The sequence below is a fragment of the Pyrus communis genome, chromosome 4, assembly GCF_963583255.1.
Source record: "Pyrus communis chromosome 4, drPyrComm1.1, whole genome shotgun sequence".
NCBI classification, from domain to species: domain Eukaryota; kingdom Viridiplantae; phylum Streptophyta; class Magnoliopsida; order Rosales; family Rosaceae; genus Pyrus; species Pyrus communis.
In genome coordinates, this window is record NC_084806.1 from 18285780 (window position 1) to 18357621 (window position 71842).

Below are 71842 nucleotides of genomic sequence, written 5' to 3' on the forward strand. Positions count from 1 at the left end.
GTAGGGGTGTGTTTTATGAAAATTATGTATTCTATCGATAGAATTCTGAGATGTGATTTGATAATTGTTCTAGGCACCGATCGTTCACGATGCCTCGGTGTGTGTGCCAGCGAGTTGTTGTGCGGACTCCAAGTGAGTGGGCTTTTGGTTTTTAGTATATATATATGCTTGGTATTTTCCCAGAAAACTTGTTTAAATGGACTTTTGTTTTAAAATGCCATGCCAAATGTTTTATATTTAGAATATGCATTTAGTAGTTGCACATATTTATGCTTGACGCTGCGGACGCTCAGGTAAGTTCTAGGTGAGTTTATAGATTGTGGGTGTGAGTTGCATGATTATGCTGAGATGTATCTATAGCTCATAACCTGCACCTCGATGTTAGTGCTCCCGCCCGTTGTCAGGGCACAGTCCTTCACGTGATGTTCACCTCCCGCACCATACGCTCACCTTGGATCCAAGTTAGGTGCACAGTCCTGTCGTATAGACCACTATAGGTGGTTCCGACTCGTAGGTGACCGGTGATCATTCGCACAGTCTTCACGTGATCGTAGCACTTGAGCGTATTTATTTACACCAGTCCTATCGTACAGAACACTTTAGGTGGTTCCGACTCATGTGCATGCATACTTGTTGAGCTATTGGTTGAGCCGTACAAGTCATATTAGGTGACTCTGGCTAGATGGATGAGCTATAAATTCAGTCGTACAGGTCATATTAAATGACTCCGACTGATATATCATTTGCATTGGTTTATATCACCTAGCTTACACATTTTATGCTGAGATATTTGACATGGCATATATGTGGATTTTGCTATTTTGATTGTGGTTTCGATATATGTATGTACTCTATTTTCTGGGAAACTATACAGGTTTTACAATGAGGGGTTACTACCTTTGATAAGTGAAATGGTCTTTGAAAAGCTTTGTTTTTGTCCACTCATGTTTTCTGTTTTTCGCCCCTCCAGGTTCTAGTAGCAAAGTTTCCATATCGATGAGGATTCATGACATATCCCCATACGATTGGCTTCCTAAGATGGTATAAACCTTAGCTCACCTTACTGTACTTTACTTATGCTTTGTAATCACGTGTGAAGTGGGTTCATTATCGCTCAGCAGCGCACTCTGGTATTTAGGCACTATTAGGTTTAAATTTATTCACATTTTTCCACATCATCACACTTTATGGCTTTGTCACCTTCCAAGTGTCGGCCAGCACAGCTCGATTCGGAGTCCTAGTAGACATTCTGGGTCGGGGTGTGTTAGTTTGGTATCAGAGCATAAGTTGGGTAGAATTGCATCCATCGCACGCGTGATGAAAGCATTCTATGTTCTTGAGCCTAATTTTCAAAACTTGCCACCTCGTCGACTACTAAAAATGTGTTAGTTTAGTTTTCCTAAGTTTTAGGCATTTTTGCCAACTTGTCGATATTTTAGAAGGTCACTTTGGCGAACGTTTTTAGACTTAAAGTGAAGAACTTTCCTGCCAAGGAAAGACGTAGTTTTTTAGGCTAGTTGATGGCCCTAAAGTAGGGTTAATGTATCGATATTGGTGTATCCAGGGATTTATAAATCAATTCCATCATTATTCTTTAGCCATCATTATCAACCCTTTCGAGATAGGAAACTAGAGCTAATTTTGATCCCTTGGCAACATCCGTTAATATACCATTTATTGGGATTTCTACGAAGTTTACTGTGTCAAGATTCCAAAAATTGTCTTAAGTGACAGTAGGGTGCTAAAAGGATAGCACTTGACATAAGAACATTAAGGGGAGCAATCATTTTTGGTCCCCGATAGTACTAATCTTCTTAAGCACTAGTTATCATTTCGGATCTTTAGGAGGAAGATCGACTTCTATTTAAACTCGTTTTGAAGTAGATTATTAGTAAATTTCCCTTTCTGGTTTGGGAATCCTAACCAATACCAGTACCCAAATTTCTTTTGGTGATGTACTCGTCATTTTGATAAGTATAGGCACCAGAGTGCGAGTTGTTATACCTACGAGTGTTGCAAAATCTTTGAGATAGCGAGTATTTCCCCTAGAATTATGGAACCCCTCATAGGACCACTTCCTTAGCAGTTGTCTAAAAACAATTACCTAAGCGGGCTTTAGTCTGTAATCAGCCTATAGTGGCGTTACTAATTGACAATATTGTCTGATATCCATGGATTGTCAATCAGTATTCAGGCGGTATGATTTTTGATACCAGAGACTTGTTAGTATCTTGAAGTGATACCCTTGTGCCAGAACGGCGATGTACAGTTTCAGGGTAGCTAACAATATCAAAATCATCGTATATGCGTCAATTAGAGGCACGACTAATGGATTTGATTAACAGTGACTGCTGAAGCCGAAGAAACTAAATTTCGGAAAGTTAGGAGTGAGCTTTGTAGTAGGACAGTAAGCTTATAGTTGTTTCTACCTTATCATCTATCTAGGTAAATATAATCTTTTCGACTAGCCACCTTATGGATCACTTCCACGGGTAGATAGGAGAATCGAAGTACGAGTTAATTTCTCACTGTTAGAGTGAGCTGAGTATTTAGAAAGCTTTGATGACCTATTAACATGTGGCATGGTGAAAGGAAATATTATGGTACGTTTTGAGGATGTACATTCAGGCGTCATATTCCAAAGCCTGACCTGAGATATTATCATCGATCTACCTTTTCATATTACACTTGTTTTCCTTGCGTCCATTCGAGCAACTTCTATATCAGTTTTCCCTTTGACTTTTTGATCGAGTCTTACTTCATTAAGAGAACATAGTTATTAAAGCTTACCAAAGCTTACCAATTAAGGAAGTACCCAATCAAACATTTTATCTAGGGAACTTCAAACCTATTCGCGAAGGCGAAAGACTAAACCCTAGGTTTGTACCTAGATTTTAGCAACTTGATCGGTTAGAACCCTACTTCGAACTGATGGTCTAGTCAACCAACCTTTGTAATCCGAGTTTGCCTTCATGGTCTGACCGATTCGTAGTGGTCTTATCGGTGATTTTCTTATCTACCTCGATAGTGAGACCAAATTCTCTAAGCTCTGTTAGTCAGCTTGTTACTAGATTTTTTCGACTAAAAGCTTTGAGTAAATTGATACTCTTCTTGGGAGAAGTGATCTCAATGGACGAGATTATTTTCTTTTCTCAAAAAGCTTGTAATGGAAGAAAATTGATATTCTTACAAAGTGATGCGAATTCGAGATATTCTTAGTCTTGTCAATTTTATCGACAATTTGTCAGTGAATTCTCAGCTATAGTATCCTTCTTCACTTTTTGGCCGAGGAAAGTTAGCTTGTTTTGAAAAGTTGGAAATGAATAAAATTTTCGACAACCGAACTGTTGTCTCATTTCACCATCGCCTTACACTCTTCGATGACGTTGATCTTTTGGAGATTCATAATGACGTATCCTTTTTGGCTGTGTAGAGGCAACATGACGGAGTATCACTTATATTTCCAATGTGTAGAGCTATTTGAAATGAGCCATCTTTTGTATGACTGGGAGTCAACATTAACCATCTTTGCTTGAAAATCAAAGAACATTTCTCTATGAAGAATGTGTCCAAAATTCTTATCAACCTTCGAATTTCTTAAGTACATTTACTCTTGGAATAAGCTAAGATTCAGACAGCGGCAGTAGAAGGACTAAATCAACAATTACGAATACATTATCGTATATCAGTTCGATTGTACAAAAATGACATATCTACCCTTGAACATTTTCAGCTTGTCCTATTCTATTTCAGTTGGAAAATTTGAGTATCGATATGACGTTACCTTTAATCCATCAAGAAAGAGTTCGAATGGTTATAATCACTTTTATTATATGAATGGAGTTGGGAAGTATCTTTATACAACTCTCTGTACTAAGTATTTTGTACGTGTAGAGAATGTGAAAATCAATAATCATGATGCTGAACCAATGCTAGGCTTAAGTGGTGTTTCAATTAGTGGTAGCTTTACTTAAGTGGAAAGCTGTATTCTTTCAGCCTTAAAGCTTAAAGTGCTGATGATGATTTCTTTCCTTAAAATGGGCGTTGGAATTTCAACAACAAGACACTTGTGAAGACAACTAAATAGAAGTAGGATGTTGTTAACTTCTCCACATGACGTGATCTAAACGTCCTCGTTCGTGATATGATCAAATGTGGAGATGGGAAAAGAATTAAAATTGAGGCTCCATTTTAGGTGTTTGAAGAGAATTCTTAGTCTAGGCGCACCTTGCCTTTGGTTAGAGTAGGAAGGATGTTTGAAGAAATAAAATCCAAACTTTCTAGACAACCACATTTTCTTCTCTGTTTGCTTTCGGATGAGGATGGTATTATGAGAGAGCTGCTTCTAGACTTCTATGCTAGTTCAAGCAAATAAAAACTAGACCAGATTATTATCTGAATATATTTATATTTCATCATGCTACATGTTTCACTTCCAAGCCTTTGGAAGTCTTTATGAAGGTTATGAGTATTAGATGTTGTTTAGTATCACATTTCTACCCCTAAACTAATGATTAGTCTGAAACGAGCTAATCAGACCTTAGTAGGTGTGTTGCATTTTGTTTGTTCCACGATAAGTATGGTTGTAACATACCATTATCTCTATTGTAGTTACTGGTAGCTACGGTTAGCTATGGTACTATTGGAGTCAGCATACAGAGACTTATGCATAATGCATATTTGATAAACGCTTATCTTGTTAGAGTTATGTGTAACTGTGGTTACATTCCTGGTTATGAGCATATCATCATTTGAGAAATGGTATAAATATTTATGAGTAATATGCAATTTTCTGAAGAGTATTGTGAGCATGTATTTGAATGATCGAGATTGTGATATGGAATTTTATGGTATTGACGATGTTGCTTGAGAAGGTAGTGTGTGAGCATGATCGAGGCATGTATGTGTATTTCTCAATAAGGGGCAAGCTGGTAATATTGCACCCTCGGGAATTCCTTACTTGCTTGTCGAGACGACAGTGAGTTATTGGTATTACGGGCTGCAGACTGTAGTATCAATAACTTATTGTTGGGTTTGTTAAGAAAGTGGGTAACTAGGTCTGTATACGAAAGCATAGATGAAATTTTTCTATGTTCGACCTCTGATTTCAATGCAATTACTTTAACTTTACGTTGTTGTTTTTATATATGTAATTTGCTATTATGTTTTTACATATTTATTTTTGACTTGGGGTTTTCGTAAAGAATTATATATTGAAGTATTATACTGAAAGAGAAAGAAAATAAGAGTTTGGGGGCATGAAAGGGAATAATTGTAATCCGATCGCGACGGAATGACATTCTCTTTTATGCAACCGCTCTAGTTTGATTTCTTCTGTATGTGTACATTTTCTTACAATCTTTCAAAGCAATTTATGTATAACAAGTGATTTCAAATTTCGAGGATGAAATTTTTTCAAGGTGATTAGATTGTGACGACCCGTCCCTAATTTTATGTTTTTACAAATTTTAAAAGCGTTATTTTATGAAAATGCCCTAGAGCTGAGGGTATTGACTTTCTTTGACCAAAGTTTAGTGAGACATATGACTTATTCTTTTAGTGTATTTGCGTAGTATCCGGTGATACGAACGCATAGACTCAAGAGGAAGTGAATTTGGACCTAAGATTTAAGTTTTACGGAGCTACAAATCTGAAAACTACGTTTCTAAGGATTTCCATTTATTATATATATTTTCATAAGTATTATTATATGAGTTTGAGTTTATTTTGTGAAAGAAAAAAAAAATATATATATATATATATATATATATATATATATATATTTAGAAACTGTCGAATGGCAGGAAGAGAAAGGAGGGAGAGTTTCAGGAGGAAAAAGGAGGGGAGATGGTGGTGAATAGGGAGAGGAGAGAGGAAGAAGGACGGCCAATCGGGGGGAAGAACAAGGTGAGGGGTGAGGAGCACCCAAATCGGACCCGTGCACCACACACCTGACCCGGTTTCGAACCGGTGAAATTCCAGCTAACTTCCACCATTTTTCAGGAGATTTTCACCCATCCATCACTTGCAAACTACTTCCACAACCTCCCCTCTTCCAATTCCACCCAAAAACAAAAGGAATTTGATTGTAGTTTGGTGAAGAAACACCTGTGGGTGCCGCGGGGAACCTTGCTCGAAATCCACCAATTGTGACATGTTTTCCTCCAATTACCACTACCAAAATACTCCCCTAGAACCCAGGAACAAAAGCCCAAGAAGTGGTGGAGGCGTCGGAGCAAGTTTGGAGGTCGAATCGAATCACACCCAATTCTAGGGTTTTGGCGGTTCGTGGGTAATTTCAGGTGTTTCCCGGTCAAATTAGACTTGGCCACATGTCTAAAGTTTACTCTTCTCATTGAGACCTACAATTTTGTAAAATTTGGTAATTTTTAGAAATAGTTGATTTTCCAGCGAGTCGGGGCGGCCGACCACCACCCGTGGTGGCGTGTGGCTAGGGGACTGTCGATGCTACTTTTAGGATAAATTAGATGTCTTGAATTCAGTTTTGATATTCGTATAACGTAGGTTGATCGTTTGAACCTAAATTCATTACGATTCGTTACTTGGTAAAAATGTGAATCGACGATCCGACCGTTGGATTGTCACCAAACTTTAATATGTTACAGTACATAATATTTGAGGATCATAGGAATTTACGGATCTTCCCAAATTGGATTTGTAAGTTAGTACAATAAAACGTTGACCACCACTTGAATTTTACAATTGGCGAAGATCCAACCGTTGGATCGTAATGAAACTTTAGGATGTTGTTCTAGAAGCATAATGTTGATCTTTGGAAGTAACGGATTGGAAATTTGTGATGCAGATCCTCCAAATTGAATCGTAGGGGTGTGTTTTATGTAAATTATGTATTCTATCGATAAGAATTCTGAGATGTGATTTGATAATTGTTTTAGGCGCCGATCGTTTATGACACCTCGGTGTGTGTGCTAGGGAGTTGTAGTGTGGACTCTAGGTGAGTGGGCTTTTGGTTTTTAGTATATATATATATATATATATATATATATATATATATATATATATATATGCTTGGTATTTTCCCAGAAAACTTGTTTAAATGGACTTGTGTTTTAAAATGCCATGCCAAATGTTTTATATTTAGAATATGCGTTTAGTAGTTGCATATATTTATGTTTGACGCTGTGAATGCTCAGGTAAGTTCTAGGTGAGTTTATAGATTGTGGATGTGAGTTGCATGATTATGTTGAGATGTATCTATAGCTCATAACTTGCACCCCGGTGTTAGTGCTCCCGCCCGTGGTCAGGGCACAATCTTTCACTTGATGTTCACGTCCCAAACCATATGCTCACCTTGGATCCAAGTTAGGTGCACAGTCCTGTTGTACAGACCACTATAGGTGGTTCCGACTCGTAGGTGACCTGCGATCATTCGCACAGTCTTAACATAATCGTAGCACTTGAGCGTATTTATTTACACCCAGTCCTGTCGTACATACCACTTTAGATGGTTCCAACTTATGTGCAGGCATACTTACAGGTCATATTAGGTGACTCCGACTAGATGGATGAACTATAGATTCAGCCGTACATGTCATATTAAATTACTCTGGCTGACATATCATTTGCATTGATTTATATCACTTGGCTTACATATTTTATGTTGAGATATTTGACATGGCATATATGTGGATTTTGCTATTCCGATTGTGATTTCGATATATGTATGTACTTTATTTTCTGGGAAACTATACGGGTGTTACAGCGAGGGGTTACTACTTTTGATAAGTGAAATGATTTTTGAAAAGCTTTGTTTTTGCCCACTCACGTTTTCTGTTTTTCGCCCCTCCAGGTTCTAGTAGCAAAGTTTCCGTATCGACGAGGATTCTTGCATACCCCCATACGGGTGGCTTCCTAAGATGGTATAAGCCTTATCTTACATTACTGTACTTTATTTATGCTCTTTAATCACGTGTGAAGTGGGTTCATTCCCGCTCACCAACGCACTCTGGTATTTAGGCACTATTAGGTTTAAATTTATTCACATTTTTCCACATCATCACACTTTATGGCTTCATCACTTTCCAGGTGTCGGTCAGCACAGCTCGATTCGGAGTCCTAGTGGACATTCCGGGTCGGGGTATGTCAAAAAAACTTATGTCGGATTTTATGTGGAAAAAATTAAGTTTCAAAGGCTAAAGTCATATTTTCAGTTAACTCTAACAAACTGAACAACTATTAGAAATAATAATTAACTCTTTAATCCTCATTAAGACCATCACATTCATAATAGTTCTTCAACTAGATCATGATGAGGGGTTGAGATCGAGAGCTCTCTTTGTTCATGCCTTAATCTTAGCCGCCACCACGGGGCGCGAGACTAGACCTAGATGACCTAGACGGACAACCTCCATTGTCAAAGGCGACGTCATGCCGAGTATCAAGACTCTGGAGGTGGACTGCGGGTCCGAGTGCTCAATTTGCTTGGAGCAGATTGAGATTGACGGCGTGGTGAAGGAGAATAAAGTGGATGGAGACTTAAAGAAGGAGAGAAGTAAAGAGAGGTTGTCGGCGGCGGTTGAGTGGTTGACGGGTCGGGGTGGGTGGTAAACTCGGTGATGCTAGGCTTTTTGTTTTAGTTTTTTTTTATTTTTTATTTTTAAGTTAACATTGTTGGAACTAACCCAATGGCACAACCAGGAATTTTTTTGCACTCTGTGGTGCAAGGGAACGGGAGTGAAGGAGGACAGGTTTGATTAGAGGTTATTTTGTGAATAATAGTGGGTCAAGAAATAGTAATTTAATTTTTCAACTTTTTATGGTGAATGTGATGATAATTGAGTAAGAAAATAGGATAATAGTGTGAGTCTAGCATCACTCTTTAAATTTGGGTTGTGCTAGAATTCAAGGCAACCACTACCTGGCTTTGCCTTTTCTTTTCTTTTTTCTTTTTAATTATTCTAGGGGTGCAAGTTGGAATGGATTTTCCAATTTTCAACAATAAAATTTCTAAGTCGGAACTCGAAAATTTTGAATTCAAATATTTTCCTAAAAATTGGAACGGAAATTAGAATGTATTTAGTTACTACAATAATTTATAATAACTGAATTAGGGGTGGGTTTGAAAAACCGGATCGAAAAAACTGAACAAAAAAAAAACCAAATCTAAGTTGTCAAACCGAACCAAACCGAATCTAGTTGGTTCGATTTCAATTTTTGAGGTCCGAAAATCGAACCGGACCAAACAGATATATATATTCATTATTTTTTATAATATTTTAATTATAAAGATCATAGAAATTCTAATTCCCCGAAATTCTAGAGGCATGAGGGTTCGATCTTGCACTCTAGCTCGAAAAGCTTCGCTCAACCCAACTTGGCAACATGTTTTGTTTTGTTATGATTGTACGACTAAACCGTTGAAATCTATAGTCTTTTGCAGAATTAGAAATCAACAAAGCCCAAGCCAATAGCACCCTTACTTTTTCATTCCCCTCTTCTCTCTTTAATCCCCTACCTCCAGACTCCCTCCATGTCCCTGCCTCCAATTTCTCCATTCTTCTCCATAACCCGCAATCAGCCCTCCCTTCATCCCGACAGCCTACTCTCGTCATCTCTCTGTCTCGCCGTCTCAACAGCCCTGCGACATCTAAGTTATAATTTCTTCACGATTGGTCGCTTCATTTCTTAATCTTCTCACTCTAGGCTAAGATCCCTAGTCTATCTTATTTATTTTATCGATTTATGGGTTTTTTTAAGGGTAAATTCCAGAGAAGGAGACTAAAATTTTGTTGTAAATTTATAGGTTGTTATTTTGGTTCATATTGCAAATTTGTTCGATTTTTGTGTTGTGGGTTTGTTAGTTATTTGAATTTTAGATGAATGAATGTAATTATTGCTGTGAGTTGTAGATTAAGATAGTAGTTTGATCGATTATGTGCTTGTGTTGCTCTTGGTGTGGCAAATTTATTTCTTTCCATATTCATTTCTTTACCAATTTCCAGATTTATTTGTTTACAATTTTCAGATTTCAAAAAAAAAAAAAAAAAAAAAAATCATGAAAAAAACTGAACCAGACTGAAACCGAACCGAAAAAAAACCGATAGAAAACCAAACCAAACCAAACACTGATTTCGGTTTGGTTTTTGGTTTCGGCCAAAAATTGAACCGAATGAAACTGAACCCAGCCCTAAACCGAATTCGATTTTTTTCAAAGTGTTTCCAACTTATTCTGAAAATAATTCCAAAAATTGGTTTATTGAAATCATGTAATTTTTTTATCAATTTTTATATTTTATTGCTAGTTTTGGGTTTATTTTGTTCATTGTTTTTATATTAAACATAGATCAACATATTAATAGGGATAACCATACCAGTATACACAAATTTACATGAATCTATCAAAAGTGCTACCCTCACCATTTTTTCATACCAAATTTATACTACTTTTCCAATAGAGATGAAATCCACATGTGTTGGTGAGCTCTACCTCTATTAGAGAGATGTTATAAATGTGGCATGAAAAATGTGATAAATTTAGGATTACTCTGACTCTATACATAAACATATACTAAATATTTAGAAAGAACAATAAATTACACGTACAAAAAAATTGAGAGCGTTAGAAAACTTGTAAAGTATATAACTTTTTGAATTATATTCCAAACTTTAGGTTACACCGATTTTCAAAATTTCAAAATTTTCAAATTTAAAAAATGCGTCCAGATCTGATTCGATCTCGAAATTTTAGATCAAAAAGTGGAAACGTGGTGTCCGATCCAATCCATCCAAAAACACCCCTAGATTATCCCATCCATTGACCATTGTAAAAAATAAAGTGAAAAACCTAAGAAGGAATTTTGGGCATGGATGAACTCTCATTTTGTCCTTTCTACTATCCCTTGGCTATGTGGAGGGGACTTTAATGAGTTTATATGGGATTTTGAGAAATTCGGAGGGACACAGGTGCTTTATAATTGTCCCAGATACCTGGCGCATTTCATGAACTCTACGAAGCTGATGGATCTGGACTTCAACGGGCCAACCTTTACATGAAGAGGTACTATAAACAATGTTCTTGTAGAGGAATGTATTGATAGGGGTCTTCTCAATACTCAATGGCAGGAGCTTTGGCTGAATATTACTACCACCCATGGCACGGTATTAGGCTCGAATCATTACCCGATCATCATTTAGTGCGAGCCAGGGACTAAAGGAGGAAGGAAACTATTTTGGTTTGAAGCCTTCTAGTCCAAAGAGGATGACTGTAGAGAGTTGGTGACATCTTGCTGGTAGAGGCCTGGTGAGGGGGATGCACTTGACAAATGGCACAAAAAGATCAATGATTACCGGTCAAAACTCATACAGTGGAGCACGGAGAAGTTTAAAATGAAAGGCCGACAAATCGATGAGCTTCTAGGCTAACTTGGAGATTTGCAACAGAAATGGGGAGAGAATGTAGAAAAAATCAAGGAGATGAAACAAAAGGTTAATAAATTATGGGAACAAGAGGAGAGTTTTTGGCATCAAAGGTCTCAGGTTAAATGGCTTTGGGAAGGCGATGCCAATACCTTTTTCTTCCATCAATCTACGTAACAACGACAAAAAAGGAATAAAGTGCTGAAGATCAAGGGGGAGAATGGGAATTGGGTGGAGAATCCGGGAAGGGTTCAGAATTTGGTTGATAACCATTTTATCAACCTGTTCAAATCCTCAGGTCATCAAATTCGGGGGCATTTCCATGACTGTCACTGATGAAATAAATGAGTCTCTGACGACATGGGTCTCGGTGGAGGAGATCAAAGCTGCGACTCATCAAATGGAGGGGCTTAAAGCTCTAAGGTTGGACAACTTTCAGGGTATATTTTACCACTCATTCTGGGAGAACATTGTCGTGGAAGTTAATGAGTTAGTTTGGGCTTTGGTGAATGGGAATGGCAGCCTTAGTCAGATTAGCTCTACACATATAGTGTTGATACCAAAGGTTCAAAACTCGGAGTCTGTCTTGCAATTTTGACCATTAAGTCTTTGCAACTACTCCTACAAAGTACTATCCAAGGTACTTGTGAACAGGCTGAAACCTACTTTGCCGAATCTAATCTCTCCCATGCAGAATGCTTTTGTGGCGAGAAGATAGATACAACATAACATTGGGATTGCACATGAGCTTTTCCATTTCCTTAAGCTTAGGAAAAAAAAATGCAAGTTTGAACTTGGTATCAAGCTTGATATGTACAAAGCCTACGACTGGGTAGAGTGGGATTTCCTTGAGGCTGTTATGGAAAAAATGGGGTTTAATCCTACATGGCAGAGGCTTGTTATAGGCTGTGTCAACATAGTAAATTTTTCCGTTATCCTTAATGGGCAACTCGAGAAAAAGTTTGCTCCATCTAGAGGCCTTCTGCAAGGGGATCCATTATCTCCCTACTTATTCCTCCTTGTGAGTGAGGTTTTATCTCAGATGATTCAGTCGGTTGTTGAAATGAGGCAATTGGATGGTGTAAGGATGAACCCCCACGGCCCCTGTCATCTCGCACATCTTCTTCGCTGATGATAAGTTGATTTTTCTAAAGGCAGACAAAAGGAATTGTAGTAATTTGGTCCAATTATTTGGAGCATATTGCTCTGCCTTTGGGCTGGAAGTTAATCTACATTAGTCAAGCATGTTTTTCGGAGCAAATATTTTGGCGGCTGTTTTCAAAGAATTGGGAGATTTACTCGGAATGCCCACAGTGAATGATCCTAGTACTTACCTGGGTGTCCCTGCTGTCTAGGGCTAGTCTAAGAGACATGGGCTAACCTATGTGAAGGGAAGAATAAGGGGGAAAATCCAAGGCTGGAAGAAAAACACCTTGTCACAAGTAGGAAATGAGGTTATGATTAAAACTGTTACTCAAGCTATCCCTGCTTATCCAATGAATATCTTCAAATTCCTTACAGTGGTGTGCAATGAGCTGGATGCCCTGATATCTAATTTCTGGTGGGGTCAAAAAATGGGGAACGGAGGATCCATTGGGTGTTGAAGGATACTTTAGACTTACCGAAGAATATGGAGGGGCATGGGCTTTAGGAATTTCCATGACTTCAACGATGCACTCCTTGCAAAACAGTGTTGGAGACTTCTTCAAGACCCAAATTCTTTATGTGCAAAGGTTCTAAAGGCTAGGCATTTCCCCTATTGTTCGTTTCTTGAAGCTCAGCGTATGAGTCGTGCTTCGTGGGCATGAACTAGCCTTCTGGTGGGAAGATACCTGCTGTTGAAAGGGTCATATTGGCAGATCATGGGAAGGAGGGACGTGGGCTTATGGGTGGATAGATCGATTCCATCCCTACCCTTGGGACATCCTTTGCCAAGGTGTGAGGTGGCGATTTCTAGAAATACATAGGTGGAGTCGCTAATCTGTCAAAACACTAGAACTTGGGATATTCATTTTCTTAGGGCCTTTTTATCAATGGAAGAACAAAACGCAATCCTTGATACATTTGTCGAGGATATTTCTAAAAGGGATAGGCTAGTTTGGCCTTTCGACAAACATGGAAGGTATGTTGTGAAATCGAGATATCAATGGGCACATTTGAGGTCATGCATTTTTGTGGGCCAGCGTCCATCCCCTTTTCTGCAAATTTCGGAGCAAGTGTGGAAGAACGTATGGAAGCTGAATACTCCCCAAAAAATACGAAACTTTATGTAGAAAACGCTTCATAGGGCTATTGACACGCCTCAACCTAGATATTCAAATGACACCTGGATGACATTGATAGGAGCATATTTATGCTACTTAGTTATGTTGTTTCCTTGCATTTAGTTAGCTAATTACTACTTATTATAGTGTTTTAAGCTATTTTCATGTATTTGTAGGTCCTAATGACAAAGTTGGCAAGAAAAGGCAATTTTGAGCCTTTTAGAGCAGTTTTGGGCATGGAATGGATAACTTGCATATAGAGCATGGTGGATGGACGAATTTGGAGTCAAAAGAGGCTAGGAACATGCAACAAATCTGGGGAAACAAGTTTAAGACAAAGAAGATAAGGAAAGAGCAAGAAACATGGAACATTATCTAAACAACCTTACCTTATCCTTTTCCTACATTGGTGCCGCCCCCTTAGCCCTTGTTCTTCTAGAAATCTGCCATAATTCCCTTTCTAGAAGACCCTATCTGTTACTAAATACATGCCGCACCCTTTATTCCTTCTAGAAGTCCTAATTTCTGCCACAAAACACATTGTTTCTAGAACCCCTACAAAGGTGGCGCCTCTCCCTCTTCTAAAAGCCCTAAAATCTGCAATCCTTTTCTCCTAGGATTGTGCAATCCTTTTCTCTTCAGATTTTAGTGCACCCAAGTCCTTCTCCCACCTAATTTCTACCAAACCCTAACCCTAATTCTGATTTTCTAGGGTTTGCCGTGCACTATATATATAAATTTTTAAGTTGTGCTGCAGCTACCACCACCATACGCATAGCCATTCATCCTTTCATTGACTCATCCATTCATTCACACCACACCATATACCATATATTCAGAAAAACACCTTTGTCGTGGCTTTGGGAGAAGGAGTTTGCCGTGGCTTCCATAGGAGAAAGAGGACCATGTGCCGCAAGCAATCTACATCCATTGGAGACTTTTAGAGTTCTTTCTTCCCTCATTTCATTTCCATGTTTATTTTAATTTGCTTTTCAATTGTTATGGACATGTGTAACTAAGTTTTTCTTAGTTACAGATGAATTCAAAGCCTTGAATATATGTTTAATATGAATTGATTTCCTCCAATTTTTGTTTCTTGAATTGTGAATGCAATTTACTTAACTGATTTATTGAGAACTTGTTCTTGTGTGTTGATTAAAGATGCATACTTAGTTTTCATGCATGAATTTGATGCTAGAATATAAGAGAGTTTCACCTAATCGTTATGAACTTATATTCACAAGTAGTAAAGGTCACTAGTCATGATTGTGTTAAGTAAATTCTAAACAAAAGTATCATGCAGTTCATAGTTACGAATGCCTTGTCAATGCTTATGATTTTCATAAAACTTAATGACTTTTGATATGTATCTCTATCATGCGTTTCATATAGAGAACTTGAGAAAGATAATTTGGTTGTGAAGCGTATTCCATCCAATTCAATGAAACTAGGAAAATTTGAAAGTTAATTTGTGCTTCTCATAATTAATTTGGGGCATTGTCATTCATGGTTTAAAGGGATAATAATTGGAAATCAATTTGTGTTGCATATGTGCATGTGTGGAGAAGGACCCTCTAACTAGCCTTTACCCATTCAATTCAACCAATTTAGTGTCTAATCTGTTTAGTTTTGCAATCTGCCTAGTTTAGTTAATTTTGTCAAAATCAATCCCCTTTAATATTTTGTGTCTTAACTTAGTTAGAATCTGTTTAAGTTTAGTTCTATTAGTGTTTTGAGTCAAGTAAAGGTCAAAATTCGTCCAAATAATCCATTAGTTCTTATTTGTGGTAGTTTTGTCTCAATTCGTTAGAATCTGCAGTCTTTTTAGTTCAATTTTCGTCCACATCACTTTCTAGGACCTATTTTGAGTCAGTTTAACTTAGTTTGTGTATTTTGAATTTATTTAGCTTGTTTTGAGTCATTAGATTCTAGTTTTATGTTTTTGAGTCAGTTTTGAGTAGATTAGCATCCCTAGTTAATCCCCGGTCTAGAACGATCCCTACTTGCATATATACTACAATTGTCAACAATAGGGTTTAATTTGTGTGTCAAGTTAATTTTCACATCAGACATGTGCTGGCCGACACTCAAGGGTGACGAAATCCATGAGTGTGTGAATCTGTGAGGATATAAAGGAACAAACAATACAAAAATTATGCAAGAAACAACATTCACAACGAATATGCAATATTAATAAGCAATAATACTAATGAAAGTGCTAGAGAAAAGTAGAGCAAGAAGTAGCAATGATCATAAAATGAATTCTTACTCAAGTGGAGAGATGCAAGGTCACTGGTACGGAAATGCCTCGAAGCTCAGGTCGTACTCTTCGTCACTATGTCTTGAGGGGGCGCAAAACAGAAAAGGTGAGTGGACCATAATTTATATTAATACTAATAATAGGAAAACCATTTTATTTTGTGAACATACTAACCCCGTGTTTTGAAAACACATATAATACTATATAGTAGACTTTATAAAAATCCTAGCATGCCATACAAAACATTCATAAATCAAGTATGAGTAAAACCATGCTTGATAATGGTGCTATCATTGCCTGAAGGAAAATCCATAAAATATCCATAAATCCAATCCATGAAGTACTTAATTAGGGGTATCATAGTCATCTGAAGGCAGTACCTGTCCATCACCCAAAGGTAAAGCTCTACAACACTAGGTTATGCCAATGAAGAAACATGGTAGACCCCATCACCCGAAGGTGAAGTTGTATGACTCTAGGTTATGCCAGAGAAGGAATGCATAACATCACACACACCGACACTAGCCCCGGACTAGTAAAGTTGAGGGTATCATCATAATCGCCCAAAGGCAGTACCTATCCATCACCCAAAGGTAAAGCTGTACAACACTGGGTTACGCTAGTGAAGAAACATGGTAGGCCTCATCACCCGAAGGTGAAGCTGTATGACTCCGGGTTACGTCGGAGAAGAAATCTATACATAACATCCTCAATTGTGTCCTATGGCCATAGACATATACATACACGTGTTGTGTGGATGTGCTGTATGATAACCCATTAGAAAAGTACCGAAAACATACCTTAAAAATCTCATATCAAATCGGGAGCTCAAAAGCTTAAGGTCTCATCTCATAAATCCAAGATAGATAAATCACAATCATAGATCCATAAAACAAATCAAATTCAAAAACCATAGAAATTCATATACGCAAGTCCAATAATTCATATCCGTTCGTAAAACGTAATTTCGATAATTCATAAATATTTTGTAAACCATAAATATAGAAGCCCAAAAAACATAATATAAAACATATTCAAATCATGAAATGAAATGCATGCTAGGCTAATATTTTATAAAAACATAAGTTAAGAAGGGGTTCACTCACAAGTACTCCTTTATCGGAGAACCGTTCGAACTAGGATGGATTAGATAACTTCCAACCATTGCACCTAAACACAGAGAGATTACATTTAATAAAACTCTACTAAAATGGTGGAATTTCATGAAACGGACAACGGATTCGGACTCGGCATGTCGAAAAACCTAAGGAAATACCTCGGTTTCCCCACATGCCGCCACAAGGCGGCATCTTGGAAGGCCACGCATCGCTGTACATGCCTAGTTGAGTAGTCGGAAAGTTCATCGAAAAAATCACTGGCATCTCTTGGAAGGCAACAGAGCACAGTATCTCTGGCGGAGGCACATGTACTTCATGCGTCGGTCTTGACGACCCTCTACGCACGGCCACGCGCGGCCCATACATCGTCCCTGAAACTAGGTATCCGGCTCGAGTTAGGTCAGATCCAGTTCGGGTCTGGGCTAGGGTTGTTGGATTGGGCTTAGGCTAGGGTTAATGGGCCGAATTATAGGGTTGGATCTGGGCTAGGATAAGTTGATTGGGCCCGGGGTTATTGGGCTGCCTGGCCCAAAGGTTTGGTTCGAATGTTGGGTTGAGTTTTAGTTCGGGTTATGGGTCACGGGTTGGGTCGACCCGGTTTCAGGTCGTGGGTTCAACCGAAATCTAGGTAACCCTTCCCGAACTCCGTTCGAGCTCAAATCAACACCATTTGTAACGATTCAAAAGCCAAAATGAAGCTTGACATTAGGGGAAAAGATTCATACCGTTTTGGAGTTGTGTTGTGGCTGAAGTTGGCTGGAAATTAGCTCAAAAGTCGACGGACCTCGTTGGAAAATATAGAAAAGAGTTTTCCGAGGTATATCTGCGTTCAATAACCACAAAGACTACTCAAAAGTGTACCTAACTTACTCATAAACACGATGTACGAATATTTAGAGTTATTAACGAGCTTACCTCGTCAGAGAATGGCAAGAGCTTGCCGAATCAACGCTTTACACAATGAACGTACTGTGCAATGAAGGAGAGAGAGAGAGAGAGAGAGAGATAGAGAGGAAAAAAAAAACAAGTGATATCTTTGCGTTTAAGGTTCGTGTGACTCGTAAGAGAGGGAGTAATTGTGGTGTGGTGATCGCCGGAGGGAAAAAGGACGATGATGGTCTCGATGGTTATTCATTGAGAGGAGAAGAAAGTGAAGACGAGAGAGATAGAAAAGGGAGAGGGTTCTAGAGTGAAAGAGAGGTCACAGGAAAGAAGAAGAAAGCACCAAGAAAATAGGGGGTGCCACGTATCAACCATGTAGAGGTCCAAAGTAGGGAAAAATCTTTACTTATGAAATTCCGATTACACCTACGCGTCCGTATCGACGAGAGCTACGAAAATAAAATAAACGAAAAATTCTAATATATCAACAGATGAAAGTCAACGAAAGTCAATGTTTCCATCACTAGGGGTACTTTCGTAATTTTAACTAATTAAAATGGAATTTTCGAAACTGGCCATTACAGCTCTTGCGATGATGGTTGATTTTTTCAAGAGGAGATCCTCCATCTTCCTGACTTGCCTAATATGACACAATAGTGATGAATTTGTGGAACATCTCTTCCTTCTGTGTCCGTGGGTGGAAATAATTTGGTTTGATGGGGCGTTAAACTATAGGGTTGACATGCACGGTATCTTGACACAGGCGCAGTGGCTTCAATCCTTTATCAAGTCTGATTTCAGGACTATTCAGGATAGAGATTGGTTGCTTTCTTATGTTGCCTTCACGTGCTAGCATATCTGGAAAGCGAGATGCAACTTCCTTTTTAACCATATGGAAATCAATCCTACACAGGTCCTACTAGCCATTTCGAATGCGGCTGGTGCATTTTTTGAGGCGGCCCACCAATTTATGGATCTTCAAACCCCGAACTCTGGTGGTGTGGTTTCCGGTGGTCCGATGGTCCTCTCCAACTTTTTCATTCATTAAAATCAATGTTGATGCAAGCTGGAATGCATTGATTGAATCTGGCATTGTGGGGACAGTGGTGTGAGATGCTGAGGGCAAGTTTATGGTTGCAGCAAGGTACACGATTAAGGCGTGGAGTGCTGCTCAGGCCAAAGCCTTGGCATTCCTTCATGGATGTCAGTGGGGTATCTCTTTGGGCCATAGGTTGGTTATTATGGAATCCGACTCTTTCAAATTTACCTCGAGTTTAAGGGATTCGTTGGAGAATGGCAAGTGGAAGGCCTATGCTACTTTGGCGAAAGTCAAACGCTTAAGGGAATCCTTCCAGGACTGTCGCTAATCTTGGATTCCAAGATTAGCGAATATGGAGGCGGACTTGTTAGCGTCGACGAGATTTCTAGAGATGTGCGATGTTTCATGGGTCAACCGACCTCCATCTTCGTTGGTTCATGTCCTTAACAATGATGGTTTACCTTGTCCATCTTAATTTTGTAATGGCAGTGTAGGGGGCAACGCCTTAGCATTTGTTGCAGCATCTTTCCTCCTTGTACCTCCCTGCGCTACTCGGATTATTTTCTGCCTAGTTAGTTGTTTTGCCTCGGTGTAGGCTTTCTGTGTAATCTTGACATCTTTGGCCCGGTAATGAATTCCCCAGTTTCCAAAAAAAAAAAAAAAAAATCTTTTTAAAGGTATCATGGTTCCGAATTCAATGATTTCGTTTGCGGAAAGTTTTATGCACTAATCAACGCCATGTTTATTGTTTAATACAATTTGTTTGGTGGGACGCTTCGAAATATTTCTACAGCCCATCATCCCTCTACTGCGAGTCCTACTTGCACAAAACATGAAAAGATTTTGTAAAAAAATATGTTATCTAGGAAAACATATAAAGATTTTGCCTGAGTTTTAATATGTCAACAGAACGTTACCTGAGGGATGAACCACATCGAAACCCGAAGGAGTTTTGTGAAAATCACATAATGAACTCCTCTATTTCTTTCTGGCCGTGGGATGAACCAGCTCAAACGAAAATCAAGGATTAAAATAAAGAGAAGTAAAAAAGAGAGTGAAAATCCAAATGCGTATTGTCATTTGAGAGCAAAGCTCACCATGGAAATAAAAAGACTTGTAAATAGTAGCAGCTTTATTTGTCTATTTGTTTGGTTGAAAACATACACAGCATAAGCCCGCAGGGTTAGCTCAAGTTCGAGAGCGGTGGGGAGCACATTAAGATGGGTATAGGTCAAGCATTCGATCCCTTCTAAGCTCCAATGTAACCGGAAAAGAAGATCAAAGCTTATATTACAGGATTAATGAAACTTGGCAGGTCAAGACTCGCTTGGAAGAACATTGAAGAAATGATAAACTTCATCAGCGTCGATTACACCTACCTCAGTTGAGCAAACTAAGCAGCAAACTTGCTTGACGGTCTGGTTACCTGCAGGAGTTGCTTCATGCTCCGAAGATTCTCTCCCTCTTTTGCCCCTTCTAGGTCTTGCTTCTTTTTGATGCACTATTTGATCACTTCCAATCTTGCAGTTCTCAACAAAAATTGCTCTGTACTGGGTCACATATTTTTCATGCCTGCAAGAAATCGAGCTCAGATAAGCCACCTCAAGAAGTACTGGCAAATCCACCAAAAGTAATCTAACCACTGCCAGCCAAAACCACTACATTCTACCACTCTTAAAAGACTTGCTATATTCTTGTAAAACCACTACTTAGGTCTAATTCTCAAGAAACAAGACGATGAGACACTAATTAGATGGAAAAAATCATCTCTTAAAAAAGATACCAAAAACTTTATCAATCACTTGGAACAACACTTCTTGGTTTATCTCAGAAAGCATGTTAAGCTTACCATATCCCCACTATGAACAAATACGAGTATGTACACTTATTAGCTTGGCTATAAAAGTTGTGCTGATTTAAAATGCACCCCAACCCGTAAGGTATCAGTTAGTGCGCAACCCCCTCCCCCTTCTTCCCAAGTTAGATTTAATCAATATCACAAAATTAGCAGTGACTATGTCTGCACAGTTTCGGCCATCTAGTTTCATGCCTTGGCTGTATTTGCTTCATTTACAAATTATATCAACGCAGACACAGTTATAAAATCATCCTTATGAATAAAACCTTGCATCAGATACGCTTGATGGGAGAAAACCCTTTGTTCAAACCTCGGTTTCGTTTCTCTGCTGTCTTCTTATTAGGTTATTCTAATTTACTCTTCAATGGTAGAAAGAACAATTCTACAAATAATAATTCTTTTAAAGCAGCAAACCTCAATCATCCTAATAACAGTGTAAAACAATGTAATACTTGCAATTTGTCACTAATCTTCATAAGACTTGGAACTTTTCTAATCCTTTGAAAGCAGGAGGCTACTAACAATGGAATCAAGAACAGTTTATGTCTGACAATGTACAAGGTGTCAAATTTTCTCAAAGAGATTGAAGAACTTAGTTTCTGTTAAAATTCCATCCTTTAAACTGCGAGACTTCAACAAGTTATCTACATAGTTCAAATCCGACTAACAAAACCTTGACTGGACAGGTTAAGAAAATGTGGCTAGACTGGACAGAATACAGCCAATTAAGCTGTGAAACTACACCGTCTTCATGGCTTCGCTGATTGGCAATACAATTGACCATGAAAGTTCCTTCCCATGATCAAAGTTCAAACTAATCAGAAGTGCGGGAGAGAGTTCAAGTTTCTTTTTGTTTCCCTTCTCCTTTGGTAATCTAAAAAGAGTGCAAATTATATCCCTAATACTTTCCCACTTTTTCAAATGTCGACCTAAATCATAATTTGCCTGGGATCCTAATATTGCGTATGTCAAGTGCTTTTATAGCCTAAAACACCCAAACAAGATTGAGAATGCTGCTGTAAAAAGAAAACTCCGAGCTCCAACCAATGCTAAACTCAGACCCACACAAAGAGATTTAAAGAGTAAAATAGATAGAGCTATTGATCCTCCCTATAACTATAACAGCAAGAAAAGGAAACGGCATGCCATAAAGATATTTTCATAGATAGAAAAGAATGCTACTACCAATCATTCCGCAACAATCTTGTAAAAAAAAAAAAAAGAAAAAAAAAAAAGTACTGACATTCATGTAGCGTGTATACCTTTGACAGTCAAGGCAGAGCGTGGTGAAACAAGATGGACAACTAAGCACAGCATCAGAAGTGCCACCTTTCCTTTTCTTTTGAACCCATGACTCATCCTTGTAATCAATATCTGAATCATAGAACTCTGGTTTGACGGAGTAGTCAATTTCATCATCATCAGAAACTGAAAATACACAACATATCAACATCAGTTAAATGAACAACTTTAAAGGTTTGACTTATTACACTTGCACTGATTCCAATTCTATAAAACAGCAGTTAGCTGAGGTTAAAGGCAATGCACAACTAAAAGAATAATTTGAATTGCAAGATTACAAACCCATTTGGGAAGTTTTCGAGCTTATCACAACACATCATTCGTTTAATTTGATGCATAGTTTCATTGCATATGTCGAATATACAAGTAAGACCAATCTCATAAAATTAATTGATTCAATATCAAACTCAATGCATTACATTCAACACATCATGAACAATATCTATTAAAACATCCCCAGGACTCTACTAATTATCAAATTAAAAAAAAAAAAAAAAAATCATTTTCTTCAAAATTTGCTTTGTAATCTACCTTGGCACTAACAAAAAAAATTTACTAAATTTTAACAGAAAAAAATCACATGACAATCCTCAAAGTTGATCAAAAGAATATGCAATCATGAAATAATAACCCAAATTAAAAAAATAAATAAATAAAAACCAAGAAAATTGAAAGAAAAAAAATTCTGGGTCTGGAAAAGCAAGCAGTTGGGAGGAGAAAAATACCAGTTTTCTGAGAATTGGATGGAGAGGCCATGTGGTCTGTCATCTTGTCCATCTCCATCTCTCCAGGGTTTAAGACTCTGTCTCGCCTCTTTCCCCTTTGCTTTGTTTTAATTTGTTTAGTTTTATTTATGGCGGTTGTATTTGGGTTGCTGATATTTGGATGAGCCCACCCAGCATTATCTGGGCTCGGCTGGGCTCGGCTGGATTCTGGAAGGAGTTGCCTCTTTTTGTTTGTCTTGGCCCATTATTATTAATGTAATCCTTCTGTTCCACTTGAATGAATCCCTTTGCCTAATTCGATTCAAATGACATAAAAGTAATTATTATGGGTGTTATATGAAGACAAAAGCTTTGCACAAGTCACTTCCCAAATAAGTTAGCACAAAACCATATCATTTTACAAATCTTTAACACTCTTAACCGCGGCGGAGGACCAATACTTGGCATGGGCATCAAACCGACCAAACAAATCGATCTGAATCGTATTAGTCGGTTTGGTTTGATTTTGACTAAAAGAAGTCAAACAATGCAAAAATCAAACTGAACCGATTTTACTTTGATATTTTTAAAAATGATATAATCGAATTAAACCGACAATGTATTCAAGTATTAAATTTAAACATGCCAACATATTATAAGTTGTTTGGAGATTCATATGTATTTTAAGTCTCAAAATAATATAAGATTAATGGATACAACAGTTAGAGATTTGTATGTATTTTATGCTTATATGAGGTTGTAACTAATAAATTGTTTGGTAGTATGAGATTTTTTTTTTTTTTTTTTTTTAATTGAAACATAGTTTTATTTGATTTGATAAATTTTCTTATTAGTTCCGAAAAATGTTTTGATCAAATTGGAATGTGAAGGATGTGTGGATGTTTAAAAGATTAAAACTTTTGAAATGTTGGACTTTTCTTTTATTGATGTGTTGGACTGGGGCTTAAACCAACCAACTCAAACTGATTATCAATGATTTGGTTTGGTTTAGTTTCAATAGTGGTATTGGTCAAAAGCCAAACCGAAATGTTAAATGGTAGTTAGTTTGATAATATTTTTGGTATCAAACCGAATCAAGCTGAACCACGCCCATCCTTAACCAAAACCACAATTGAATGTTCGGTTTGATTTCTAAACCATTTCACTTTCTAATTGTAAAAATGGAACCAACAACAACTTATTACAATTTGTGTTGACGAGTTTGATGTCCATCAAACAACAAGTTTTTTGGAACGTATAGTCGTGTGCGGTCATTTTGTCACAAAGTAGAGCTGATTGAGGAGCCTCAATTCTATGTGTGTGACTAGACACAACCACATGATTCGACGAGCGAAATTTAAAATTGTCCTCACAAAGGAGAAGCCCTTGAAAACTAAAACCCCTTTTAAATTGAAAAGATGTGAAAGTGAAAAGGGAGGTAGATGATAAAATCTAGCACATAAACTGCCTCCCCTCCTTTCCACTTGCACAGTGGATGGCATGACAACATTTGGTTATCGTTTCGTGGCCAAAAACGTCCCATGCCAAGTTTGATACAAACACTGTTTTCCCCCTTCACTCAAAACCAGCTCCTTTCTTTCCCCTCCGCCCTCCTCCTTTCTCCTCATTTGAAGATAAAAAACATGGACGCCAACGTCGTCTCCAAGCTCGTACTTCCTCCGGTTCGTACAGCTACTTCAAGCTCTTACTCCTCGCCCATCGCTCCAAAGCTCTTCTCCTCATTCTCCTGCAGTTCTGGAAGCCAAATAAGACAAGAAAGCCTTCGCAATTCTTCTTCTTCTTGTACGGTTCATACGGTTCCCAAGTTTTCAATTGCTTCGAGTGCTGGTATTCAGGAAATTAACGAGACCTAGTTCCGGGATTTTGTTCTCAACTCGGACCGTCCGGTTCTCATCGAGTTCGTTGCCAGTTGGTGTGGCCCTTGCCGCTTAATCTCGCCTGCAATGGAATGGCTCGCTCAGGTTCCTCTTTCTCTCCCCTCTCTATCTGATTTGGGAGCCTTTCGATTTCCCATTAGTTTTGTAGGATTTAGACTTGATCTTGAAGTTTGACAATTTGATTACTGTTTGAAATAATGTTTAAACGGGAGGTTATAGGTCGGTCCTCTGCACTGTTAAAAGTGAGCAGAAAAAACACTTATGCTCATATGCGTTTTTTCTACTAGAAGCACAGCAAAGTTTCATTAAAAATCCAAGTGCTTCCTGAAAAAGCAATTGGAAGTGATTTGTGAAGACTCCAGAAAGCACCGAGAGTGCTTTTAGAATCTAGAAGCAGTTTTAGTTATTCTATGCTAAACACTGCTAGAAGCACTTTGTGTTACTGGATGCCCTTTAAGTTTGCTCAAAAACACCCCAATACTCTCGCTTTTAGAATCTAGAAGCACTTTTAGTTATTCTGTGCCAAACCCTGCTAGAAGCACTTTTGGTAACTGGATGCCCCTTAAGTCTTTGACCAATAAGACCCTAGTAGTCTCACTTCCAGATACAATGTTTGATTTCTTGTCAGAAAAGAAAGGCAGAAGCGATGTCATTGTCTTTGATATGTACGGTCATTTTGGAACAACGTTTGGAAATGTCATAAAGAGATAGGGAGGACAAGTAGTATCTTTCAAGATTTGGATATCAATGTGCCTTTGATTGTTGTCCAAACTAAAGAAATTATCTGAAGTATTAGTTTATATGTTGCACTCAAGAATACAAAGACAGGTTAACTGTTGTTAAGATAGATCATGATGCAAACCCAAAACTGATTGAAGAATATAAAGTTTATGGGTTGTCGACTTTGATTCTCTTCACAAACGGAAAGGAAGTTCCAAAAAGTCAGAGAGAAGGCGCAATTACCAAAGCGAAGCTTCAAAAGTATGTGGATGCGTTTTTGGAGTCAATGTCAGTTGCATAGTTCCACTTCCATTTGAATTTGCAGAGATGCCAAATTCCATCAGGTTCAATCTGTGTGTAATATGAGTAATCATTTCCTCATTTTCTTTTTAGTTTCTTAAGTGTATTGTACTTGCATTCGATTGTATAAAGTGAGCTGTAAATTTCGAAAATTATTCTCTGTTCGCTTCTTTTCTTCTCCACCTAGATGGGTGATTATATGGAAGATTACTCCAAATCCAGACTATGTTTCTTAAAACACATGAACGTAAAAAAGGCGGTATATTAGTTGCAAAGTTGATGATTATTGATTGTATTTGATCTACATGCACGTATAATTTGTGTTTGAGAAGGAAGAATCGTGTATTCTTATTGATTACAACTCAAAAATGAGTAGGACAAAACAAAGTGATTCACAAATATCATCCCCCGATCCCCTAATTGTCTCTCTATCGAGATTGGTTTCTTTCCCTTGTCCACTTTTCATTGTTATATCAGAACCCATATGCTTGGATTATTTACAAATCCAACTGTGATTTGCTCCATCAAACTACAACTTTGTCTTGCCTAACATAATTGACAGCCTCATCAGGGATGTACTTGCCCCAGAACCAGTGAGCTTTCCAAACTCTATTCATCTCTTCAATCAGAACATTCTTCGTCTCGGGCAAGAAGAAGGCGATGAAGATGGTCATAATGATTACAAAACCGCCAAAGAAGAAGAAGAGACCAAACTTTAAGTGGCAAAGCATGCTAAGGAAGACTTGACCAATGATAAAGGTGAACAACATGTTCACCGAGACGTTGATGGCTTGTCCGGCTGATCGGATCTCCAGAGGGCAAATTTCACTCGGCACCAACCACCCCAATGGGCCCCAAAACCATGCAAATGCTGCTACATATGCGCAGATCGAGAACAAGATCCAATTAGCTTCAGTTTTTGTAAAGGATCCGACTTCACTGAGCCCAAACTTCATGCCTATCATCACTCCAATAGTAACCTACAATGCATGTGTGTAAGTTTGGTAATGTCCTTTACAAATTAAAGCAGGCAAACAATTGTTTTTATTAAATTGATCGTGTTTAAGTACCTGGCACAGGAGCATCTGCACACCACCTTGAAGGAACAACACCCTTATTCTGAACTTATCGACTGCGAGAATGGACACAAAGGTAGCAACCATGTTAACATCACCGGTGAAGACCGCGGACATTAGGGATGCTTCGTCTCCAAACCCCAAAGTCATGAAAAAAAACTGGTGCGTAAAACATGATCACATTGATCCTGGTGAGCTGCTGGAAAAATGGAAGGAGAATGCAAATGACAAGTTGAGGCCTATATCTCGGCTCTGTGATGTCGGTCCATTGGTTTTCCACTTTTTGGGCAGCATCAGTAGCGTCAAGAAGGTCTTGGAACTCCTCATCAACGTTGTCGGTGCCACGAATTTTTTTCAGCATTTTCCTGGCCTTGTCGAGGTTACCTCTTTCTAGGATGGAATTTGGAGTGTCGGGAATAAAGATTGTCGCGAGACTCATCATCAAGGAAGGGACGGCTGCAAGAGCAAGAGAGACTCTCCAGCCATATCCGCCCTTGATCTTGGCTGTGCCGAAGTTGACAAGACCTGCCACTAGAATACTAATGGTGATGGCCATTTGGAACCCTATGTTCAATGCTCCTCTAATCTTTGTTGGAGCCATTTCCGCTAGATAAATGGGAACAAACTGCAAATCATGACGAGAATTTTGAACTAGTTAGCTACAAATAGCAGTCTCATTCTTCATTTTGTGGAACACAGATGGGAAGAACTTGCTCAAGAACGACTCCATTAAAGTCACACCCCCTGCATATATGCACGATAATTCAAAACCCGATCAGTACTTGTTTCTCTTGATGACCTCAATTCTTTTAAACATAGAGACAATTACAGATTTAATTACCTGGGATCCCGACATCATATCCGAAGAGAAGACCACCCATGGCAGCCGCCACACAAGTGAAAAGCACAAAGATGGTGACACCTCCTTCATAGCTCCTCCCTCCTCCACCGCCAACATATGCTCCTCCAGCCATCGCTCTACAAAGTTTAGGAGTCTTACAGCTCTTTGTACTTTGAATATATTAAACCAATATCTCAAAAATCTTTTGATCTTTGTTGCTGACTTGTATCTTAAATCCGAAAATGTTTGAAGTTTATAAAGGTTCGAAGGTGCAACAAAACTAGGCTAGAGTTTCAACAACTTAGACCTAATCTTATTTTCTAGTTTCTACAACTCCTTACCTCCTTGCTAGTTCTGCCATATTTAGGCATGAATAGTTGGACATGTTAGGACGAGAGGATGATAGAAAAGTTCTTGTTTCAGTTAGGTTGAGATAATACTAGTTCTTGGTATTACACCATTAATCTTGATGTCTGGAGCTCTAAATTTGGCAATGTGTGACGATTGTTATATGTGAATGGATATGGATCAAAACTCAACACAGTTTAACAGGCATGCAGAACTTTTTTAATGTGTTAAGAACACTGTCCGGTACATCAAGTGTCATAATAAAAGTGGTTGGAAACTTTTCTTTTTCAAGTATCGAACCACCTGTATAACAAGTCCTGACACCCTGAAAAATCTCTCACATACATGTAGCATATGAAAAGCCATACTGTAAATTTGAATTTATTTTTTAATTTGTATATCTTAACGACATAATTAATCGAACTTAATTTTGATGACGAGTCCAGCACATCCAACTGTGATGTGGAGCCCTAGCATGTAGTCATGCTCACCTCTTTCTTCCCCTTGCTGGTGAGAAAATTTCTAGTGTCTCAGAAATACAGCCCTGTCCAAGTGTCATAATAAAAGTGGTTGGAAACTTTTTTTTCAAGTATCGAAACACTTGTATAATGACACTTAGTGTACTAAGCCATGTTCCCGACACACTAAAAAATCTCTAACAGACATGTAGTATATGAAAAGCAGTACTATAAATTTGGTTTTATTTTTTAATTTATATATTTTAACAAAATACGTAATCGTACTTAATTTTGATGTCGAGTCTGGCACATCCAACTGTGATGTTGAGCCCTGGTATGTAGTCTTACTTGCCTCTTTCTTCCACTTGCTAATGGGAACTTTTCAACTCATCATAATACAAGTGGTTGGAATTTTTTTTTTTTCAATTATCCAACCTCTTGAATTATGACCCTTAATCTACCGGGTTATGTTCCCAACACACTGAAAAAACTCTCATTGTCAGTGTAGTTCTTACTTCTCATTGTCTACACTTGTATAAACCAGCGTCCTAAACTCCCTCCCTAGGCGCTTGTCTAGACTCTCATAGGCACCAGCCTAGACTGCTTAGTTCACAACTCTCACTTAGATAGAAAATGTTTTCCACATTTAACTTTATTTTTAATTTAATATTTTTTAATTATTTGAATTTAATACTTGCTAAATTGTAGACAAACTACAATGTCGACGACATAAACAAGTCAATGGACAACTACCTGATTAGGTTATTCTCAGATTGGTACAAGTAGTGGAATAGTGACCTCCATAAACATTTTGAGTTGTTTGATGGTCTGGAGGTCGCTCTCGAGGAAGGTTGCCCGTTAGAGTTGGAGGACTGGGTGGACGATTGAGCATGGCTCTGCGTCCATTTTCAGGAGCTTGCATGTCTGGTACGTATGTATATATTTATTACTTAATTATTTATAAGTTTTAAAAATTATTATTAATTTTGGTTAATTCTTGTTTTATTTTCTTTAAATATTATACTAATATGTTCATTTTATGTTAACAGAAGAAGGCGAAGACGGACAATCAACCGAGATAAGAAGACTCTTCTCCACCATTCTAGTTTGAGGCCATTCTCCTATAGGATGGAGGCGCGACAGCAAGTAATAAAGTGTTTAATATTGGCACTTCCAATTTCTGACAAATAATTTTTTTTTTTCTCGCACTAACATTGTTTTTTTTTTTTTATTTATTTATTTATTTATTTATTTTTTTAGTGGGGTTCAGAATTCCCCGAGAAAGATGCATTTAAGGACATTTATGTTCACCCAATGGATGAGCTCGCCAAGCAGCTGGACATAAGTAAAAGTTAATTTTAAATTAGTATCTTACGCTTCCAAGTATTATAACATTTAATTTAATATTAATTATTCCTAATCTGAGTCTTATTGTCATAGGCGACGATGGTGGAGAAGAATTCGTCCGTGCTTCAGGAGTCTGCCTCCCGGCCTTCCCCGAACACTTCGATCGAGTCCATGGATCCGCCTGAGGATACAGGGTTTCAAATCCTGACTGAGACCTTAAATCCGACCCTCGGACGGAGGCCAAGGAAGTATTGTCGGAGGATGGGCCATGCTCGTCAACACGCCACTAGGGCTTCATCATCGCCGCAACCATAAGGCTAGATCATGGCTTTAACGCATAAGGTGGCCAACCTGAGTAGTAAGCTCACGCTTATCGTTGAGGCCCTCAGCTCGTTAGGCATCTGTCTCCCACCAATCGTTGTTGGCCCTTTCGCTTCCGAGCCCATCCACCTGGAGCAACCCCAAGACTTGTTGACCACGCAGCCCATCCACCCGCAGCAATCCTAGGACCCGTCGACCTTCGAGTTCGTCCAGCACCCTGCCTAGCAGCCTGATTCATAGCCCGCTCCCATAGCCCACCTTATTTAATGACCAAATATATTATCACTTCCTTTTTCTTAGTTTAAAATATTTGATTTGTAGCCACCTAGTGCTACGATCTAGTGGTATTCCTCTTCACTTGTAAGTGAGAGGTCTTGGGTTTGATTATCGCCAAAAAAGGCAAATTTGAACCACATTATTGCTAGCCCATTGTGAGGCTAAGCATACCCCTCTCTACGTAGATAATATCGCTTGTTAATAAAAAATAAAAATAAATAAAAATAAAAACTTTCGATTTGTACATACATTTCTCTTTGATTATATAAATACATTATTTTTTTACTCTATTTATTATAGTTACAATTTAATTAAAAAATAAAAATTATTTAAAATAAAATATGTAACCAAAACCCAAAAAAAAAAAAAAAAAAAAAAAATTACAAAAAATTGAACCTTGCGCGACGGAGACTTCGTCACACAAAACCTAATGCAACAAAAGCTTTTTGTCACAATAATTATAACGACAATATTTTAACAATTTATTTATGTTAATTGTTGCTTTAATGTTTATTGGACGAAAATATTCGTTGCGCGAAGTTTTACCCAACAAAGGTCTTGCGTCCCATTTGTTGTCTTGTGATGAAAGGCTTATGTAGCTTTATTTTTTGCATGACATAGTCCCACTAACTTTTGTGCGACGAAATTTGATTATTCGTTGCACATTGTTATTTTTCACGACCTTTGCGCAATGAAATCTTCGTCGCTTAGACATTTATGCACAAAATTTGTCTTTACACGACGAATTATCCTTCGTCGCGAAAACTGTTAAATGTAGTAGTGATGTTTTACTCATCCCATGCCATTTGTGATATTCCTATGACCAAGTTAGCATTTTACAATTAATCTCCATTGGATTTAGGGCTTTACCTTGCCAAAGTAAGGAGTTGCTCTTCGTCCACAAACTCCAAATTAACATCAATGCAAGATCAAAACTATTTGGATAAAGAACCCGCAAGTGCAACCACCCATTCAATCATATGTGTTGACTATCATTGACCAAACGCCAACTTAGCATAGTTTGCTAAGATTGACAACTCAACATGGTTTGTTGAAATATGGTACTGCAACTGTTTTAGACAGTTAAAATAGTTGTTAGCATGTAAGCTAAGACACTGCAACTATATAAGCTGATACTCTCTGTAATTTTCTTGAATTTTTCATACATTCAATATAATCAGTATATTTTCCTCAACTTTCTCTGTCTACTTTCTTCATTGCTTTCTTGTTTCTTAAATCTCCTGCTATGGTTATAGTCTATCTTTTCCATATTGTTAATATGGTATCAGAACAGGTTGTCTTTCATGTGAAAGCCCAAGGGCCACACATGCTCACACGTCACCCACTTGTTGTCCACGTGTAGGCATGAAAATCGACCACACGTGCGGGGGCGTGTTAAGAGTTGAAATGTGATGACATTGTTAAGATTGCCAACTCAGCATGGTTTGTTAAAATATGGTACTGCAACTGTTTTAGATAGTTGGAATAGTTGTTAGCGTGTAAACTAAGACACTGCAACTAAATAAGCTAATACTCTCTATAATTCTCTTGAATTTTTTATACATTCAATACAATCAGTATATTTTCCTCAAGTTTCTCTCTCTACTTTCTTCATTGCTTTCTTGTTTCTTAAATCTCCTGCAATGGTTATAGTCTATCTTTTCCATATTGTTAATATGGTATAGAACCCAAATTATAGTGTATGAAGCCTTGTTTGGATATACAATGTAATTAAATTCCAAATTTAATTACTACCGGACTAAAAGTCTTAGTATAATCAACCCCATGTTCCTGAGAGAAGCCTTGTGCAACCAATCTGGCGTTGTACCTTGAAACAGTACATCTGGATTCTTTTTCACCTTGTAAACCTACTTACTACCCACAATAGATCTATTTTTAGGAGCTAGAACCAATGTCTATGTACCTTAAGCTCTAAGTGAGTCATATTCCTCATGCATTGCACTTTGCCATTGAGGAATTAATGCAGTTTTCCTAAAGCATGAAGGTTCAGTTGCACCTGTAATCTCTAAGATAAATGAATATCCTCAATGAAATGAATCTTCATCACTTAATTGCAGTGTTTGAAGCTCCAGAAAAGTACCTAGGGAAGCAGCATAATGTTTCATCTCTATTGCACCATTTCTTAGTCTTGTCACCATTGGATGAACTAATGTAACAATTTGATTCTTCATAGATTTTTCAGATAAAGAATGAGATACTGGTGAAATAGATAGAAGAATTACCTTAAGTGAAGAGCTTTGATGGATAGGGAACAAAGGTGATTGAGATGTAGCTTGTGTACCAGAGTGACGATGATGATGATGATGAAAACTTTGATTTGCAGAATCAGAATTCACTAAATTCACAGAGTTGCTAGTTGCAGAGACTGATTCGTTTTGTTCTAAGAAAACAGAACTTGTAGATCTCACCTAACTTGTACTACTCGAATATAATGTATATGTTGCAGAAACTGTGTCATTGTGTCCTAACACATCATGATTGAATTGCCTTGTGGAACTTGAATCTGCAGACTGTGATATGTTCTCGGTGTTTGATAATGATTCCATATTTTGGATTGTAGAACCAATGGAAGGCAGCTGAGTCATAATTGGAACCTAAGAAACTTTACAAGACTGTTGTTGAATTGTAGCAACTGAAGACACTCTATATTTATATGGAAATATTTCTTCATCTTGTATAACATGTATAGACAGTATCAACTTCCTTGTATGCATATTATAGTACACTACACCTTTATACCACTTTACATAACCAAGAAACACACATTGAGCTGACCTTTACTAAAACTTGTTCTTATTATAGGGCCTTAAAAATGGATATATAGTTGTCCAAATACTCTCCAATGGTGTACTTCTGGAGTATGACCAAACAAGACTTGATATGATGACTTCATTTGCAGAGTTCTACATGGCATTCTATTAATTAAAAATGCAACATGTGAGCATGCATGATACCAGAATGTTGAATTCAAATTTGCATCAGACATCAAAGTTATTGCAGTCTCAACTATATGTCTATGCTTTCTTTCAACAAGTCCATTCTGTTGAGGAGTATATGGACAAGACACCATGTGAACAATTCCTTTATTCTTAAGAAAACTAGTAAACAATTTACTCATGCATTCTCCTCCCCTATTAGTCTGTAAGCATTTGATAGACACATTGAACTGATTTAAAACAAAAGCATGAAACTCGACAAATATCTGAAATGCCTCTAATTAACTATTCATTGGAAAAATCCACAAAAAACGTGAAAATTCATCTACAAAACTTATGTAGTATCTATATCCTTCTATTGGCAATTTTGGAGATAGACCCCATACTTCAGAACAAATGTGTAGCCCTAGTTTGCTTTATAGGGAAATATTGTTTAGTTATTTTTTCATGAATACAAGATACACAAAGAGAAGGACAAGAATCTGTACTAACTGAAATCTGTGAACTCTTCAACATAAGTGCCAAGATATCTTCTGCAGGATGTCCCAGCCTTCTATGCCATACTAAAACTTGAACCTTCTTTCCAAGAAAAGCAACACACTTATTCAACCTTGTAGCAAAAGAATTATTGAAAACATTGATTAGTATAGTGAACAGATCCCCACCATCACTCTTTCCTTAGTACAATATCACCTTTGTTGTCTTATCCTGTATAAAAAAATACCACATCATCACATATAAACCAATAACCATTATCCTTGCATAACTTCTTAACAAAGTAAATTCACAGTAATCTTAGGAACATATAAGATATTTTTCAGTAATAAAGGAACAATAAAACTTAACTAGTCCAATCAAAACTAATTGAAGTATAACCAAATAGGCCAAACACAAAAATCAGCAACATATACATTATATTCTAGTAGTACAAGTCAAGTGAGATATACAAGTCATGTTTTCTCAGATCAAAATGAATCAGTCTCTGCAACTAGCAACTCTGTGAATTTAGTGAATTTTGATTCTGCAAATCAAAGTCCCCATTATCATCACCATCACTCTGGTACACAAGCTACATCTCAATCACCTTTGTTCCTGTCCATCAAAGCTCTCAACTTGAGGTAATTCTTCCACCTATTTCACCAGTATCTCATTCTTTATCTGAAATATCTATGGAGAATCAAATTATTACATCAGTTCATCCAATGGTGACAAGACGAAGAAGTGGTACAATAGAGAGGAAACATTATGCTGCTTACCTAGCTATTATTCCTAAGCTTCAAACACTACAGCTACTTTTCCTGAGCTTCAAACACTACAATTAAGTGATGATGATTCATTTCATGGAGGATATTCATTTATCTCAAAGATTACAGATGCAACTGAACCTTCATGTTTTAGGAAAACTGTATCAATTCCTCAATGACAAAGTGCAATGCAGGAGGAATATGACTAACTTAAAGCTCAAGGTACATGGACCTTGGTTTTAGCTCCTAAAAATAGATCTATTATGGGTAGTAAGTGGGTTTACATGGTGAAAAAGAATCTAGATGGTATTGTTTCAAGGTACAAGGTCAGATTGGTTGCACAAGGTTTCTCTCAAGAACATGGGGTTGATTACACTGAAACTTTCAGGCCACTAGGAAGACATACAACATTGATGATTATATTTGTTATTGCTATAATGAATCATTGGGAGTTGAGACAATTAGACAAAAAAAATGCATTTCTGCATGGAGATTTGCAGAATGAGGTATATATGAAGCAACCTCAGGGATTTGTTGACAGTTCTTATCCAACACATGTTTGCAAATTATTCAAATCATTTTATGGTCTAAAACAAGCTCCAAGGCCTTGGAATTCGAAATTTACAAGCTATCATCTAGTTATGGGGTGTTCTGCGTCACTCTTAGATTCCAGTTTATTCATGAAGACAGAAGATGGGGAGACTATCATACTACTTTTATACGTAGATGATATAATTCTCAATGGATCAATTCTATAAAAATTTAGAAAACCATTGAAGAACTAGCTACAATTTTAGACTTGAAAGATTTGGGGAAGCTTACATACTTTCAGGTGGTGATATCTTTGTTAATCAAGCAAAGTATGTTAGGGATTTGATTCATAAAACAGACATGGACTCTTGTAAACCAGCTACAACACCTTGCAAACCTCACAACCAATTACTTGCCTCAGAAGGGACAATGTTCACAGATCTAAGTATATACAAGAGTATTGTAGGATCATTGCAATATCTGACCTTCGCTAGGCTTGATATTGCTTTTGTTGTCAATTCAGTTTGCAAATTCATGACAACACCAACCGATTTACATTTTGGGGTAGTGAAGAGGATTCTGAGATATCTTCAAGGAACAATAAATTGTGGTATAGTGTATTCAGCAAAGACATAATCCAACTTGGTAGCATTTTCAGATTTAGACTGGGTTACTGACTTGAACACTAGAAGATCTGTGACAAGATATATTATGTTTATTGGGATCAATCTTGTGTTTTGGCAATCAAAGAAATAGTCCTCAATCTTAAAGAGTTCAACTGAAGTAGAGTATAAAGCTTTTGCACACACTGTGGCTAATATTGCTTGGGTGAGACAGATTTTGAAAGATGTAAAGTTTCATGTTCCTTATCCACCCATCATATATTGTGATAATATGTCAGCCATATTATTGAGTGCTAATCCCATTTTTTAGTCAAGGATAAAACATTTAGACACAGACTATCACTTTGTAAGGGAACAAGTCCAAAAAGGTGATTGGGAAGTGCTTTATGTACCTACTGAAGAACAAACAATAGATGTGTTAACCAAAGGTTTACAGTCTCTCATTTCTTCTGCATTGCTACAATCTTAAGCTGGGAAATCCCAGTTAAGATTGAGGGGGCATGTTGACTATCATTGACCAAATGCCAACTCAACATAGTTTGTTAAGATTGCCAGCTCAACATGGTTTGTTGAAATATGGTACTACAACTGTTTTAGACAATTAGAATAGTTGTTAACATGTAAGCTAAGACACTGCAGCTATATAAGCTGATACTCTCTGTAATTCTCTTGAATTTTTCATACATTCAATACAATCAGTATATTTTCCTCAACTTTCTCTCTCTACTTTCGTCATTGCTTTCTTGTTTCTTTAATCTCCTGCAATGGTTATAGTCTTTTTTTTTCGACACTATTAATAATATGCTTTTGTCGATCCTTCCTGCTTCGCATATCTCGCATCAAATGTTCAATTGTTTCAGTACTCCCATCACAAAACAAACAGGTAGTCTCCACATAGATCTTCCTTTTCCTGAGATTATCCTTGGTTGGTGGAGCATCCATGCAACACTGCCACACAAAAATTTTAACCTTCCTTGGCACACGGGCTCGCCACAATGCTTTTCATAAGAACTTTACTTCCAAGATCATCATTGAACCACTCGGTTCATTACCACTTACCTCCCCACATGCCCTCGCTAGATGGTATGCACTTCTTCTTGTGAATTTCTCAATCTCTGCTGCATTCCAAATTAAAGTATCATCCGTTTGAAACAAACTGAGGGGTATTCGTTTGATCAAATTGTGACCTAGACAAAAAATCTGTCTTTAGGAAGATGCTTGGCTTGAAATAGTCATGCTGCAATTGATGTTGGTTGTTGTAGTAGCCTTCACCCTTGCTTTACAAGCATCGCAAGATTGAAAGCGTAAAGATCTTTAAAACCCAGACCACGGTCAATAAATCACATCTCATTTTTCTTTGCCAACCAAAGAGAGTTTAATAATATAAGTAGATTGTTTATTAGAAAGTCCTAAGTTTGAATTTTCCATTTAATTTCTATTTTGTTTTCTTATAAGGAAAATAGAGTGAATGGCAAACTTATCTGTTTAATGCATTTTATTGTAAGTGATATACTTGGAATATTTTATTTCTTTGTCAATAGAATGCTTAGAGTATGTTTGGAATTGCTTACGTAAGAAGCATTTTCGGTCAAAATATCATATTCTGAAATCAACCATTCATATTATTTTGGTTTTGATACAACGATATATTTACAATAAGAGATTGGAGAATAAATTAATTTCAAACTATCCATACCTAATATCTCTTACTTACAAATGAAAAAAGAAAAGAAAAGAGTACTAAACCTGTAGTGACACAACTTTCATACTTTTGAATTCGTGTACCAACCAGAATCACTACAACTTGCCCAAAATGACCCTTGTAACCACAAGCCATTGTAAATTAGTTTACACCACCTAAAACCCAGATTGAATTAGCTCTCGTACTCCTCCTAAACTCGTGAAATTTCTCCGATGCACATTAAAAAATCTAACGAATCTTGTTCAAATATATAACTTAAATGTGCAGGTTTAAGTATTTTGTTTTCGGCTGTTGTCTACTGAACCGTTACATAGTTTGAATTGATTGCTACCGAATAGAATTGGGCTTCGAAGGCACTGAAGCCCAACAGTTCCCAATAGGCGGCATCTTAACTCTTGAGGCAAAACGACAGCGTCCGAGCGTAGTTTGTGCGATTTATACGTTGTTTCAGTACAGAGTGATCATTGAGCCGCGTTAATAGGAAGAAGACGAAGAAGAAGAACCCTCTAGGGTTTACCAGATAAAGCTCTACCAGGTACACACGCACACACACACACACACACTCTCTCTCTATCTCTCTCTCTCTCTCTCTCTCTCTCTCTCTCTCTAAAAGATATGCTTTGGTCTGAATCTCAGTAAACATTAACTGTTTGAGAATTTAGGGAAAGTATGCTTTGCTATTTTCTGATAAACGTTGCAAAGAGGAACGAATTAGAAACTAGGATTTGTGTTGATGCGTGGAGGCGTTTTGATTGTGCTTGAATTATGTGAAATGGCCATAACTTAACAGTCAAGATCTGTGAGTTTGTTAGTGGGCATTTGAAGTAGTTATTTATTTAATTATGTGTTAATTTTTAGACGGGGAATTTTGGATTGACTTGTAAACTTTTTCAGTCTAATTAATCGATTTGTTTTGTGAGATAGCTCGTGGAAAAAATGGAACAGTGGTGTGGTGCAGGGAAAAAAACTGACTACATTCTACAATTCATTGCCTTTTTAATTAACTTGGATTATGATACCAACATGCTAACCCCTGTATAATCAGGATTATGCTTTGGTGGGGACGGATGGGGTTGGTTTTACAGTTGGCTAGGCGACTTGGTTTACAATGCAGTTGGGTCACGGAATTTTCAGTTACTTTAGAAAAGCGTAAATCCTGGGATGCCAGATTTCTACTAAGCATACTATGAAAGAACTTGTAAACGGCTTACTATGAAAAGGCAAGGAAAGTGGACGTTCTCTCCTCTTCGACGAACTAGCAATACATTGCTTTCTTGTTTTTCTCCACCGTTTGGTAAAGATTTGGGCTTGGGGTTGTCTTGCTTTTTATCCTTTTGAGTGAATGGGTCTTTCTCATTCTATAGTGCTTTTATTGTGGAGCAACTTCTTGACTTGATGGTGGCAGAGAGTTGATTCTTCCAACTATCCCACCAACATCCATTTCTCCTTGCAAACATCACTTCTTTGTTACGATAAATTTTAAGGTAACTGTTTTCACAGGTAACCATATGCACTGAAGTGGGATCACAAAACAAGCAGTTTTGTTTGTTTTTTTTCCCTTCTGAGAAATAAGATCATCAAATCTCAGCTCACAAATCTTATCATGAGTCATTGTACTTGAATCTTGGGAATGGAAGAAGAAAGCTGAAGCTTTGAAGAGAATATAGATTTTTAGGCTTCATTTGTTTTCTCTTTACTTCCGAAACTGGGTCACAAAAGGTCATTTGTCTTTCTTTTCAAAGGCTAATCCTAGCATTTCTTTGAAAATGCTCATTTGGATTGTAAGATAATGGATTATTTGCTACATACGCACTTAACCTGTATGCTTAGGTGAGAGAGAGACCGCCTCTACTCTTGTTTGCATGGTGGCTAATATGTGGCTTCAGTTGTGTAGTCTGGTGACAAATTGGAAATTGGCTCTGCTGTTACCTGTGGCTGCCTGCTGTCATTGTGGTTTTTTCTTACCCTTTGCTTGGATGAGGGACTTCAATGTTCCATGGAACTTAGGCTAAATTTGTTAAAAAATAGGAATGCACTACAAAAATTAGATAGAAGGACTTGCAAGACGACTAGAAACAATACATTTGAGAGAACTTTCAAATGACTCCTTGAGTGGTGCTTTGTAGTGTATTGTAGTGTTTTAGTAGTAGCTATCAAGTGCTCGAGTAGTTCATGGTAGCGTCCAATGCATTTTAACTAGTCTAAAGTTCTCTGGGACTCTGAAAGTCCCTCATCCAAGTCTAAATTTCTATGTTTATATACTTAAGCTGGTTTGCCGGACTAGATTTTAAGCTCAAATAATTTGATGTTTGCAGGGTGTGATAGGTTATTTAATATATAACATTTTTGCTTATTTAATTCATTTGTATTGTAGGATTCGATCTCACAGGAACAAATTGTTTGCTGTTGAAATACCAGACAGAATCAATGATGCAGTTTACCCCTAGTGAGGGTGAAAATGCTTTGTCGGTAGTTGGTTCGAGGCCAATGGATTTGTCTACATACAATGGTCGCCCAGCACCTGGACCAAATGGGAAACAAAGGACTTCCAGCTTGGAATCACCGATCATGTTGCTGACAGGCCATCAGAGTGCTGTATACACAATGAAATTTAACCCTGCTGGAACAGTTATTGCTTCTGGGTCCCATGACAAAGAAATTTTTTTATGGAATGTTCATGGGGAATGCAAGAACTTTATGGTTTTGAAGGGGCACAAGAATGCTGTATTGGATCTTCACTGGACAACCGATGGTTCACAGATTATATCAGCCAGTCCAGACAAAACTGTGGGGGCATGGGATGTTGAAACAGGAAAAAGGATAAAGAAGATGGCTGAGCACTCTTCGTTTGTGAATTCTTGCCATCCTGCTCGAAGGGGACCTCCTCTTATTGTCAGTGGATCTGATGATGGAACTGCCAAACTCTGGGATATGCGTCTGAGGGGAGCGATCCAAACATTCCCTGATAAATATCAAATTACAGCTGTCAGCTTCTCTGATGCATCCGATAAAATCTTTACGGGAGGTATTGACAATGACATTAAGGTATGGGATTTGCGCAAAGTTGAAGTAATGATGACACTTCAAGGCCATCAAGATATGATAACAGGTATGTCATTGAGTCCTGATGGCTCTTATCTTCTGACTAATGGAATGGACAGCAAACTCTGCATTTGGGATATGCGCCCGTACGCACCACAAAATCGCTGTGTGAAGATAATGGAAGGTCACCAGCACAATTTTGAAAAGAACCTGTTGAAATGTGGCTGGTCCCCTGATGGAAGCAAGGTCACGGCTGGCAGTTCTGATCGGATGGTCTACGTATGGGACACCACTTCCCGACGCATCTTGTATATGCTGCCTGGCCACAGTGGATCCGTCAACGAGTCTGTTTTCCATCCCAACGAACCCATCATTGGATCGTGCAGTAGTGATAAACAGATCTATCTAGGGGAAATCTGAGCTTTACGGGCATGTAATGAAAACATCTACCTTTCTGTTGTGTTAGTGACTTGAACATTATTGAGTTTTCGAAGGATTTTATCGCGTTGTAGTTTTGAACTTGAATCTTGATGGATTTATAGTTTGGTCTCTGAATTTCGCATGTCGTTGCTATACTCACGGCGCCATGCTTGCCGCGTGCGGCGTCCCGAATATCCCACAGTGTGCATTCTGTTTTTTGGTTACATTCATGGTGTTATATTTAGATTAAGTGAGTCGACATCTCCCCTGTATTTGTTATTTGTTTTGCAAAGTTGTTAAAGACGCAGCAAAAGTATTTTAAGAATACATGCATACATGATGAACTTACTATGTGGGTTTGGATAATGAGGAATTTTTATCACTACCGGGAACGATGGGCGATGGGCGATGTGCTCCAATCTCTCACTCGTATGTGTGATAATTTTAGTGAAATAATAGTCACGTGCTCATGTTATTAGCACACCAAAAGATTGTTCATGTCAAAAGTCGTGATAATTTCAGTATAACATTTTAATGATATTCCTTTTAACTAGTAAGCGAGAAATGTTAATTTTGAATTCATAAACGAGTTCAAAACCAATTCAGTCTATGTATGGTCATGCTTGCTAGCGCTTTAATTTTTAATGAGGTTTAGGCTTTACTAATGGAATATGTAGTGCATTTTTCGCTTGTTTAGTTTAGTATTGCTTTGTGAGGATTTCTTCAATTACTCAAGTAATTTTTTTTTTTCAAACAATTGATATTGTTTGCACTAACCGAAAATCGAAAACTGACCGAAATCGAAAAACCAAAAATTGAAAAAAAACTGAACCAAACCCAACCAAATCGAATCCCATTACACTTTATGAATGATGCCAATGATGTTTCTTTTGTGAAACTTTACTGCCAAGTTTGAAACTAAGCTTAGGGATTTTTCAAGGAGCATACTTGGTTCAATTAGGGGGGATATTCCATTGGTTATAGATGAAAGTTTTGGAAGGCTTTGGAATTTGGAAGAGCTTCTCTATTTGTTTACTTTTGGAATAGATACAATGATCATTTTTCTTTGCAATTGAGGTTGTTGATAGAATAAGAACCTGTTGATAGAATAAGATTGGTTCATATGATCTTGTATAGGTACAACTACGTTCCCATTTTTCTCATTTTCTTATTATATCAATGCAAGCCTCTTTTTTCAATTTCATATTAAAAAAAGATCAAGTTTTATAAAATAAAAAAAACTAAAACCGAACCGAACAAAACCATATCGAATAAAAAGCGAACTGAAAAAAATCGTAAGAAAATTTTAGTTCAATTTTCGATTTTGACAAAAAACCGAACCGAATGAAATCGAACCCTCTAGGCTAAGCCTCACGTCACAATGGGCTAGCAGTGGTTCAAATTCGCTTATAGCGATAATCAAAACCTAAAACCTGTCACGTACAAGTAAAAAAAAAAATACCACTCCTAAGTGGCACTGAGTGACAATTACTCAAATATTGACCAATTGTAATTACTCGAATATCCTCAATAACAGGAAGAAACTCGATCCCCTTCATCTGTCGCGCTGATTCGAAATCAGTAAACAAAGAGAACCCATTTCCAGATTTCAGCAGTGAGAGACTGAAGAACGATTCAGTTGGAATTTTGTTTGGGCGAATTAAAAGGTTAGACTTTGAACATTCTCTCTATTACTATTTTATATGATTGGGTAGTGGAATTTTGAATGGGACGGGATTGGATGCATGCTTTGTGCATTCCTGAATGTGTTTACTTTTGTACAGATTGAAATATTCCTATTGTTTCGTGTTTGTTCATGTAAGTTGGGTTCATTGTTCGTTGTGGGATGAGATTTGGGCTCTATTTCTGTTTCGGTCTTGGCATATCGAATTTTTGAGAGCTATTTGATAAGAATGAGGTTTTATAACTCAAACCATTCCCTGTAGCTATTTGATAATAGGACGAGTAGTTAAGAATCAAAGAGTGACGATTCGTCGTGGTCGAGGAGATTAAGAAAACAGATTATGCGTGTCAAACGTGGAGTCAACAATGTTCCAATGGGAAACTCAAACTTACCAATTATCCTGCAATTGCACAGGAGATCGACTTTTCCTAAGCACTTGGCTGATCAATCTGCAGGCCCATCGGTTTTTATTCTTTTTGTGTATGAACGGGTCGAGAAAGCTAATTATATTAGGTGGTCCACTGGGTTTTTTTTTTTTTTTTTTTTTTTTTTTTTCTATGTTTTGCAGAATAGGGTTATGGGTTTCCTTCATTTTTTGGGAAATTGATGAAATGGTCACTTTACAAATCCCAATTGTTGAACTGATCAAAATCAAATTGACGACGTTTAGATAAAAAAAAAAAAAAAAAAAAAAAAAAAAAAACAAAGCATAGAGATCAAATACTGATGGCATATGGATCACATACTAAAAAGTGATGATTTCATGGGTGTTGTTCGAGTGTTGAATCGTTTGTTGTTTTATGTTTGTTCAATGGTGTAGGATTTTGGGATGAGGATCAGTAAAACAGAGGTGAATTTGAGGAGGCTGCTTGCATCTGCGCCCCAGCAACATAACCAGGCAAAACTTGTACATGTATGTTATTAGAATTACAGGTTACAAGGTGTTATCCATTTTTAGATAATTGCTTTGTGCCAAATATTTCCGGTTTCTTGGCTTTATATTTGTTTTTGCTTGGGGGATATCTACCATTTATGGATGACATAAGTAGTGCTACTTTGCAGTATGTTGCTACATCACGGGAACTGGTAGAACAACTAGCTGCAGAGAGAAATCCAGAAGGCTTACCAAGGTATGAGGTTGATTCACATTCCAAACATTATGTTGTTGATACTGGGTCCTACGGTAGCTACGCCGATCAACATTTTCATATTATCTATTTCTATGTATTTTGTTGATACGGTTCCCTACTTAAGAGTTTGTAAGATTCTTAGTTATTGAAATCATTATTTGTGATTTTATATACAGAGTTTCAAAGGCTGTTATGAGTGACTATTCAGAGAAGATCGAAGCCATTGCTTCCAATTTAGCTGCTCTGCCGGTGCGTACATATGATCTAGAAATCATTCATGTCACTATTGTTGAAGTGTTGATAATATGTACTTTAAACCAGTTATTAATAAAATGTGTACTTTTGATTTACAATTTTCTGTGGAATTAAGTATTATGTATGATTCAAATCAATTTTACTTTAGCTGTGATGGATCGTTGGACAGTTTTTAGTTCTTATGCAGGGAACAATTTCTAGAGACAGTTTATAGTTCAAGTTTCATGCTTGTAATGATTCTGAATCTCCTTCAGTGCATCAGTACATGTAATTTGTTGCGTCATTTTTGTTATCTTGAGAGTGAATCTGTAATATATGGATAATGTTTTCTTGCATATCGGACATGGTATATTATGTTGTGAATCTGGCATCACATATGAAAGCAGGAGTTTACCTGATCAGTGGTCCAGATTAACAGCTTGGCAAGAGAATATTTCTTTAGAATGTAATGTTTTTAATTTTTTGGTCGAAGAATGTAGGGTATGTATGTGCAATATATGGAGTTCCTTGCTCCTAACTATGATTTATTTCGCAATTCCCAGCCTGATATTCAAACACCTGAAGAGCCCCTTGCAAGCTCTTCTGATACAGGAGACAATCAGATTCCCGCTTCTCCAGGTCTGAGAAGGAGATTTGTGTAAGTGAATGATAGTTAGGATCACAATGGTTTCAGTTCCTTAGTGATTTTTTGTCTGCAATGACTTGTTTTATTTTAACTGTGTTTTTTTTTTTAAATAGGCCTCCCTCAAATATCAAAGATGGAGCTCGTGAGACTGTTAATGTTGATTCTTCGGCACCTGTTAAACTGGATGCTGCAGCCCAAGCACACATTGAAAAGCATAGGTATATTATTACTATCTCAATTTCTTCTATTAAACTGGAGTAATGAGACTGGATGAATTTGAAAACGGGAGTTCTAGGATGTTGGTCATAAATTGGGAATGCAATGTAGTTATATATGTTTTCAATATGAAGTTACTTTTCTTTTAAGCCGAGAAAGAAGTTGACTTTTGTTTAAAAATAAATGGGATATGATTCTTTTACAAATAGAAATGACATGGATGCTCCCTTGGGATATCTGATAAAATTAGAGCAATAGAATTGGGCAACTTTGGGATTAGTTCCATCTATTTGTACAATTTTCTTTCTTTACTTAGTTGGTAACAAAGACAAAACACTACCTAAAAACAAATCTTGGTCTACAAACCAGCCTGTCTGTCATTCAGAGTGCTTATTAAGGAACTAGGGGGACCATCCAAATTGTATCAACCCAAGTCCATGTCCTGCCCATGTCTTTCCTGCCATCTGCTGCGATACTAAGATCTTTCTGCATGTTTGGTACACCACTGCCAACAGATGGTGTCTAGAATCAACATGACCTTTAACCAGAACCCACCGGAGCAGATACTGTTACTGTTAGAGAGGAAATTGCTTCGATCCCAAGTCAATTGGCGTCCATAAAGTAGAGGTCACACAATTCAGCAGTTAAAACTTCAAGTGTTAATTACATTTCCTTTCCACATTATGTTTACGACTCTTACAAATTTTCTCTCATGCTTTACAGAAAGCTTCAAGAGGATTTGACAGACGAAATGGTTGGATTGGCTAGGCAACTCAAAGAGAGTAGTCTCATGATGAGTCACTCCCTGGAGAACACTGAAAAAGTAAGATACCCTGAGATATCTATTGCAGGATGTTGTAAGGTCTATAGAATCAATACTATTTGGATTTAGCTGGCTGTGGTTTGATTTGTTTAGGTTGACACTGAAGGGAAGTTAAGGTGAATATTGCATAGTATTTAGAGGGTGTGAGATTAGGATAAATGCTTGAAAAGGAAAATGTTAAACAAAGAATCGAGTGTTGGGACTGAAACGAGTCCTAAGAGCCTGTTGGTATCTTATTTGGATCCAACTTTTTATGCTCAATAATTATTTTTTTAGACACAAGCTATAATAATTCTCTCTCTCTCTCTCTCTCTGCGAGTGCGGGTTCAACTCCGCCGCTAGAGCTACTCTCTTGTTGTGCCATCCTGAGTCGATGCGGTAGAGGAGAGATGTTGTGCTCTGTTGGATATGGTGGTGAAGTAATGGATCTATCATCTGATTGGCTAATTGTGGATTAGAGCTTAGGGGGACTGGGGAGGTCGACGGAAGGGGAACTGATTGAATTTTTGTTTCGAAATGGTTTTAGAAATGATGAAAACATTTGGGTAGGATACCAAACGGGCCCCAAGACACGGGGGCTAAAACAAGTAGATTTGCAGAGGAATTTAAGTGGTAACAGGAGAACTGATTAAATTTTTGATTAGAAATGTATGTTACTTCAAGAAACTAGTTGTTATAACTGTATACTCGCTGGTGTCTCAGATGTAAATTCATAGCTGATGGAAGGACATAAACGTTGATCTCATAACTTAGTTATGGCTTGTACGCAGGTACTTGATTCCACAGAGAAGGCTGTTGAAAGTAGCTTGGCAAGCACTGGCCATGCCACCACACGGGCGACAGATATATACTCAAAGACGTCCAAAACTACTTGTTTCACATGGCTTCTGATGTTTGTAATGACATGCGTATTCATCATGGTGGTTCTTTTAATTCGCGTCACTTAAGGGTATGTTGTGTTAGGAAGACTGATCTTTCGTCCCATAATTTCTACGTATAATTTGCAACGTTGAACATCGACAGTTTACGAATAGATATAATCTCGGAGCATAGCATTGTTGATGGATCATCAGAAATGAACAGGGAATGGATTGAATTGTTAATGATACTATGACGCTAGTCACCGGAACATTTCAAAGGACTGCACTGCAACTTTCATTGGTGAAGGTCCTGCTACATGTTGTAATTAGAATTAGCAGATGTTAACGTACTAGTTTCTACTCTCCAAAGGGTTGTACACCATGTAAACAAGCAAAGAACCATGTTAGAAACGTCTCACATGAGCCTAATTTTAACATGATATCACACCAGTTATTCTTGCGTTAGTTGACCCGTTTGCGCTGTGTTTTTTGGATCATTGATGCAAATTGGACATTGCAAGAGCGGATTTCTCATTCCTCTTCCCCTATCTATCTTAAGGCCTAGTTTGATATTGCTGTGCATTTTTAAAAAAACTGCTTCTGCTGTGTTATGGTATTTAATGCGATAAATTATTATAAAAAAGAATAATGTGGGGTTAAAAATTGTAATTTGGTAAAATATGTGGGGATATGCTTGCTATTTGAAAATTTTATTAAGTGCGCAATGATTACTATGCTTTGAAAGAAAAAAAAAGAACTTTAGAAACATGGTAGATCCTACTTAATGCTTTTACTTTTCTATGCTTTTCTATTCTCATTGACATCATTTTTAAGAAAAACGCCTTTTTTTATTTTACTAAATAAATTTGATGTTCTAGGTTTTTTTTAATAAGCTCTATTTTAAAAAACACCACAATTGCAAGCCAGCTCTAAGAAAAGGCACTTAGCTTATTCATGTCTAAGTAAGGAGAAAGTTGCATGCGTTATGACAATGAGGTTTACAATTTGAGCCTACTTTTCCAACTTAATCAGTTCTGCATATTAACAAAGTTACATTTGTTTTGACCTATATGAACAAGTAAGCGCATACAGACATATGTTTAGCTACTAATTTATCGTGACTTCAAATTAAAAAAAAATAATAATAAAAAAACAAATAAAAGCCAGGTTTATATCAGAACATTTTACAGGGCACGAAGATTGCAGATCAACTTTTGGAACACGGTGATAGCAACGCCCGCCATTCTCTTCTCTATATAAACTGTGAAGCAGTCTACCATTTGGGTATAACCTTCTCTCCCATCCATTTACTTCATCAAATCCCAGTAGCTTCCGTTACTAGCTTTACACCATGGAGTACATCAACCAGTCCTACGGCAAATGTCTTATTTTGGCTTTGATCTTCATGCTGGGAGCCTTGTCTTCTCAAGCCACTTCTCGCACTCTCCAAGATGCATCAATGTACGGGAGATACGAGCAATGGATGGCTCGTTATGGACGTGTATATTCTGACATTAACGAGAAGGAGAAGCGCTTCAATATTTTCAAGGAAAATGTTGCGTTCATAGAATCTTCCAACAATGATGCAAACAAACTTTACAAATTGAGCGTCAATCAATTTGCAGACCTTACGAATGAAGAATTCAAAGCCTCGAGAAATAGATTCATGGGGCACGAATGTTCCACAAAGACGACTTCTTTCAAATATGAAAATGTTACTGCACCACCAACTGTAGATTGGAGAAAGAAAGGAGCTGTGACACCAGTCAAGGACCAAGGCCAATGTGGTAATCAATTTTATTTATAACTTAGAACTTCATTAAACGGTTTCTAGTACTCTAACTATGATTTAATTGCAATATTACACAAATCTATGTGTATTAAATTAACCACTACTTAATTTATGCCAAAAAAACAAAAAAACAAAAAAAAAACACAATATCTTACTGCAACAAAATACTTGCAGGATGTTGTTGGGCTTTTTCAGCGGTGGCAGCCATGGAAGGAATTACTAAGCTTACAACTGGTAAATTGATATCTTTGTCTGAGCAAGAGTTGGTTGACTGTGACACAAGCGGTGTAGATCAAGGTTGTGAGGGTGGTTTGATGGATGATGCATTTCAATTCATCAATCAAAACCATGGGCTTAGTACCGAGACTAATTATCCTTACACTGGTGTTGATGGTACTTGCAACACCAAGAAGGAGGCCAACCATGCAGCCAAAATAACTGGTCATGAAGATGTGCCTGCAAACAGTGAAGAAGCCCTTCTGAAGGCTGTTGCAAATCAGCCAATTTCTGTTGCCATTGATGCTGGAGGTTCCGATTTTCAATTCTATTCAAGTGGTGTCTTTACAGGAACTTGTGGAACGAGTCTTGATCATGGGGTTACCGCTGTTGGTTATGGTGTTAGTGCTGATGGGACTAAGTATTGGTTGGTGAAGAACTCATGGGGCACTGAATGGGGTGAAGAAGGATACATAAGAATGCAGAGAGGTATTGAGGCAAAGGAAGGTCTTTGTGGCATTGCTATGGAAGCCTCTTACCCCACTGCATAACTTGAATTACCATCCAAATCAATGCCTACAATATCTAATACCCTGGACGTGTATATCGTAATATGTACATGATGAACTTGTACGTTTAGTACAATATGCTATATGGTCTGCGCATCGGTAGTACCAAGTTTATAATTACAAATGAAGAACTTATTCGATCTTTTAGTTGAATTGTCTAGTTACGCTAAATTCAACCACTTGCTAACATTAGGTTTATGTGTTAATTCTCTGATATGATTCATCCCCTCAAAGGAGGTATATATATAGTCAACAAGCCTTGTAGAACAAGAATAATAATAACTCCTGATTCTAATTACGGTAGGAAACGAAACCTAAATAGGAAATGTAACCCACTAATTACTAATTACAATTAATCCTACAAGTCAAGCTGCACTAAAGTGAGAAGTCTTAGGTTCAATTCTCACCACACATTATTGCTAGTCCATTGTGAGGCTTAGCCCACTCCCTCACCTCTCAATGTCGATAATATCGTTTGTTTAAAAAAAAAAAAAAAAATTTGGTGCATATATGTTGTCGATGCCCGACTTGCTAAATGGGTTGTAAAATGCGTTGGTCAAAATTGCTTTTATTAGCATATCGGCTAATTGGTTCTTCGACTTCACAAACAAAAATTGAACAATCAGACCTTCCAACTTCTCTTTGATGAAATATTTATCCACCTCAACATGTTTGTTGCGATCATGTTAAACTAGATTATGAGCAATTTCAATTGCAGTTTTATTGTCACAACATATATTCATATGAATTCAATTCCCAATTCAATTCCTATTATTGAGGGACCTATACTAATTTTATAATATTTTCAACTACAGATCAGGATACAAACCAAAGGTCTTGAGCGACCGATCCGGCAAAACAACTCAAAAGATAAAGTAGTATAATTAATTTTTTCATGCTCGTTCCAAGTTCGAAGCACCATTAGTGCAAATGAGAATCTCCTTTGTTACATGATTTCTTCTTTATATAGATAGATGTTGGATCTATGGAGCAATTACTTAAAAGTAGATTTTGTACAACAGTCCTTCCTATCTCATAGAAAAGGATACCATGATTCTGAACCAATCTAACTTGGAATTGCAAATCCTAAGTTTGTCCACGAAGAGCATATCAAATTATATTAGTGTCTATAATTGATTTCTTCTGTGTAATACTAATCGATGGGGCCTCATTAGTGTCTATAATTGATTTCTTCTGTGTAATACTAATCGATGGGGCCTCATTGATCTCACACATATATTAACTCATATATCATTTTTTGTCATTTCAATTGTAATTACAATTTATTAGGCGATGAAATCGTAAGAGTAGATGATTCGTCAAAAAATTAGATGATAGCTACATTTTTTGTGCATAACAAGATTATTAGTTACTCGTTGGGAACAATAGCAAATAGCAATTTTTTGGCATGCATATTCGTGGAAGTAAATCTCATTATAAAATCTTATCTTTATCCTTATAGAAATTGAACAGGAATGAATTTTGAATCGGATGGCTCGCCCAACGAGAAAGGCCTTGACCCTGCCAACTAAAAACAGAAAGAAAAGAACAGAAGGAGAAAACAACTTCTTTGTAATTCTCTAGGAGTCATATTTAAATTTGAATACAATTAATAAATTTTACATCAATAGTCCCGCGATGATTTAGTAGCAGTGGCTGGCAAAGTTGATTTCTTACCTATTATATTAGGACTTGCAGATTTTTTGATGCATCACATTCATGCATTTACAATTTATGTGACGGTATTAATATTCTTGAGAGGTGATTTATTTGCTCGTAGTTTTCATTTGATATCAGATAAAGAAAATCTTAAAAATGAAAAGAAAATGAAAATATGCTACATTGATCTATCATTTGTTCAATTTGGTCCATCTGATACTTAGTTAATTCTTTTATGTTTATGTTCCCACTGATACCTAGTAAATAACAAATCTGAATGGTTTTTTAGGTCCAATTCCATCAATTTTTGTTGATTCAATTCTTACTTGTTCATCAGCAAAGCGTAAAGCAGCCAAATTTCCTCTAACAAAGGTAAACTAACTATATGGGGGTCTTCTGTTAGTGATATTATCTGCTCAATCAGTTATATTTTTTTATGCCCATAAAGCTAATTAAGTTTTGTTGATGTACAAAATAAAAGAGACTTTGAAACTATGTAAAGTGTTAAAGTTTGTGACATTCTCACAGTTTCTCCATCACCTAGTGAGGATAATATGTAAAGAGATAGAGATAAAGAAGTAAACACAAGATGTACGTGGCTCACCCTAAGTTAGGCTATGTCCACAAGGGTATAGGAGTTCTCATTAATAATGAAGAGTTTACACAATACATAGGTTCAAGCATAATCATCATTAGTGAGTTCTAACGACGAGTTTAAGTACAATAATGGCATTAGGGATTAATTGAGGAGAATGGTCTCCTTTTATAGTTGAGAAGAGTCTTCGGCATTCATCCGTGGTCGATGTAAGATTCTAGAAGGTTTATTCTGATGTTGCCCCACGTGTCGCATTGTGATTGGCATCCTAGTTTAAGAGAAACTCTTATGCTTCGGCATGGGTTCCTTAGAACAAATTCTTCAGTGGGTCCTTCAAGATATGAAGTTGATCGATACTCAGTAGTTTTCAGATTGGTGAAATATGGTACAAACAAGTTTAAAGAGAGGTGGTCATCTTGAGCGTAATTAGAGGTGGATTGTCATTTAGTATTGCGGTCTAGTGTTATTCCTCTTCACATGTAAGTGAAAGATCTTAGGTTTGATTCTCGTCAAAAGCGAATTTGAACCACATTATTGCTAGCCCATTGTGAGGCTAAGTCCACCACTCATTTCGTCTTAGTGTAGATAATATTGTTTGTTCCCAAAAAAAAAAAAAAAAAAAAAAAAAAAAAAATAGAGGTGGATCAATTTGACCGGAAGCATTAGGTGGCGTGATTTGTAGAATTAATTGTAATTATTGCAATTGATGGGTTATGTTTTCTGTTGGACATGGAATATCACTGACATCCGATCCATATCTCTGTTATTTTAAATTTGTGTAGGGGATTTGCTTACATGGTGAAGTAAGAAGTGAAAGGTGGCCGCTCTACTTAGTGCATAAGCTGAGTATAGAGGAATTAGTAATGCTGTTCATACCATGTTTTTATACGACATTTTTATACTATCTTAGGTGGCATCAGATGTGGACAGCCACATCATTTGAAAAATTTGCAAAACCCAAGGAAATGAAGGAGAAAGACTCCTCGTATACCACAATCATCATTTAATTAATTAGTTTTTCTTAATTATTAGTTTATTAAATAATGAACTAAATTTACAAATCTAATTATTTCAAATGATGTGGCTATCCACATCAAATGCCACATATTGTAATTAGAATTAGCAGATGTTAACGTACTAGTTTCTACTCTCCAAAGGGTTGTACACCATGTAAACAAGCAAAGAACCATGTTAGAAACATCTCACATGAGCCTAATTTTAACATGATATCACACCAGTTATTCTTGCGTTAGTTGACCCGTTTGCGTTGTGTCTTTTGGATCATTGATGCAAATTGGACATTGCAAGAGCGGATTTCTCATTCCTCTTCCCCTATCTATCTTAAGGCCTAGTTTGGTATTGCTGTGCATTTTTAAAAAAACTGCTTCTGCTGTGTTATGATATTTAATGCGATAAATTATTATAAAAAAGAATAATGTGGGGTTAAAAATTGTAATTCGGTAAAATATGTGGGGTGTATGCTTGCTATTTGAAATTTTTATTAAGTGTGCAATGATTACTATGCTTTGAAAGGAAAAAAAAAAAGAACTTTAGAAACATGGTAGATCCTACTTAATGCTACTTTTCTATGCTTTTCTATTCTCATTGACATCATTTTTAAGAAAAAAAACGCCTTTTTTTATTTTACTAAATAAATTTGATGTTCTAGGTTTTTTTAATAAGCTCTATTTTAAAAAACACCACAATTGCAAGCCAGCTCTAAGAAAAGGCACTTAGCTTATTCATGTCTAAGTAAGGAGAAAGTTGCATGCGTTATGACAATGAGGTTTACAATTTGAGCCTACTTTTCCAACTTAATCAGTTCTGCATATTAACAAAGTTACATTTGTTTTGACCTATATGAACAAGTAAGCGCATAAAGACATATGTTTAGCTACTAATTTATCGTGACTTCAAATTAAAAAAAAATAATAATAAAAAAACAAATAAAAGCCAGGTTTATATCAGAACATTTTACAGGGCACGAAGATTGCAGATCAACTTTTGGAACACGGTGATAGCAACGCCCACCATTCTCTTCTCTATATAAACCGTGAAGCAGTCTACCATTTGGGTATAACCTTCTCTCCCATCCATTTACTTCATCAAATCCCAGTAGCTTCCGTTACTAGCTTTACACCATGGAGTACATCAACCAGTACTACTGCAAATGTATTATTTTGGCTTTGATCTTCATGCTGGGAGCCTTGTCTTCTCAAGCCACTTCTCGCACTCTCCAAGATGCATCAATGTACGGGAGATACGAGCAATGGATGGCTCGTTATGGACGTGTATATTCTGACATTAACGAGAAGGAGAAGCGCTTCAATATTTTCAAGGAAAATGTTGCGTTCATAGAATCTTCCAACAATGATGCAAACAAACTTTACAAATTGAGCGTCAATCAATTTGCAGACCTTACGAATGAAGAATTCAAAGCCTCGAGAAATAGATTCATGGGGCACGAATGTTCCACAAAGACGACTTCTTTCAAATATGAAAATGTTACTGCACCACCAACTGTAGATTGGAGAAAGAAAGGAGCTGTGACACCAGTCAAGGACCAAGGCCAATGTGGTAATCAATTTTATTTATAACTTGGAACTTCATTAAACGGTTTCTAGTACTCTAACTATGATTTAATTGCAATATTATACAAATCTATGTCTATTAAATTAACCACTACTTAATTTATGCCAAAAAAAAACACAAAAAAAAAAAACACAATATCTTACTGCAACAAAATACTTGCAGGATGTTGTTGGGCTTTTTCAGCGGTGGCAGCCATGGAAGGAATTACTAAGCTTACAACTGGTAAATTGATATCTTTGTCTGAGCAAGAGTTGGTTGACTGTGACACAAGCGGTGTAGATCAAGGTTGTGAGGGTGGTTTGATGGATGATGCATTTCAATTCATCAATCAAAACCATGGGCTTAGTACCGAGACTAATTATCCTTACACTGGTGTTGATGGTACTTGCAACACCAAGAAGGAGGCCAACCATGCAGCCAAAATAACTGGTCATGAAGATGTGCCTGCAAACAGTGAAGAAGCCCTTCTGAAGGCTGTTGCAAATCAGCCAATTTCTGTTGCCATTGATGCTGGAGGTTCCGATTTTCAATTCTATTCAAGTGGTGTCTTTACAGGAACTTGTGGAACGAGTCTTGATCATGGGGTTACCGCTGTTGGTTATGGTGTTAGTGCTGATGGGACTAAGTATTGGTTGGTGAAGAACTCATGGGGCACTGAATGGGGTGAAGAAGGATACATAAGAATGCAGAGAGGTATTGAGGCAAAGGAAGGTCTTTGTGGCATTGCTATGGAAGCCTCTTACCCCACTGCATAACTTGAATTACCATCCAAATCAATGCCTATAATATCTAATACCCTGGACGTGTATATCGTAATATGTACATGATGAACTTGTACGTTTAGTTCAATATGCTATATGGTCTGCGCATCGGTAGTACCAAGTTTATAGTTACAAATGAAGAACTTATTCGATCTTTTAGTTGAATTGTCTAGTTACGCTAAATTCAACCACTAGCTAAAATTAGGTTTATGTGTTAATTCTCTGATATGATTCATCCCCTCAAAGGAGGTATATATATAGTCAACAAGCCTTGTAGAACAAGAATAATAATAACTCCTGATTCTAATTACGGTAGGAAACGAAACCTAAATAGGAAATGTAACGCACTAATTACTAATTACAATTAATCCTACAAGTCAAGCTGCACTAAAGTGAGAAGTCTTAGGTTCAATTCTCACCACACATTATTGCAAGTCCATTGTGAGGCTTAGCCCACTCCCTCACCTCTCAGTGTCGATAATATCGTTTGTTTTTAAAAAAAAAAAAAAAAAAAAAATTGGTGCATATATGTTGTCGATGCCCGACTTGCTAAATGGGTTGTAAAATGCGTTGGTCAAAATTGCTTTTATTAGCATATCGGCTAATTGGTTCTTCGACTTCACAAACAAAAATTGAACAATCAGACCTTCCAACTTCTCTTTGATGAAATATTTATCCACCTCAACATGTTTGTTGCGATCATGTTAAACTAGATTATGAGCAATTTCAATTGCAGTTTTATTGTCACAACATATATTCATATGAATTCAATTCCCAATTCAATTCCTATTATTGAGGGACCTATACTAATTTTATAATATTTTCAACTACAAATCAGGATACAAACCAAAGGTCTTGAGCGACCGATCTGGCAAAACAACTCAAAAGATAAAGAAGTATAATTAATTTTTTCATGCTCGTTCCAAGTTCGAAGCACCATTAGTGCAAATGAGAATCTCCTTTGTTACATGATTTCTTCTTTATATAGATAGATGTTGGATCTATGGTAGTTAAAAGGATACCATGATTCTGAACCAATCTAACTTGGAATTGCAAATCCTAAGTTTGTCCTTGAAGAGCATATCAAATTATATTAGTGTCTATAATTGATTTCTTCTGTGTAATACTAATCGATGGGGCCTCATTGGTAAGTGCTACCAGATCTCACACATATATTAACTCATATATCATTTTTTGTCATTTCAATTGTAATTACAATTTATTAGGCGATGAAATCGTAAGAGTAGATGATTCGTCAAAAAATTAGATGATAGCTACATTTTTTGTGCATAACAAGATTATTAGTTACTCGTTGGGAACATCAGCAAATAGCAATTTTTTGGCATGCATATTCGTGGAAGTAAATCTCATTAGAAAATCTTATCTTTATCCTTACAGAAATTGAACGGGAATGAATTTTGAATCGGATGGCTTGCCCAACGAGAAAGACCTTGACCCTGCCAACTAAAAACAGAAAGAAAAGAACAGAAGGAGAAAACGACTTCTTTGTAATTCTCTAGGAGTCATATTTAAATTTGAATACTATTAATAAATTTTACATCAATAGTCCCGCGATGATTTAGTAGCAGTGGCTGGCAAAGTTGATTTCTTACCTATTATATTAGGACTTGCAGATTTTTTTATGCATCACATTCATGCATTTACAATTTATGTGATGGTATTAATATTCTTGAGAGGTGATATATTTGCTCGTAGTTTGCATTTGATATCAGATAAAGAAAATCTTAAAAATGAAAAGAAAATGAAAATATGCTACATTGACCTATCATTTGTTCAATTTGGTCCTTCTGATACTTAGTTAATTCTTTTATGTTTATGTTCCCACTGATACCTAGTAAATAACAAATCTGAATGGCCTTTTAGGTCCAAGTCCATCAATTTTTGTTGATTCAATTCTTACTTGTTCATCAGCAAAGCGTAAAGTAGGCAAATTTCCTCTAACAAAGGTAAACTAACTATATGGGGGTCTTCTGTTAGTGATATTATCTGCTCAATCAGTTAAATTTTTTTATGCCCATAAAGCTAATTAAGTTTTGTTGATGTACAAAATAAAAGAGACTTTGAAATTATGTAAAGTGTTAAAGTTTGTGACATTCTCACGGTTTCTCCATCACCTAGTGAGGATAATATGTAAAGAGATAGAGATAAAGAAGTAAACACAAGATGTACGTGGCTCACCCTAAGTTGGGCTATGTCCACAAGGGTATAGGAGTTCTCATTAATAATGAAGAGTTTACACAATACATAGGTTCAAGCATAATCATCATTAGTGAGTTCTAATGACGAGTTTAAGTATAATAATGGCATTAATCACCATTAGTGAGTTCTAATGACGAGTTTAAGTACAATAATGGCATTAGGGATTAATTGAGGAGAATGGTCTCCTTTTATAGTTGAGAAGAGTCTTCGGCATTCATCCGTGGTCGATGTAAGATTCTAGAAGGTTTATTCTGATGTTGCCCCACGTGTCGCATTGTGATTGGCATCCTAGTTTAAGAGAAACTCTTATGCTTCAGCATGGGTTCCTTAGCACAAATTCTTCAGTGGGTCCTTCAAGATATGAAGTTGATCGATACTCAGTAGTTTTCAGATTGGTGAAATATGGTACAAACAAGTTTAAAGAGAGGTGGTCATCTTGAGCGTAATTAGAGGTGGATTGTCATTTAGTATTGCGGTCTAGTGTTATTCCTCTTTACATGTAAGTGAAAGATCTTAGGTTTGATTCTCGTCAAAAGCGAATTTGAACCACATTATTGCTAGCCCATTGTGAGGCTAAGTCCACCACTTATTTCGTCTTAGTGTAGATAATATTGTTTGTTCCCAAAAAAAAAAAAAAAAAAAAAATAGAGGTGGATCAATTTGACCGGAAGCATTAGGTGGCGTGATTTGTAGAATTAATTGTAATTATTGCAATTGATGGGTTATGTTTTCTGTTGGACATGGAATATCACTGACATCCGATCCATATCTCTGTTATTTTAAAGTTGTGTAGGGGATTTTCTTACATGGTGAAGTAAGAAGTGAAAGGTGGCCCCTCTACTTAGTGCATAAGCTGAGTATAGAGGAATTAGTAATGTTGTTCATACCTTGTTTTTATACGACATTTTTATACTATCTTAGGTGGCATCGGATGTGGACAGCCACATCATTTGAAAAATTTGCAAAACCCAAGGAAAGGAAGGAGAAAGACTCCTCGTATACCACATTCATCATTTAATTAATTAGTTTTTCTTAGAAAGAGTCCTCGTATACCACAATCATCATTTAATTAATTAGTTTTTCTTAATTATTAGTTTATTAAATAATGAACTAAATTTACAAATCTAATTAATTCAAATGATGTGGCTATCCACATCAAATGCCACATATTGTAATTAGAATTAGCAGATGTTAACGTACTAGTTTCTACTCTCCAAAGGGTTGTACACCATGTAAACAAGCAAAGAACCATGTTAGAAACGTCTCACATGAGCCTAATTTTAACATGATATCACACCAGTTATTCTTGCGTTAGTTGACCCGTTTGCGTTGTGTTTTTTGGATCATTGATGCAAATTGGACATTGCAAGAGCGGATTTCTCATTCCTCTTCCCCTATCTATCTTAAGGCCTAGTTTGATATTGCTGTGCATTTTAAAAAAAACTGCTTCTGCTGTGTTATCGTATTTAATGCGATAAATTATTATAAAAAAGAATAATGTGAGGTTAAAAATTGTAATTTGGTAAAATATGTGGGGTGTATGCTTGCTATTTGAAAATTTGATTAAGTGCGCAATGATTACTATGCTTTGAAAGGAAAAAAAAAAAGAACTTTAGAAACATGGTAGATCCTACTTAATGCTACTTTTCTATGCTTTTCTATTCTCATTGACATCATTTTTAAGGAAAAAACGCCTTTTTTTATTTTACTAAATAAATTTGATGTTCTAGGTTTTTTTTAATAAGCTTTATTTAAAAAAACACCACAATTGCAAGCCAGCTCTAAGAAAAGGCACTTAGCTTATTCATGTCTAAGTAAGGAGAAAGTTGCATGCGTTATGACAATGAGGTTTACAATTTGAGCCTACTTTTCCAACTTAATCAGTTCTGCATATTAACAAAGTTACATTTGTTTTGACCTATATGAACAAGTAAGCGCATAAAGACATATGTTTAGCTACTAATTTATCGTGACTTCAAATTAAAAAATAATAATAATAAAAAAACAAATAAAAGCCAGGTTTATATCAGAACATTTTACAGGGCACGAAGATTGCAGATCAACTTTTGGAACACGGTGATAGCAACGCCCGCCATTCTCTTCTCTATATAAACTGTGAAGCAGTCTACCATTTGGGTATAACCTTCTCTCCCATCCATTTACTTCATCAAATCCCAGTAGCTTCCGTTACTAGCTTTACACCATGGAGTACATCAACCAGTCCTACTGCAAATGTATTATTTTGGCTTTGATCTTCATGCTGGGAGCCTTGTCTTCTCAAGCCACTTCTCGCACTCTCCAAGATGCATCAATGTACGGGAGATACGAGCAATGGATGGCTCGTTATGGACGTGTATATTCTGACATTAACGAGAAGGAGAAGCGCTTCAATATTTTCAAGGAAAATGTTGCGTTCATAGAATCTTCCAACAATGATGCAAACAAACTTTACAAATTGAGCGTCAATCAATATGCAGACCTTACGAATGAAGAATTCAAAGCCTCGAGAAATAGATTCATGGGGCACGAATGTTCCGCAAAGACGACTTCTTTCAAATATGAAAATGTTACTGCACCACCAACTGTAGATTGGAGAAAGAAAGGAGCTGTGACACCAGTCAAGGACCAAGGCCAATGTGGTAATCAATTTTATTTATAACTTGGAACTTCATTAAACGGTTTCTAGTACTCTAACTATGATTTAATTGCAATATTATACAAATCTATGTCTATTAAATTAACCACTACTTAATTTATGCCAAAAAAACAAAAAAACAAAAAAAAAAACATAATATCTTACTGCAACAAAATACTTGCAGGATGTTGTTGGGCTTTTTCAGCGGTGGCAGCCATGGAAGGAATTACTAAGCTTACAACTGGTAAATTGATATCTTTGTCTGAGCAAGAGTTGGTTGACTGTGACACAAGCGGTGTAGATCAAGGTTGTGAGGGTGGTTTGATGGATGATGCATTTCAATTCATTAATCAAAACCATGGGCTTAGTACCGAGACTAATTATCCTTACACTGGTGTGGATGGTACTTGCAACACCAAGAAGGAGGCCAACCATGCAGCCAAAATAACTGGTCATGAAGATGTGCCTGCAAACAGTGAAGAAGCCCTTCTGAAGGCTGTTGCAAATCAGCCAATTTCTGTTGCCATTGATGCTGGAGGTTCCGATTTTCAATTCTATTCAAGTGGTGTCTTTACAGGAACTTGTGGAACGAGTCTTGATCATGGGGTTACCGCTGTTGGTTATGGAGTTAGTGCTGATGGGACTAAGTATTGGTTGGTGAAGAACTCATGGGGCACTGAATGGGGTGAAGAAGGATACATAAGAATGCAGAGAGGTATTGAGGCAAAGGAAGGTCTTTGTGGCATTGCTATGGAAGCCTCTTACCCCACTGCATAACTTGAATTACCATCCAAATCAATGCCTATAATATCTAATACCCTGGACGTGTATATCGTAATATGTACATGATGAACTTGTACGTTTAGTTCAATATGCTATATGGTCTGCGCATCGGTAGTACCAAGTTTATAATTACAAATGAAGAACTTATTCGATCTTTTAGTTGAATTGTCTAGTTACGCTAAATTTAACCACTTGCTAAAATTAGGTTTATGTGTTAATTCTCTGATATGATTCATCCCCTCAAAGGAGGTATATATATAGTCAACAAGCCTTGTAGAGCAAGAATAATAATAACTCCTAATTCTAATTACATAGGAAACGAAACCTAAATAGGAAATGTAAACCACTAATTACTAATTACAATTAATCCCACAAGTCAAGCTGCACTAAAGTGAAAAGTCTTAGGTTCAATTCTCACCACACATTATTGCTAACCCATTGTGAGGCTTAGCCCACTTCCCCATCTCTTAATATCGATAATATCGTTTGTTTTAAAATAAAAAAAAAAAAATTGGTGCATATATATTGTTGATGACAGACTTGCTAAATGGGTTGTCAAATGCGTTGGTCAAAATTGCTTTTATTAGCATATCGGCTAATTGGTTCTTCGACTTCACAAACAAAAATTGAACAATCAGACCTTCCAATTTCTCTTTGATGAAATATTTATCCACCTCAACATGTTTGTTGCGATCATGTTAAACTAGATTATGAGCAATTTCAATTGCAGTTTTATTGTCACAACATATATTCATATGAATTCAATTCCCAATTTAATTCCTATTATTGAGGGACATATACTAATTTTATAATATTTTCAACTACAGATGGGGATACAAACCAAAGGTCTTGAGCGACCGATCCGGCAAAACAACTCAAAAGATAAAGAAGTATAATTAATTTCTTCATGCTCGTTCCAAGTTCGAAGTACCATTAGTGCAAATGAGAATCTCCTTTGTTACATGATTTCTTCTTTATATAGATAGATGTTGGATCTATGGAGCAATTACTTAAAAGTAGATTTTGTACAACAGTCCTTCCTATCTCATAGAAAAGGATACCATGATTCTGAACCAATCTAACTTGGAATCGCAAATCCTAAGTTTGTCCATGAAGAACATATCAAATTTTATTAGTGTCTATAATTGATTTCTTCTGTGTAATACTAATCGATGGGGCCTCATTGATAAATGCTACCAGATCTCGCAAATATATTAACTCATATATCATTTTTTGTCATTTCAATTGTAATTACAATTTATTAGGAGATGAAATCATAAGAGTAAATGATTCGTCAAAAAATTGGATGATAGCTACATTTTTTGTGCATGACAAGATTGTTAGTTACTCGTTGGGAACAACAGCAAATAGTAATTTTTTGGCATGCATATTCGTGGAAGTAAATCTCATTATCAAATTTTATCTTTATCCTTACGGAAATTGAACGGGAATGAATTTTGAATAGGATTACTAGCCCAACGGGAAAGGCCTTGAACCTGCCAACTAAAAGAAGAAAGAAAAGAACAGAAGGAGAAAACAACTTCTTTGTAATTCTCTAGGAGTCATATTTAAATTTGAATACTATCAATAAATTTTACATCAATAGTCCCGCGATGATTTAGTAGCAGTGGCTGGCAAAGTTGATTTCTTACCTATTATATTAGGACCTGCAGATTTTTTGGTGCATCACATTCATGCATTTACAATTTATGTGACGGTATTAATACTCTTGAGAGGTGTTTTATTTGCTCATAGTTTGCATTTGATATCAGATAAAGAAAATCTTAAAAATGAAAAGAAAATGAAAATATGCTACATTGACCTATCATTTGTTCAATTTGGTCGATCTGATACTTAGTTAATTCTTTTATGTTTATGTTCCCACTGATACCTAATAAATAACAAAACTTAATGGCTTTTTAGGTCCAATTCCATCAATTTTTGTTGATTCAATTCTTACTTGTTCATCGGCAAAGCGTAAAGTAACCAAATTTCCTCTAACAAAGGTAAACTAACTATATGGGGGTCTTCTATTAGTGATATTATCTGCTCAATCAGTTAATTTTTTTTTATGCCCATAAAGCTAATTAAGTTTTGTTGATGTAGAAAATTAGTGAGACTTTGAAACTATTTAAAGTGTTAAAGTTTGTGACATTCTCACGGTTTCTCCATCACCTAGTAAGGATAATATATAAAGAGATAGAGATAAAGAAGTAAACACAAGATGTACGTGGCTCACCCTAAGTTGGGCTATGTCCACGAGGGTATAGGAGTTCTCATTAATAATGAAGAGTTTACACAATACATAGGTTCAAGCATAATCATCATTAGTGAGTTGAAATGAGGAGTTTAAGTACAATAATGGCATTAGGGATTAATTGAGGAGAATGGTTTCCTTTTATAGTTGAGAAGAGTCTCCGGCTTTCATCTGTGGTCAATGTAAGATTCTAGAAGGTTTATTCTGATGTCGTCTCACGTGTCGCATTGTGATTGGCATCCTGGTTTGGGAGAAACTCTTGTGCTTCGGCATGGGTTCCTTAGCACAAATTCTTCAGTGGGTCCTTCAAGGTATGAAGTTGATCGATACTCAGTAGTTTTCAAATTGGTGAAATATGGTACAAACAAGTTTAAAGAAAGGTGGTCATCTTGATCGTAATTAGAGGTGGATTGTCATTTAGTATTGCGGTATAGTGTTATTTCTCTTCACATGTAAGTGAAAGGTCTTAGGTTTGATTCTCGTTAAAAGTGAATTTGAATCACATTATTGCTAGCCCATTGTGAGGTTAAATCCGCCACTCATTTCGCCTTAGTGTAGATAATATTGTTTGTTTCAAAAAAAAAAAAAAAAAGTAAAAAAAAAAAAAAAGTAGAGGTGGATCAATTTGACTGGAAGCATTAGGTGGCGTGACTTGTAGAATTAATTGTAATTATTTTCATTGATGGGTTATGTTTTCTGTGGACATGGAATATCATTGAAATCCGATCCATATCTTTGTTATTTTAAAGTTGTGAAGGGGATTTGCTTACATGATGAAGTAAGAAGTGAAAGGTGGCCGCTCTACTTAGTGCATAAGCTAAGTATAGAGGAATTAGTAATGTTATTCATACTATATTTTTAGATCACATTTTTATACCATCTTAGGTGGCATCTGATGTGGACAGCCATATCATTTGAAAAATTTGCAAAACCCAAGGAAAGGAAGGAGAAAGACTCCTTGTATATCACAATCATCATTTAATTAATTAGTTTTTCTTAATTATTAGTTTATTAAATAATGAACTAAATTTACAAATCTAATTAATTCAAATGATGTGGCTATCCACATCAAATGCTATCTAAAGTGGTATAAAAATATGGTACAAAAACATAGTATGTTAACTTCTTCGGTTTAGAGGCTGCTTTGGTTACAGAATTTAGATTTGCTTCTAAGTTTGTGATGAATCTATAATTTGATAAAAGATCTACAACTGACATTTTGAGTAAAGCAATTTACAACTTATTTGGCAAGTTGAGCATTAGCAACACACATGCACCAATTTGAGGGACATTGTTAGCATAAGCTAACTTGTAGGATGTTGATTCATTGTTATTATTGTTAGAGGTATATGATTCCTATTTTAATTTTATTTCCTATTATAATTAGAAGTAGAAGATGGAACACAAACACAATTTGCTAAGCAAACCCTAGTATCTCTCTAGGTTTGAAACTACTTCTTTAAAAAGACTTTTTTCTCTAAACCACTTTCAGTAAAAACATTATTAGAAGCACATTAATTTTTTTTTAATAATACGCAAGTACTCTCTGAAAATGCACTTGAACTGTTTTCTGAAAGAAGCGTCCTAAAATAGGCACACAACAGGTGCTTCTTCTAGGAAGTACTTCGCATGTTTTTTTTTAATCTAGAAAGACTTCAAACCTTTTCTGCCAAACATGGTCAATATTGTACACTATGGCCTCGTTTGGCAGCTCGGACTGTACTAACTATTTCTGTTGGATAGGATAAATAGCCACCGGATAGTACTGACTAAATTAGTCGGGCGTTTGGTGCAGTATCGGACTAATGATCGTCTTATTTATATTGTGTTTGGTATTATACCGAATAGGAGGAATTAAACTTAAAAAAAAAAAATTCAAAATTCAAAAAAAAAACTGAAATCATCTCTTTTGTTCCCAATCTCTCCGCCGCACCCCCCCTTCCCTCCCTCTCTATCCCTTCTTCTTCTTCCCCGTCTGCTCCCCTAAACTAAACCTCACCACAAAGGCAGCAACACGAAACCCAGCAAAACCCATCTTTCAGCCCAGCAAAAGTAGAAAGGTTATGAAGGATATGACCCAAAGGAGGGAGATGTGTTCTTTAGCAATTGAAAATTTATAAAATTAATTGCAAAAATTTGAGAGAAAAACAACAATTAGATTCAATCTGATTGAAAAAAAAAAGTTGGAAGAAAAATAGGAGGGCAGAACAGAGAGAGAAGAAGAAAAATTGCAAGAAAAATAGGAGGAGGGCGGAATAGGGAGGATGAAGAAGAATCTTAGATTTAGAAGTGGAGGAAGAACCTTGGATTCAGAGGAGAGAGCAAGTGATGTGAGAGGAGTAGAGCGAGCGGGTTTGCGGTGATCAGAGAAGGAGGAGGAGGAGAAGTTGCAGGAGGGTTGAACAGAGGAGGAGGAGGAGGAGGAGAAGTTGCAGGAGGGTTGAACAGAGGAGGAGGAGGAGGAGGAGGAGGAGGAGAAGTTGCAGGAGGGCGGAACAGAGAAGGAGGAGGAGGAGGAGAAGAACCTGGGATTCAGATTAGAGAGCAAGCGATGCGGGATGGAGAGAGCGAGAGAGGTGTGTTCTACCCGACTAAATAATACCGAGGTTTTGGGCGGGATAACTAAGCGGGTACCAGCTGGATAAAGAAGGTGGGGTCGGATTATTTAATCCGGTGGTTATTTAATCCAAAGAGATATCAAACACTGTACTCCGTATTATTAGTACTATTCGGTGCCTTGTCCAGTGTGCCAAATAGAGCCTATATATTTGTTTCTAGGATTATAAGTTGCTTGAAATAATTCGAGCTTGCACTGAGTTCGGCTCGTTGAAGCTCGGCTTGTGCAAGAACCAAGCAAAGTCTAATTAATTCAACTCGATTAAAAAACAAACCAAGCTTAAGCAGATATCTTCGGCTTGTAAAGCTTGTGAGTGGCTCAAAACATTTTACGAGACACTCAAGGTAGGCTTGAGCTCAGCTAGGTAATTCAAGCTTCACAAGTGTTAATATATAAGGTAAATCTCAATTTACTACCCTCAAGTTTCGTGGTTTTCAACATTTGGTACATAAAGTTTTTTTCGTCCCAGAGTCATACCTAAAATGTTAATTTTGGGACAGTCTTATACATCCGTTAGTTAAACTGTTAAGTTTTCCGTTAACTGATGATGTGGTGCTTATGTGGACAATGACTGGGTGCCACGTCTTATTAGGGGGTCCATGTGGAAAATTTTTAATTTTTAGAAGGGGTTAAAAAAATTCAAAATTCAAAATTCAAAATAAAAAAAAAATAAAAAAAACCGCCCGTCTTCTACCTCCCCCAACCCCCTCCCTCCATTCTTTCCTCTGCAACCTATATCCTTCCTTCTCTCTACTCTGAGGTCCTCTCCTGCCACTCCGACCTCCTCGCCCAGCTTTCTTCCCTCCATCACGCCAATCACACCCTCTCCACCGTCCGATCTTCTGTTGCTGCCCTCCAGTCCTCCCTCCTCCCTTCGCCACACCCGATCCGAGCTCTTCGACCCCCTTGCCTCCATCCGCACCCTCACCATCCAGCTCCAAAATCTCCATGCCTCATTCGATGTTTTCCACCACCTCTCAGTCCAAGCGACCTACCCCAATGGTTTCCCCAGCAGTAGCCCCCATAGAAACCTAGAAACAACCACAAGAATCCCATTGTGCAACCACCTTACCCACAGGCCCCAGCCACCCACTATCAACCTCATCCCATGCCCTAGACCTGCGGCAGCAAGCTTCAATTCCTTTGCAGAGTCCGCAACTTCAATTTGCAGAAGCTCTTCCCATCACCGACCCCACTTTCTCTGCAAACTTCAACCCAAAATCACAGCAAGTTTCAAGCAATAAGATATAATTCCAGATCAAGGATGAAGGCGACAAGGTCTCCGGCGAAGGGAGAAAATTGCTTGGACGACGGTGGGGATGGGTCTTCCTTTCTCCATGTTTGTGTGGTTAGGAATGGAATTTATGAAAGAGAATTGGAGATGAAATTGGGGTGGAGACGACAGAGAATGGGATGAGAGTGGATCAACGGGGAAATGGATGTGGTTTGGACACGAGGCCTGGGAAGAAGCAAGGAAGCAAGCAAGCAAGGAAGAAAAATCGACCGCAAATCTGGAGAGACGGGGCTGTCAAATCTGCAAGGAAAGTGATGAACAGTGGGGCAATATGGACGTAGGGGAAGGTGGTGGTTGCATACAGAGAAACGGGATCGTCGAAGAGGTGGAAGGTTGAGTGGGTGGAGTCGAAGAGGGAGGGAGAATGATGGATGTGCAGACGTTGGGGTAGGTGCAGAGGAAAGAAGGGATGAAGAAGGGAGGGGGTCAGGGTGGGGAAGACAAAAGGGTTCTGGTTTTTTTTTTTTTTTTTTTTTAATGACACATGGTGCCCAATCATTGTCCACATGGGCACCACATCATCAGTTAACGACAGACTTAACAGTTTGACTAACGGATGTATGAGATTGTCCCAAAATTAACACTTTAGGTATGACTCTGGGATGAAAAAAAACTTGATGTACCAAATATTAAAAACCATAAAACTTAAGGGTAATAAACTGAGATTTACCCTAATATATATATATATATATATATATATATATATATATATTTGTTAATGCAGGGTTTTCGTCTCACAAATTGGTGCAAGCTGGGAAACAGATCACAAAGGCCCAATAAAAGTCAAAGCCCAAGAAAGATTAAGAAGCCCGAAGCCCAATGGAGTTAAAAGAGAATATGTCTAAGTGATAAAGTCGACCACTCACCAGCTTAGTCTGACTAGACTAAATAAAGTACTTGTCGACTGCGAGGTGCACGTGGGCATGCTGACTACTTTAAGGCACAAGAATTAAGAGGCAAGCCTCCTCAGACACTAATCAGGCCACATTTCATTCAACAATTGGAAGTAAGAGTCTAGGATGGGACATAAAAGGTGTTAGGGTAGCTGCTCGAGGTGATATGGTTAATTAATCAAGGACGAGCAAGTCACTCGGCACACATTACTCTAAAAGGCGTGTAATCTCAATTGAGCACATATCACTTCACCGCCGAATATCTATTAATGGTTAAAGGAGTTGTCAACACATTAGTTGATGCGAGTGGCGCATTAAATGCTACAAAGGTGATAGAGAGGCTTTTTGAGTTCATTGAGGGCCTATGTAAAGGGATGAAAATATCTTGTAAAGGGTCAAACGACTGAAGCCAGAAAAATTCCAGTCTTAGCCGAATGCTATTTGTAACCTTTGAAATCAATATAATCCGAGCAACACAGTGGATGTAGCCCAATTTTGAGGGGTGAACCACTTAACTCCTGAGTCATTTCATTTCAGTTATATTCCATGCCAACCAAGGGGTAATTGTTTTATTGTTAACTTGCAAGTTTTAAGAGTTAACAACATTTATAAAAATTATCAACTTTAATTAAATTTGTTGTAAGAATAATAATTTATTTTGTACTTCTTGTATAATATGGAGGCTCATATTTAACTAACTCAATTAAGGAAAATTAAAAAGGATATATAGTTTGATATGGTTTCTTCTTTCTTTGTGGCTAATAAGTAGAATAAGACTTCAAGTTACCCCTCAAAGTACCCTAAACCATGCAACAAAATAAGGAAAATCAAAGTCTAATTGTCGAATTGTTCATTGTTCCCAATGCTAATATTGCTTCAAAAAAATTTAGAAGTAATATTTTTCTATAAATATAAATCTCTCATTTGTATAGTAGTATATACTGAACACTATATCCAATGTTCTAAAAAGCCTCATTTAGGGATGCTTAGGTGCTAGGCAGTTGACCACCGTCATGGTTAATCTCTAGGCAGTTAAAAAAATAAGAAAGGGCACCTAGACTTGCCTATATGTCGCCTAGTGCACCTAAACTACCTAGGTCACGACTCTCTCATAGAGAAAATAGATAGCTTTTCATTTTGTATTGTAAGAGACTTATTGGATACTTGGATGAACATTCATTATATGCTTGTTCCCAATGTTTTAATTTGTTCTAGTACTTATAATTCATGTCATTCTATTTTGCAATTCATGTATCTCAATACAATTATGCCTTTTTAAGTATCAGTACATATTTATTTATAGGGAAATATCCCAAAATGGGACAATTTCTTAATCTTTGGACAAAACTAGGACAAACCGGCCATGCACACCAAGCACAAAAGTCAAATTACTAAAATACCCACATATAAATGGGTTATTTCCTCCCCTTTTCTGATTTTTTTTTTCTCTCTCTCTCTCTACTCTTTCTCCCCTTCCTCTCTCCTCTCACTTTCTTCCTCACACACTCTCTCTCCTTTTCTCACTATGCACACATGGTGCATTGTCATCCCGACTAACACTGTCCAAATTGAAGCCACCGCCAATTTCATCTTGTCCTCATGAGTCCAAAACACCTAGCCTTGTCACGAATCTCATCCTCGATCGTTGAGATCGAAACTCAAGCAGAATGCGAGTTTTCCAGCCATTTTCCAACAACATGACAAACAACCGAGACTCAAGAGCACCACCACTGGACTTGCATCGAGGGTAGGAACAAAGCCCAGTCATTAAATGCTGGTGTTTTGTTGGATAAATTTTTTTCTGGATTTGCTCACTGTATGTACACGACATGCACATGATATGCTCATAGTTCTAAGCCAACCCAAAAACTCAGAGCTCACAGCTCTCTTTTTGAAATCAGAAAAATGATATCATCACCTGTGATGTCACCACCATATACACTATATGCACATCATATGTACAGTACATGCACATCATATGTATAGAATTGGAGATCAAGCAACAAGCTGCTTTTTGCATTAATAAGAAACTTTAATGGCAACCTAGTGGTATAGTGAATACAATTAAAACATAATTGTTATTTCATGGACATGCATGATCCTTAACGTCCTCTACACTTTCTTTTTTTTTTTTTTTTTTTTTTTTGTTTTCACTGAGGAGAACTAGGTTGTGGTCATATTCGCTAAATCCGGGGCACAATATACGTGCAGTGAACATTCCTGCTTCTTAATTAAGATGTAGCCATACATACCACATGCACATTATGGAAAAAATTTCACAAAGTTCTGCAATTGGACACTTGAACCAAAAATTGTTCCATCCCAGTTTTGTAGTATGTCAAAACTTGAAATTTATTCCACAACCCATAGGCCCCAATATGAAACACAAATCCTAATTTAACTTCTAAGTATTAATTCATTTTACAAACAACCCATTTATTCCATAGATCATTGATGAAGGAACTTGGCTCATATTTGTGAGCATATTATGTGCATGTCGTGTACATACAGTGAACAAATCCTAAAAAATTCATCCAACAAAACACCAGAATATAATGACTGGGCTTTGTTCCCACCCTCGATGCGAGTCCAGTGGTGGTGGTCTCGAGCCTCAATGCGAGTCCTATTTCTGGGTATTTTCCTTATTTACATGTCATATAATTATAATAAATGTAATTAAAGTTACAAAAAAAAAAAAAAATGCCTAGTCCAAGTCCATGTCCGTTGCTTGACTAGTGGCAAGCGCATTTTAGAACCTTAACTATATCAATCGATTGATATAGTCTACAAGACAATATATATATCGTCAGACCTTTTTTTTTTCTTCTACTGAACATTATATCATGGTTAATGATTACCGTGGAACACGATATTAAATGTTTGATATTGTAGTCATAATATTGCAAAGTGTTTTACACAATCGAACCAACTTTCTATAAGAAATAACTCAAAACAGCTTGAACTTGGTATCAGGTTCATTTGTTCATTTGTTTTAAGCTCATTTGAGCTCGGCTTGTGGAAAATCAAGCCAAACAAGCTCGAGTTTGGAAAAAAATTAAATTAAATAAGCCAAACTTAAGCACGGTAATATTCGGTTCAAATCGGCTCATGTACAACCCTATTTACCTCCTACAAATAAAAGAAGCATATTATAAAATTCCCAATAAACCTAATTTTAGCTTCTCAGACTTAATTTGTACAAGAAAAGTTGCTCAAAATCGTATGAAAGTAGAAGTCAAAGAATTAAGGGAGAATGGTCTTCAATCATAAAATTCAAAAATTAGAAAATTGTAGCCGGTAGCAATTGAAATAAAACATGAACATTTGCCATTTACAGAGGTCATATTGTTGGTAATAACAATTGGGTTGCAAAGAAAAAGGATGAAGAGAAGAGAAGAGAAGAGATCATGTGTTGGAGAATTACAACCAGAAACATCAAAAAATAAATAAAAACAAGAAATATTTTCTCTTTCGAAGAAGAGCGCATATCATGTAATATTAATTTCAATAACTACGTACTAGAGCATACATATCACGATCGGTTCTTATATTGTTGGAAATTAGAGTCTAATTGCTATATTAAATCACACAGAAAATTAAGAAATAATTCATGCAATTATATATCAAAATAATGCGTGCACGTGAGTAATCAATATTAAATGAACATGATATAATGGATTAGAAAAACCTAAAAAATATGGTCAAGGCAAGTGTTGGACACTTTGTCCTTAAGACAAGTTTATGCCCCACTACAGTGCTCATGGTTGATCGGCGCATGTGTTCCAAGATACAACGACCACATCCTTATAATAATAGCACTCCAAATCACAAGGCTCCATGAACCACGATTGTGTTGAAAAATCTCTTATATGGATTCAATGAGACTCTCTAATATTTAATGCACTATATCTATGTATGATTATGTAAACAATGAAAAGTTCTTATATGATTATAGGGGGCTTCCCCATTTATAGAAACTGAGATACCTCTTTGGAAAACATGTGATTATTCATGAAGAGTCAAAAGTTGCAACACTTCATTTAAGTAGACATATCTTTCTACTAAAAGGCTCTACTTCTAATTTCCATTCAATTAATAAATTTAATATAATAATATTATTATTAAATTTTCCAACAATCCCCCACATGAAAGGAAATTGACGCAACACTATGGAAATGACAATGCAGATGCTAGAGAGAGAATTCAGTAGGAAAAGTACTGCATCAGGATAAATGGCTTTTGGCTTTGAACCTTCCGTAGTGAATTACTATCGGATTTACTTAGCTAATCAGTGAACGCGATGTCTTGAACTGCTCAACTGTTTGTGTAAACCAAGACAATAGTAATCACACAATACCCTTCCACGTGGTTGCTCGATTGTGTTCATTTTGGCCATGAACAATTCTTGGTTTCTCATGAGTGCTTTTAGAGAACTAAG

At 36.9% G+C, this 71842-nt stretch overlaps 6 protein-coding genes and 2 pseudogenes across 8 annotated transcripts; 6 read left to right on the forward strand and 2 right to left on the reverse strand.

Moving 5' to 3' along the window:
- Positions 1 to 20065: 20065 nt before the first annotated feature.
- LOC137732413 (uncharacterized) lies at positions 20066 to 22948 on the reverse strand. Of its 2 annotated transcripts, XM_068471720.1 has the most exons (4): positions 22846 to 22948; positions 22081 to 22246; positions 20340 to 20532; positions 20066 to 20209 (listed from the first exon to the last, which is right to left on the reverse strand). In XM_068471720.1, exons 1-4 carry the CDS (start codon positions 22901 to 22903, stop codon positions 20192 to 20194), a joined length of 435 nt encoding a protein of 144 aa, XP_068327821.1. In that variant the 5' UTR covers positions 22904 to 22948; the 3' UTR covers positions 20066 to 20191. The 2 variants fall into 2 exon arrangements, with proteins under 2 accessions (XP_068327821.1, XP_068327820.1); XM_068471719.1 differs by having other exon boundaries at positions 20066 to 20532.
- A 1519-nt stretch (positions 22949 to 24467) lies between these two features.
- LOC137730601 (thioredoxin X, chloroplastic-like) lies at positions 24468 to 25872 on the forward strand (annotated as a pseudogene).
- A 265-nt stretch (positions 25873 to 26137) lies between these two features.
- On the reverse strand, positions 26138 to 27792 carry LOC137732809 (sugar transport protein 10-like; annotated as a pseudogene).
- A 10055-nt stretch (positions 27793 to 37847) lies between these two features.
- On the forward strand, positions 37848 to 41063 carry LOC137731607 (uncharacterized). 2 transcript variants are annotated; one of them, XM_068470763.1, is made up of 2 exons: positions 37848 to 38001; positions 39841 to 41063. In XM_068470763.1, the coding sequence occupies exon 2, from the start codon at positions 39894 to 39896 to the stop codon at positions 40926 to 40928; it is 1035 nt and encodes a 344-aa protein (XP_068326864.1). In that variant the 5' UTR covers positions 37848 to 38001; positions 39841 to 39893; the 3' UTR covers positions 40929 to 41063. The 2 variants fall into 2 exon arrangements, with proteins under 2 accessions (XP_068326864.1, XP_068326865.1); XM_068470764.1 differs by having other exon boundaries at positions 37867 to 38001; positions 39856 to 41063.
- Positions 41064 to 42458: 1395 nt separating this feature from the next.
- Positions 42459 to 46972, forward strand: LOC137731608 (uncharacterized). Its single transcript, XM_068470766.1, has 8 exons — positions 42459 to 42595; positions 43433 to 43525; positions 43675 to 43742; positions 43919 to 43991; positions 44540 to 44634; positions 44736 to 44840; positions 45562 to 45661; positions 46432 to 46972. The coding sequence occupies exons 2-8, from the start codon at positions 43442 to 43444 to the stop codon at positions 46606 to 46608; spliced, it is 702 nt and encodes a 233-aa protein (XP_068326867.1). The 5' UTR covers positions 42459 to 42595; positions 43433 to 43441; the 3' UTR covers positions 46609 to 46972.
- A 900-nt stretch (positions 46973 to 47872) lies between these two features.
- LOC137730580 (senescence-specific cysteine protease SAG39-like) lies at positions 47873 to 49080 on the forward strand. Its single transcript, XM_068469564.1, has 2 exons — positions 47873 to 48308; positions 48488 to 49080. Exons 1-2 carry the CDS (start codon positions 47873 to 47875, stop codon positions 49078 to 49080), a joined length of 1029 nt encoding a protein of 342 aa, XP_068325665.1.
- Positions 49081 to 53493: 4413 nt separating this feature from the next.
- Positions 53494 to 54699, forward strand: LOC137730579 (senescence-specific cysteine protease SAG39-like). Its single transcript, XM_068469563.1, has 2 exons — positions 53494 to 53929; positions 54107 to 54699. Exons 1-2 carry the CDS (start codon positions 53494 to 53496, stop codon positions 54697 to 54699), a joined length of 1029 nt encoding a protein of 342 aa, XP_068325664.1.
- A 4429-nt stretch (positions 54700 to 59128) lies between these two features.
- LOC137730578 (senescence-specific cysteine protease SAG39-like) lies at positions 59129 to 60337 on the forward strand. Its single transcript, XM_068469562.1, has 2 exons — positions 59129 to 59564; positions 59745 to 60337. Exons 1-2 carry the CDS (start codon positions 59129 to 59131, stop codon positions 60335 to 60337), a joined length of 1029 nt encoding a protein of 342 aa, XP_068325663.1.
- Positions 60338 to 71842: the final 11505 nt, after the last annotated feature.

Coding starts and splice junctions, on each gene's coding strand:
- LOC137730580 (XM_068469564.1), top strand. CDS start 47,873: ATGGAGTACATCAACCAGTCCTACGGCAAATGTCTTATTTTGGCTTTG. Junction 48,309..48,487: donor CAAGGACCAAGGCCAATGTG/GTAATCAATTTT, acceptor AAATACTTGCAG/GATGTTGTTGGGCTTTTTCA.
- LOC137732413 (XM_068471719.1), bottom strand. CDS start 22,903: ATGGAGATGGACAAGATGACAGACCACATGGCCTCTCCATCCAATTCT. Junction 22,247..22,845: donor ATCCAATTCTCAGAAAACTG/GTATTTTTCTCC, acceptor GTGTATTTTCAG/TTTCTGATGATGATGAAATT. Junction 20,533..22,080: donor CTCTGCCTTGACTGTCAAAG/GTATACACGCTA, acceptor GATTTCTTGCAG/GCATGAAAAATATGTGACCC.
- LOC137731607 (XM_068470763.1), top strand. CDS start 39,894: ATGATGCAGTTTACCCCTAGTGAGGGTGAAAATGCTTTGTCGGTAGTT.
- LOC137730579 (XM_068469563.1), top strand. CDS start 53,494: ATGGAGTACATCAACCAGTACTACTGCAAATGTATTATTTTGGCTTTG. Junction 53,930..54,106: donor CAAGGACCAAGGCCAATGTG/GTAATCAATTTT, acceptor AAATACTTGCAG/GATGTTGTTGGGCTTTTTCA.
- LOC137730578 (XM_068469562.1), top strand. CDS start 59,129: ATGGAGTACATCAACCAGTCCTACTGCAAATGTATTATTTTGGCTTTG. Junction 59,565..59,744: donor CAAGGACCAAGGCCAATGTG/GTAATCAATTTT, acceptor AAATACTTGCAG/GATGTTGTTGGGCTTTTTCA.
- LOC137731608 (XM_068470766.1), top strand. CDS start 43,442: ATGAGGATCAGTAAAACAGAGGTGAATTTGAGGAGGCTGCTTGCATCT. Junction 43,992..44,539: donor CCAATTTAGCTGCTCTGCCG/GTGCGTACATAT, acceptor CGCAATTCCCAG/CCTGATATTCAAACACCTGA. Junction 44,635..44,735: donor GGTCTGAGAAGGAGATTTGT/GTAAGTGAATGA, acceptor TTTTTTAAATAG/GCCTCCCTCAAATATCAAAG.